Consider the following 72,089-nt stretch of genomic DNA (forward strand, 5'->3'; position numbering starts at 1 on the left):
TTTACACACACACCTGCATACAATTGCCCATCCAACTTTCTATTGCTACTGGGAACATACACCACTACAGGACACACACACACACACACACACACACACACACACACACACACACACACACACACACACACACACACACACAATCCTTTTAAAAGCTCTCTGTGGACGTGCTTAGTTTCTGGCCCAGGGGCCTGACAGGCACAGATACATGTATAGTATCTTCTTTCTCCATACTCAAGAAAATGCAAAGAGAGAGCGCGGGGGGTGTCATGCAATTTTCAATTACTAGCCTTTGATGTTCCTCTGAGCGGCAGATTTCTGATGTTCTGCCTCTAATGTTCCACATCTATGGAATCTACTCTCGTTATCTTCAACTCATCTCACCCATCCCACATGCTTACCTCCAGTGTGTGTTTTCTTATGTCTTCACACTGCATTAAGAATAGCAGCTTGTCTGGCCTTTGATTAAACATGCTAAAAACCCACTGATCTCATACAGCCTGACCCTCATGTGGAACGACACAGTAAAATAACGCAGAACACTGGTTATGAAGCTTTGTCTACACCAAACAACATCATCAAGCACATAATCATATGCACAGGCTTCTTCAAATGATTAATGATGAAAGCTGAGTGTAAGGGGGTGAGACTCTCCTGTCTAGAAACATTCCGGATGAACAAAACTCTGTCTTGATTTGATTTGAGAGGCAATCATTTTAGAGAAGAGCAATCGTCTGATGCGAATATGGGTTTAAGGGTATTAAAGCTATGTCGTGATGAGCTTTAACGCCAACTTTAAACAGGTCAAATCAATGCTAATAATGTTCAGGCAATATTCTAGTGCACTAACGGATGACAGAGACGCAGGGCTCTTCTTAACTTTGTGATTTATTATCCAGTCAGATTTATTCAATCAGTTAAAGGCCCATTAGACAGCTCACAGAGAGGAAAAAAAGAGTACCGTCAGGTGTATGTGTGTGTACCTGGCATGAGAGCATCTGCACATGTAAATGTTAATGTATCAGGATTTATCAGGCATCTCTAAGAGCCTATTAGTGGTATTGCGATCGATTTTCAGTGAAGTCGATGCGGTTAGCGAAGATCAAGGAGGCTCATATTAAAGTTTGCAACATTTTGATTTCCTCACCTCACTGCTTCCTGCTTACTGAGCACCACAATATCCCCTGGTAATGATGCCCTACTGCAGCCTAAAATATTTCAGCAGATGTTATTGATTGATAAAGCACAAATACATTACTTTAATCTAATTACTTAGCTTGGAGTTATGTGCTGAAGTCTAGATGAGTTCTGTGATATGGTTTCATTTGTATTTACATTTTATGCATTTGGCAGACGCTTTTATCCAAAGCAACTTAGAGCCCGCCTAGTTGCTGAGTCAGCAGATACACAGATCGCAGAAGATCGGAGAAGAGATTGGAGAAGAGGAGGAAAGAGATTGTGATGAATGATGGGTTAATCACATCACTGTATTGCTGAAAAGTGAATATCTGGATGTGTAGAATTTATTTCATTTATTATGTTCATTTGTATGATTTAAGTTATATTTTGGAAAGTTAATGTACAAATGAATCGTGGCGAGTACTGTTGTTCTCACGTGGTGTGATTTGTTTTACGTGGACGCTGCTGTGAAGTACACATGCCTGAAAAGATATATATGTATATTAGCAACATAATATTGTTGAACATTGTAAAAATAATTACTTTGTATATTTATTTACAGGATTGTGAAGATACTTACTGAATGTGATGTTATACAGAAGTTAACTAAATGCAGTATTTGTATGCATTTCTGGCCTTTTGAACAGGCCAGGTTTTGATCTTTGTGGAGTTGATATTTGTTGATGGCAAGCCAACTCAATCGGACATTGGAAAAGAAAGAAGAAAAGTCATCCTCTTTTCCTTGCACAAGGTAAAATAATTCCTGGATTGAGATTGTGTTTCTTCGTTTACTGAATTTGTAACTGAGATAAGTAAAAGAAGAAGAAACTGATATCAGTGATCAATTTGAACTTTGAAAATTGAACTTACCGTTATCATACATGACATTTGTAATTGAACAACACTTGCAGACAGTGATTTTGAGTTAGTTGTATCTGAAAAGAATATGTGTTATATTTCACTGTATGAGTATGTGGTAAATGTATCTCCAGTGTGAACTTAACAGTGATTTGCTCGAGTTTTCCTTTCTTTTGTTGAATTGATGTTGTTTACTTTTAATTGTTTATTCTTTTGATTTCATTTTATTACAAGTATTTTATTTATTTTAAAAAGGAGGAAGGCCTACAGTTTAAGGGAACAAGTTATTTAAAAAAAATATATAAATATTTACCTTAATTTTGGTCTCCTGCCTTCCCTCAGCAATTACCCTCTACCTCCATAGCCGAGATTAGTGGTCTTCTGAAATGCTAATTGGTACAAAAAGTAGAAACTAAATTATAAGTAACATGACCGGTTACAAAAGGAAAGGAAAGAAATGAGAAGGAAATGAAATAAATAAAAAGAAAAGGAAAGGTCTGGAATGGAAAGGGAAATTAAAAGGAAAGGAAAGGAAATTGAAAATGATATGGGAAATTAAAGGAAAGGGAAGGGAACGGGAAAGGGAAGCAGAAATGGGAAAGAAAAAAATGGAGTGGAAAAGAAAAGGACTGTAAAAATAAATAATTAACTTGAAATTATAAATAGATAAACCAACTAAACAATACAAGTTGGATTGTAAAACTTTCATATTAATCTATGTTTAATACATTTATATTCTGAAGTTTAGCTGACCAGCACATTTAAATGTTCTTCATGTGTGCATTAACATTTTTTATTTTCTAGGGAGATCTTAACTTCCAACAAATAGTGTGTATCAGCCTTTATAAATTACCAGATGTTGGGCTAATTTATTAGGGAGTATAGATGTTTCAGTTAAATTATCTTAGGTGTCTTATTCATGTATATACCTGTAGAAACCTCACAAAAGCAAACACTAATCACCTTGATAGTGACTTAAAACAGAACAACCTTTTACAACAAAACATTAAAAAGATCCAAAAACATCTATTAATTCTACACAACAATGATTGACTGCCATTCTTTGAACAAACACACATGAAAAAAAAAATATTATGAGTATTCCTCTCAGCCACAATCATAGTGCTTAAAAAGAAAAGGAACAGAAATACAACTCTTAAATTATTTTCCATGTCTGTAAGAGGTCTGGGCTCTGTAGACTTACAACAGTAAATAAACATAAGTACATTACTGAAAAATGATTGTATTACTTATCAATATTTACATCATATATGCAGTCCATTTTAAATAAGAAATGTTTTATCATCCAATTGTCAATCCAAAGCTATGATAGCACACTAGTGGCAATTGTAAGCTGGGAGAATTAGTCTGCCAAAATTGACTTCCTCAGAAATGGTCCTCATTAAACTGAGCATGCTCAGAAGCCTGCAAGTTCTACCTTCAAGACCAATCAATTTTAAAATTGTTTGTCTAACAAAATGAAAGGTGGATTCTTTACTGTGAAAGATAGGAAAGACAAAATGAAGAATCTTTTCCCTCAGACCTATCCACCTTCTGTTCTGTTATGAACTGCCTCTTTCATGAGAGCAGCTCTGATTCTATGCACCGATTAATGAGAGGTTCTGAGGCATAAGGCTCCCTGCCACTCTTTATTTCCTCTGTTTTGCTTTTCAATAGGCAGATGGGGAGATGCACTTTCAGCTACTCCAGAACGGTTTGAGGTGGCTTCACAGTTCTCCTGCAACTGTCATTTTATATTCCAATAAAAATGCATACTCACATGCACACCTACCCTCGCCTCCTTGAATGGGCAATTAACCTCTAATGTAAGGCCTTCTTAGACTTGCATACTTCAATGATTTTGCTGAAAGATATAATCACACATTTGAAGAACAGCCATTAGTTGGTTAGATGCTAACCACAAAGTGCTGCCAGTGGAATATTTGTCTGCTGTCACATTGCTGCTATTTTTGATATTTCCTTGGTTAGCTGATATATCTGAGGTTTTTAGATATTTTCTTGTTTAGCTGATATATTTTAGGCGATAGATAGACAGACAGACAGATAGCATGGCTGTTCTGGTTCCTGGTGAAAACAGCATTAACCAGCATAAATAAACAGGGAACAGCATGGACATTCATATTGATTTGAGCTGGTATTTAAGAAATTTACTGTCTTAGATCTTAGTCAAAGTGCAGGCTTTTACACTAAAGAGGTGTCTATAGGGAAACTGAGTTTCCAGGTTACAATTTTGAGAAGTCAAGTGTGTTATGTAGGAAGGATGAAAAGAGAGTGTTTAGAAAGCCTGAAGGACATTGTAAAGGTCAGAGAAAGTGTGAGTTAAGCAAGAAGTGCAGTTGCACCCACTAGGGTACGAAGTGTTCAGGGGAAAAAATATTCCATGCATTTTCACTGTTATAAGAATTATGGCTTTGAGTCAATAACTGTGTAGTGTGCATGTGTGTGTTTATGGATATGCTTGGGCATTCATATGGTCTTTAATTATTATGAACTTGCTCTAATCTCTGGCACAAGTCGAATATTCCAAAATAGAAAAAAGCCATTGAATGACGATGAAAAGCATTTCCACTCGCTCTGATCACAGGAATCCAAGGGCACAACAAGAAAGACAGAAAGACCACAAGACAGCACAGTGAACAATTAACCAATCACTGCTCAGAAGTATTGCCAAATCCTCACAACCTCAGGGGTTTTAAAAGAGGAGGGGGGTTTCATTCACTCCTATTAAAACCGGAATTGAGGGGTTCTGCAAAGCCAGACAGCAATCCGATCTGCCCCCATGCCACCCTCCATCAACTGAGCCAGGCTAGCGCTCTACCAGATGTGAACACTTCTCTTCCAGACAAAGACAGCCTTTCAGCCCGTCCCCTTTGAGAGCCAGCCCCAGTTCTGCTTGTGTGAAAGTCAATGAAAACAGTGGATCTGACCCTGAACTTCTGAAACTGAGAGAAAGAGGAAGACAGAGTGAGTGAGTGAGAGAGAAAGGATTTCAAGTTTAACCAACCAGTCACAGGGACTGAAATGCAAAAGGGGAAAAAAAATTATACAAAAACAGAAATAACAGACAGATTAATTCATAACTGAGGGAAAGATCTACAAACAAAGACAGTGAAAGGAAGTAGGTAATGTATAGAGCAGAGATTAAGTTCTCTAGGATTTTCTTGGGAGTAGATTTCTCTAGAGTAAAGAGTTTCTGTGATATTGTGTCACTCTGGCAGATAGTGAGACTGTTATTGCAATGTGGAGGAAAGTTTTAATTTATTATTCATTCTGTCACACTCAACCATGACTGCCATGGCACTGTAAAATGGTCGACTGCTGGTTGCTCAACCCAGTGAGTCTAAGGACAACCATCTCTCTGCATGGGACTAGACCCGAAAGAATGAGATGAATGTAAATAAGTGGCCTCCAAATGTTTAAAATAGAACCAAAATAGAGGGGCCTTGGCTAAACGTGACTTTTAAAAAAAGCTAATAATCTGCAACAGCTGAGCTTTTAGTTTAGTCAGTGATTTAGTTGTTGGCACCCTTAGGGAAAACAATTTGTAAAGAAATGGGACAATACATAAATAAATTATGGTTAGAAATGGAGTTAGAGAGCATGAGACTGAACATGGTAAAGTAGAGAAATTGTGAATGGATAAGTGTAGCGATAGCGAAAATTATATCTGGGTCACAGCTATTGTCCTCCCCCAACCAGAGATTTCATCCTCCCATCTCAAGTGTTGTTATCCAGACTGGAAAAAAAATTACCTATCCTGTGTGCCATAGAGGACCCCTACCCCACAAACACACACAGTCTCACACGCAGCATGCTTTATCTCCCGCCCAGTAACCTTTTCACCTAAGAGAGCATGGTATAACAGATGAAGAGCTAACAGTAATGTTTTCACTTTCTTTCATGCTCACACCCCCTACTATTGTATAAGTATGGATGCCTGCAGAGTACGAATCTAATAAGGATCAGTAAGATCAATAGGAGAGGAGAGGATGAGAGACAAGATGAAAGAAGCAGAACAGAGAAGGGTTTGCAGGAGGAAGGCCAGCAGAGGAGGAACCATTTTAGGGCTTGTGCTCTCTCAGGAATAAAGCTCCAGATGACCACAGTGATGGACCAGTTTTCTCCTCCACCTCTGGGGCTCTCTGGTCAGGCTGAGCACACTACCATATGCCCTATCACCACCCACTCTGACCACAAACATGCTCTCTCTGTCTCTTTTTCTCTCTCTTTACACACACACACACACACACACACACACACACACACTTTTGTCCACTCTAACACATATTCTTGACCTGGCCTAGTTTCTTGTACTACATAGCAGTTGATTTAGATTTATTTTTCCATTTTCATCCCATTTATGTTGAGCACACTTTATGAAAAAATTTAATTATGTATACCATTCACTCATCAAACCAATATGCTATTACTTTTCTATGGACCATTTCAAAGAATCTCCATGCATGTCTTGTAGGGAAGTCATAATATATATATATATATATATATATCTCTTTACCCCTGTATACATGCGGCACAGTCAGTAAGCAGCTTTCTCCACAGCAATGTAATTTCCCCACGACGCTTGTGTAAATAATAAACATGGTATCCAAGGAAGATTTCACAATTTTATTCTCTGTTGCTTCTCTTTATTTCCAGATATTCCAGAGTGGTTGCTGTGTTTGTTTCCCTTTTCGTAAAACTACAAGCGAATATATGTGAACGTGAGGGACCGTCAATATTTTACAGTTATAAATTGGTATAGTTTATAGTGTATGTATTTTTTCCACTGTACTCGAGATTGTTTTGTTGACTTTTTGTTGGGCTCTATCCTATGTTGGTTGCTATTCTGTCTGTCCCACGCACATGCACACTCCCCCAAAACCTGTTAGAATGCCACTTATGTGTTTACATGACCATATGCAGCTTTCTCAGGGAGAAAACGTCTAGGTTACATATGTAACCTCCGTTCCCTGATGGAGGGAACGAGACATTGTGTCGAAGAAGCGACACTAGGGGTCTCTCTTGAGCGCCGAATATGCCTCTTATCTATGAAAAAAGGCCAATGGGAATTAGGCAGACAGTATTTGCATACCCCGCCCCAGACATACAGGTATAAAAGCGGGCAAATACATCGAGTTGATTCAGGATTTTTCTGAGGAGCCTGAAATGGTCCGGCCACTACAGCGGCTCGGCTCAGCGAAGTGGCCGGGAGGACACAACGTCTCGTTCCCTCCATCAGGGAAAGGAGGCTTTCTTGACGTTGCGTCGAAGAAGCGACACTAGGGGTCCAATTCAAATCACGCCATGCGCTGAGCCGTGTACGTGTACTGCTGACACAAGCAGGCAAGTTTTTCACATGCAAAAGGCAACCAGTTGTGTCAGACTGCACGTACCCTTCCCCAATGCCCCATAAAAAGTTGTCGGAATCCTTTTGGTTGCCCTAAGCAGGGGAACAAGGTGACGCTTGCCAATCTGGGAATGGGCCGAGCCTAGCCGGGCCTCTTTTCTCTATATGTTTCTCGCATAGAGCCAAAGCGGCTGGGGCACTTACATGCATCGAGGGAAGGGGGTCTTACCCAATTTCCTATTCTTTCAGGGGGAAAAGACCCTGCGGAGAACACACCTGCACAGAGTGGGGGGGTAAGTGGCAAATACATCACATGGCCATTCAGGTCACATGTGGAAACATGGTGCGGTGATAGATCCAGCCTCAGGGAGGGGGGGAGTTGCTACAACACGGCAACCAGGGGGCAGCAGGAACTGCCCAAAGGAGATGCGAGTCCACTCGCAAGGGGACCGTACCGAAGAAAATACACACATGAGGAGTCCAAGCAGGAGTCCCGACCTGCGGAGCACCTATTCTAGTACAGGTTAGATTGAGTACCCGCAGTGGATTGGGTCAGCGAATTCCTCCGCTGAATTGCGGACACACAGGGCTAGAGAGGAATCGTCCAGGGATCCGAATGTACAGAATCTCCTGGGAAAGAAAGTGCAAAATTTTACCTAAACCGAGGGAAAGGGCACTAGGTGCAAGCGATCCACCCGGCCAGTCCATCAGCGTGTTACCGAGTTCTACTGGCTCGGACCTGAGAAAACACGGGATAATACTGACTCAACCCTGAGACTGTAAAATCTTGCAAAGGTATTGGGTGTTATCCAACACGCTGCTCTACATATGTCTGCCAGGGAGGTCCCCCTGGCCAGAGCCCACGAGGACGCAACACTCCCCGACCCTCTTGATGGAGGTGAGCACAATCAGCAGGGTAGTCTTTAGAGAGAGGGCCCTGAGTCCAATTGATTCTAGTGGCTCGAAGGGGGGTCTCTGAAGGCCCGTGAGGACCACCGAGAGATCCAGGAGGGGAACAGGCTTGGCCGGAGGCATCGGTCGTGACCAGGACGCGTCGGGACACCTGCTGCAGGGGCACTCCTGCCCGTAAAAAGCAGAGGTCTGTCCAGGCGGGGGTGATTGTTACACAGTGCGTGTCGTGGTGCCACGCTCGTCTCGGGACTCGAGTCTGAAGCCAGTGCTGAAGCGGTCTCATATGCATCAACCCCAGCAGCGCGACCTCCGCGGAGGATGCATATGCCCCAGGAACCTCTGGAAAAGTTTTAAAGAGACCGTGGTGCCTGGCCTGAAGGTGGCGAGGCAGTCCAGCACTGACTGCGCATGCTCGTTGGAGAGACATGCTATCATTGAGACTAACTCCATGCCGAGAAAGGAGATATTCTGAACCGGGGTGAGTTTGCTCTTTTCTCGGTTGACCTGAAGCCCCAAACGGCTGAGGTGCCTGAGCACCTGGTCTCTGTGAGTGCATAGTAACTCTCGGGAGTGGGCTAATATGAGCCAGGGGTGTCGAGGAAGCGCACTTTGTCGGTCTTTCACATCTCGATCAAGTTCAGCCACAGGTGACGTTCCTGGACCACGAGTGTGGCCATCGCCTGCCTGAGTGTCTGCGCTGTGACCTTCGTGGCTCTGAGGGCAAGGTCGGTCGCTGAGTGAAGTTCCTGCAGGACGTCAGGATCAGGGCTACCCACGTGCAGATCTTTGAGTGCCTTGGCCTAGTGGACTTGCAGGAGGGCCATGGCATGCAGGCCGGAAGCGGCAGGTCCGGTAGCGCTGTAGGATTTGGCCGTCAGTGACGACGTTGTCCTACAGGCCTTGGAATGGAGTACAGGGCGACCCCGCCAGGTGGTAGGGTTTTCGGGACACAGGTGGTGTGCAACAGCCCTATCCACCTGAGAAATTTCCGTGTACCCATGGGCCGCTCCGCAGTAGAGGGTAGCGAGAGCTGATGAGCGAATGGCTTTGTGAAATGTGGAGAGGGGTGCCCTCCATGCAGACGTCAGCTCATCATGCACTTCCAGGAAAAACGGGACCGGGGAGGGGGCGTGGCTGTGAGCGGCGCAGAGTCCCCAGGAACCAGTCGTCCAACCGCGATGGCTGTGGGGAGGAGGAGGGTTCCAGTCCAACCCCACGCTGACGGTGGCCCGGGCAAGCATATCGGACATCTGCGCATCAGCCTCAGCCTGGGCGTGCAGGCCCGAAGGCGGCAGACCAGGGGAGTCATCCGTGTCAGACGCCGCGCTCTCCGATGCAGCGGCAAGCTCATCCACCTCAAGCTCTAGAGCAGGGGTGTCAAACTCAGTTCCTGGAGGGCCACAGTCCAGCAGAGTTTAGCTCCAACCCTAATTTAACACACCTGAAGCAGCTAATCAAGGTCTTCAGGAGTGCTTAAAGATTACAAGAAGGCATTATGGAGCAGGGCTGGAACTAAACTCTTCAGGGCTGTGGCCCTCCAGGAACTGAGTTTGACACCCCTGCTCTAGAGGATAGGCAGGCTGGCTGTAAGGTGAGTCGCTGTTGCCTCGAGCACAGCCGGGAGTCAACGAGCGTGCCGGGGGGCAGGTGGTCCGAGCTGCACCCACTGCCGTCCCCAGATCGCCTCCATTGCCAACTGCACCGTCCTCAATCCCGTGGGAAGAAGGAGCAATGCGGGGGCGGCTGGAGTGGTGTGCTTTCTGTTGAAAGCGAGCCGTGACCATAACATTGCCATGGTCATGTTCTCGCAAACGCTGCCTCGGTGTGATCGCAACCCAGACACACGAGACAATGCCTGTGGGAGTCTGAAGCGGAGAGCACTCTACCGCATCCAGGAACTACGCAGGGGCGGAAGGGTATTTTACAAAGACGCGTCCTGAAAAGGACATTCAATGCCAGCTGCGTATTGCTCTTTTCTCAGAGAAACTTGCTCTTTTAAAAACTCTTAAGTTTGCGCTGTTGAAGCGCCCAGGGGCAAACTGCACTGCTGTGCAGAGAATGGAGAAAGCCGCTGAAGTGCGCCGTAAATTCAACAGCAGACAAGCGTCAGAGGAAACAGGAACAGGTGTGTGACTCGCAGCTGACTGCAACACGACCATCGGCTCCAAAGAAAATTTCAGAATGAACTCGACGTATTTGCCCGCTTTTATACCCGTATGTCCGGGGCGGGGTATGCAAATACTGTCTGCCTAATTCCCATTGGCCTTTTATCATAGATCAGAGGCATATTCGGCACTCAAGAGAGACCCCTAGTGTCGCTTCTTCGACACAACGTCGAGAGAGTGACAGACATGGAACTAGTTGTGTAAAACCACTTTCTCTTAATTCCTTAAATGGCATAAGGAAATCTGCGTTCTCGTTTACTTTATTTTTCAGAACGCCGCTTTCTGCAAAAACACTGGAATAAACCATTTTCTTAAGTGCATGTAAACGTGGTGAATGTCTACTTTTGTGTGTCACATAAAAAGTAACCATACAGGTTAGGAATGACGTGAGGGTGAGTAAATGATAACAAAATTTCATTTTTGGTGAACTATTCTTTAAACTAATGGTATTTGCACAGGCCTGTGTAAAATATAGTTTCTTTCTTTGTACAGCTCCTTAAAAAAAAAAAACACTTTTGAGTTTTACAGTTCTTTCTTTCCTGAAGTTCTTTCCTCCCCCTCACATTCCTTACATCCCCTGGGTGGGAGTAGGGTTAATTCATCCCTTATTTTAAAGCAAGAAGAAGGAGAGAGAAGAGAGAATGAGGGAGAGATAAAGTAGAAAGTAGTAGAAAGAGATCAGGTTTCTTATGGAGCTGTACATAGCAGCTGGCAAGCTTGAGTCCTGTGCGGTGAACAAAAGCTTACGCCTCCCCTCTGTCTTTTCTCATGCCTTGTCCTCTGTCCTTCACCTCACTTTTAATACTGCCTTTATGATCACCACTCCCTCTCTCACCTCTTTTCACTCTTCTATTTTTCCACAAAGTTAAACTGCTCCCAACCCTCCTCTCCAATTTCAAGTCCTCCACAAACCTCCTTAAAGGTCTGCTGTCATGCTTCTCAAAGAAAAGGTGGAAAAAATAGCCCACCTTAAAGGCCATAGTCACACAGACACACACACCACATATTGATAGACCGCACCACATTTTTATGAGAGGAAAAACTAAATAGAATTATTTGCAGGATATTTCAGCTTGGTAATACTTTCATCCAATTAACTGCTGAGCACACCTGCCTTATTAGAGAAAATTAGAGAAAGCTGTGGGCAATATGCCAAAAATCCAAATATCCAACACTAAAAATAAATTAAGGAACTTTTAAACCACACAATGACTTCTGCTTAAGGGAAATGCTTCTGTAACATCTTAAATGCATTTTAGATCTTAAAAAATCTTCTATTAAATTCAACATCCTTATCCTCCTCCTCCACCTCCTCTGTTCTTGTTCTCTCCCTCTCTCTCATGAACACACACACACACACACACAAGTTGGTGTGGCTATCCTTATGAGGACTCTCCATAGACATATGTACGAACTATAAATTCTATCCCCTAAACCTACCACTAAACCTCACAAAAAAAATACAAAATAAAAAAATATTTTTTAGAGAGATTTGAATTATGAGGACACTAGAAATGTCCTCATAAACCACATTTATAGCATAATACCCTTGTAATTACCAATTTGTAACCTACGAAAATGTCCTCGTAAACCACCCAAACCCATACACACACACACGCGCACACATGTTGGCTTACACATGCCCCTCACAGACAGAACACAGCTTTGAGCTTTAGTGACGGGATTGGGTGCCTGGCAGAAACAATGCTCATAGCTTTTGATCCACTTTCTAGAAAAATATCCTTGAACAGTTATAACCATTACTCTACATGTGTATGTCCCAGAATATGCCTTTTTTTCCCCTAATCTGCTTGTACAAGTAGCTTTCTAATATTAAGTATATATTTAGCATAACAGCAGAATGCTTCACTTTTTATATTTCTCTGCTTGTCAGTGTTTCCTGCATTATAGATAGGCTTCAGTATGTATGTTACTCTGTAACACTCAAAGGTTTATGCTGCTTTGGCTTAGTTTGAAACTATTTTCATTTGCAGAGAAACTGGCCATATTATGTCTAAAATATAGACACTTGATTTTACATCCTTGTTTATAGAACAGCTGTATAAAAGCAAAATCACACAAGTAAGATTATATTTATTTTGTTTTATGTCTGCTTTAGTTTTTAGGAGCACCTTGTTTTCTTTGACCTTTTTCTCTCTTATTCACTCTCTCTTCATTCTCTTGACAGGCACTCATTTAAAGACTAAGCAAATCAGATCTGGCAATTCTTAAATAGTTATTTTCACTTAAAACTTTATACTTTAAAAATTCTTGAAAGGGCCTAGTCAGATAAATATTTCATAGCCATCACATAGGGTCACAACCATCCAAAAACCTCACTTACTCTCCCTCTCGCCCTCAGTGATACGGCAACAGTGAGCTTCTGTTTAATTAGACTGTAACATCTGTGCTGGGTCTTGAAAGCAGGGCAGAGTCTAATACTGAGAGAGCTCCAAAGGCACATAGGGGAAGAAAAATAAACCATTAGACCGTGGGGTGCATAATCACGTTTGTGACACAAACAACTTGCTCCGTTTGTTCACACCACTCTTTATGATATAAATGGCACTTTTTTCTTTTTCTTTTTTTTCTTCACCTCATTACTCAAAATGGTGATTGTTTTCCTATTCCTAAATCACTTTAACTGCTGGGTATGTGTTACTTTAAGTTTATAAACATAAAATCTATCTGTATAAATGGACATACCTATAAATGGACATAAAGTGCAGACATGCTCATAAATGCTATTTTCTTTTCATTTCAAATTGTGTTGAAACATTTGTCTATATCTTAAGTTGGCTCCGTCATTGATCATTGCCTCTTTAAGCACATTGATAAATCTTTTCAATTGTCTGTAACTCTCCCATTCTGGCTTCTTTAAGGAGCAAAACTCCCTGATATTGTTAGGGTAAAACCAGCACTTGCATTCTTATTAGACTATTTTTGTGATACATCTGAAACTTCAGAACTTTGAGATCTGATTTGCTTCGAAACATCTAATGCACTTTCCACAAACAGGGTACAAAATAGGACCTGAAACACTTTTAAACCTGAAACATCCATCCATCCATCTATCCAGCTATCTATTTATATAGTAATTAAACTTAGTTTATAATATATATATATATATATATATATATATATAATTATTGTAAATATATATATATATATATATATATATATATATATATATATATATATATATATATATATATATATATATATATTTACAATGAATTATTAATAATTGAATATTTATTCATGAATACTGTCGAGTAGGTCAAGAAAAGAATAGTTATTTAATATCGAATCTTCTAATATCTAACTTCTTTTTTTATTTTGTCCTTCAGAAAGACAAACTCTTCATGGATCAACCCCCATCAGGTGATGTGCTAAGTGTGAAATCCTCCCTATCACTTCTCTCTCATACATACACACACACACAATCCCCTCCTAGCAGCTCCAGTGACGGCAGCGTTTGCAGTTGGTCAGCAGTGTTTAGGATGATCTGAGACAGGGTGAGTGTGTCCTTACCCCGAGCTGTGCTTATTGATTTACAGAGAACCGGACTTCAAAAAGCAGATGAAGATGTGCACTGATGCCAGTCTCATATAATCAACATCAAACCTGCGGCATATTTAAGGTGGTATGTGGTCACTGCGCACAGATAGCTCCTCAACACAGACATGCATGTAACCAGATTTGCCTGCAACAACTCTTTAGACATATGTTGGTTCTAGATAATATTAATCTGTTTCATTGACTGCTGACAATTTTGATATATACAGTAGCTACCAGTCAGGTAGTGGAACCACTAAGCAATTAAAACACCATAGATATGAAGGACCATTCTGAAAAAAGAATGCTTAAACCAGTCTTAGCTGGTTTCCTGGTCTTATCTGGACTCCCAGACTTGTCAGGTTGGCCAATTTGCTGGTTTTAATAGGTTTGTGAGACCAGCTAGACAAACCATCCTAGGCCGGTCTGCAGGGCAGTCAGTGATAATCCTGCTCTACTTCCATGTTCATACTTCCAAGTGTTCTGATGTGTGCATATTTTTATCCGATATTCTACAAACAGCCACAGTGTCCTGGGATCAGAGGCTGCCACTGAAATAACCAACAGTTGGAAATTATTTTCTAATTATAAACTCTGCATTGAGGGGCAGATTGGTATAGAAAGGGGGAACATTACAGACTGGGTACTTTAATTAACATTTTTAATGACCTACAGACCTACAGTCTTAACTCAATATAAAGTTTTTCTAAGCATTACATTTATTATAGTTCAGGGCTATTAATATTTTATTTGTATGAGGCCCATCAAATTTTTTATTAAAATGGAAGGTCAGCATATTTTAGTAAACTCACAGAAAATAACCACAACACTCCAAGGTGTTTATTCAGTACTGTGGCTAAATTGGTTAGGAATAAAGCCTCAACAGAACCATATATCACATCGCAGCACAAGAGTAATAACTTCATGACTTTCTTTACAGATAAAATTGAAATAATCAGAATTTTTTTTTTAATTATGCAATCATCTGTCAGCGCCTCAGAAAACAGTGTCAAATAATTTTCCTCATATGCAACTTCAATCCTTCGCTGTCATAGGTCATGAAGAGCTAACAAAACTTATCAAAACATCAAAAGCCACAACATGTATGATAGATCCAATACCAACAAAGCTCTTAAAAGAGATATTTCCTGTAATTTCAGATCCTTTTCTTAATATTATTAACTCCTCGCTATCCTTAGGACATGTCCCAAGAAACTTTAAAATGGCAGTTATCAAACCATTTATTAAGAAGCCACAACTTGATCTTGGAGAACTCGCTAATTATAGAACGATTTCAAATCTCCCGTTTTTGTCAAAAATACTAGAAAATGTAGTATCCTCCCAAATATGTTTATTTCTACAGAGAAACAGTATATATATGAAGAATTTCAGTCAGGATTTAGGCCTCATCACAGTACAGAGACTGCACTTATCAAAGTTACAAATGACTTGCTCTTCTCATCTGATCGCGGCTGCATTTCACTTCTAGTGCTTTTAGATCTTAGTGCTGCATTTGACACGATAGATCATGACATTCTATTATGTTAGCATTTGTGGAGTTGCATTAGCATGGTTTAGGTCCTATTTAGCAGACAGCTACCACTTTGCGAATGTAAAAGAGGAATTGTCAAAAAACGAAACAAAAGTAAAGTATGGAGTGCCACAGGGATCAGTTGTAGGGCCTCTGCTTTTCTCCATGTATATGCTTCCCCTGGGAGATATTATCAGGAATCGTGGAATAAGTTTCCACTGCTATGCCGACGATACCCAACTTTATATTTCTTCAAAACCTGATGAAATTTAAAAATTTTCCAAATTAGCAGAGTGTATCAATGAAATAAAAGATTGGATAGCCAGAAATTTCCTTCTACTCAATTCTGACAAAACAGAGGTACTAATTATTGGACCAAAAATCTCTAAAAATAAGCCACTAAATTATAATTTGACTCTCGATGGATGTACTGTTACATCATCTTCATCAGCGAAGAACTTAGGTGTTATATTTTATATTAATCTGTCCTTTGAAAATCAAACTACCAATGTTTGTAGTACAGCATTCTTCCACCTAAGAAATATTTCTAAATTACGGCACATACTCTCTATTGCTGAACTCGTGCGTTCATGACCTCAAGACTAGATTATTGTAATGCATTACTGGGAGGATGTCCTGCAAGTGCAATAAATAAACTGCAATTGGTTCAAAATACAGCAGCCAGAGTGCTAATGAGAACCAAAAAATATGAACATATTAGCCCCATTTTATCATCATTACATTAGATAACTGTTCAATTTCGCATTAATTAAAAAATTCTGTTAACTACATACAAAGCTTTGAATGGTCTAGCTCCGCAGTACTTAAATTACCTTCTACCACACTATATTCCATTATGTTCATTACGATCACAAAATTCTGGCCTGTTAATAGTTCCTACAATATTTAAATCCACAAAAGGAGGTAGATCCTTTTCATATTTCATAAACTATGGAATATTCTCCCTAACACTGTTCGAGTTGCAGACACACTCCCTCAGTTTAAGTCTTGACTAAAGACTCATATATTTAGCCAGGCATACACCTAATTTATCCTTCAACACACAACAAGGCTGCTTTATTTAGGTCTGCCGGAACCAGAAACCAGAAACATTGATCATGATCTATAACTCTATATAAACTGAATGGCATCTATGCTTATATTATTTAATTTTTTTCCTGCTGTGTGTTGGACTCCATTGCTACATGTCGCTGTGTGATGATGACTAAATGCAGCCGGTGCCCGCCAAACATCACTTCAGTCTATTATGATGAACTTCAGAGGATGAACTGATGCCAACTCCAACCATAAGCCATGGGATACTTCATATGCCATTGTCTGAACCTTGGATTTAGGATGGACCCCACCGAACCTCACCAAAATTACTGGCAAGGTTGAACTGCGATGCACCTCACTGATCTCTGCCTGCATCACTTCTGTCTATTGATGGACTACGATCTTGAAATGGAATACATTGACTATCAATTGCCAACAAAAGCCTTCATCAGCCAATTAACAAGGACAATTGCATCTATGTGAACTTCTGCAGTTAATCCAGGTTGGGTTTCAAAGACCATTGGTCATTAATCTCACAGTCCATACAAAATCTTTGTTTAAACAATGTTCCTTAACACTTACTTAGTTTAATAATTTTTATAATTTTAAACCATGACTTTAACTATACATAAGTAATATTTACATTATATTCATGATATTAGTCAGAGGGGAATTGGTCCCCACACTGAGTCTGGTTTCTCCTAAAGTTATTTTTCTCCCATTAACCAACATCTTATGGAGTTTTGTGTTCCTTGCCACTTGCCTTCGGCTTGATCACTGGGGTTATAAATACAATTATTATTTCATGACTTTGTGGCAGGGCTTAGGGCGGGGCCGGGTCATGATTCTACACACCCGGTCCCTTATCAGGCTAATCAAGCCTCCGAGAGGAATAAAGGCCGACTGCAGAGCATTCTGCGGGAGAGAGAGAAACCTGAAGGCAGACATTATTAACGTTGATACCTGTTGTGTATGTGTACCTGTTTTTGACGGTTACCGTTGAGTGTATTAGGAAGATAAATAAAAACTGACCTGAAGCTGCTTCGCTGTCTCCTGACTCCTCCATTAACCGACCAAATAGTGTTACGGTGGTGCCGAGAACCTGGGTTTGAAGGAGAGCGCTGCTATGAAGCCTTCACCACTGGCCAAAGTCATCAATGCCCTCAACAACATCCAGCAGTCGGCCTTTATCCCTCTTGGATGCTTGATTAGCCTGATAAGGGACCGGGTGTGTAGAATCACGACCTGGCCCCGACCTCCGCCCTGCCATAGACTTATTTTTAAACACGATTCACATCGTATTTGATCTAATTACACAATGATGACTCATAGACATTATAGATATTACAGTTTTATCTTCTGTTAATGCCTGACCTTCTGTAAAGCTGCTTTGAAACGATGTGTGTAGTGAAAGGTGCTATACAAATAAAAATGACTTGACTTGAATGGAAAATCTATTTATTTATTAGTTATTTACTCATTTTTGTTGTTTTCTTAATATATGATTTTGAAAAGATATTATATTGGATTATAAATATTATATCTATGGTAGATATCCCAACAATATAGGTGCTTATGCTATGTTATGCTATGTTTTGTTGTGTTATATGTTGTTACGTTATGTTACATAAGGTAATATCTTCACCCTGCCATTTATAAACACCATGTTTTAAATGTAATACGCCTACATTATATTAGATGGTAACACCTTACATTAAGATTCCATTTGAAAACACGAACAAACAACGATCAATAATTTTATGGCATTTCTTAATCTCGGTTAATGTAAATTTCAACATATAGTAATACATTTTGAAAATCAAAATTTGTATTTGTTAAAATTAGTTACTGCACTATGAACTAACATGAATTTACAATGAACAATTTATTTTTATTAACTAGCATTAACAAAGATTAATAAATTCAGCAAAATATATTGTTCACTGTTAGTTCATGATACCTAAAGGATTAACTAATGTTAAGAAATGGAACCTTATTATAAAGTGTAACCTATTATATTATATTATATTATATTATATTATATTATATTATATTATATTATATTATATTATATTATAAGATTGTGACAAGTTATGTACTCTCTTTGAAGGATGAAGTGGGAGCCGGAAAACAATCCAACATATATCTTTATTTATAATAATTTTCAGTATAAGCACACTCTGTTGGCTTTTAGGCATAATACACGGAATGCACACACAAGCTCAGCGTGCGTCTCTCTCTCTCCCCTCTGGCAGTATGGACTGCCCTTTTAACCCTCCCCAGCTCTCACGGCAACACAAAACAGCTGTTAAAGGTGACTTCCCACAGGTGTCAATCCTTACCGATTTTCCTCTCCCGGCCTTAATCTCCACACATGTCGCTCGGCCATGCCCACATCACCACAATTATATTATATTATTATAATATAGGCCTATTACATTTAAAACATGGTGTTTCTAAACAGCAGTAATAAATATATTACCTTCAGTACAGAATGTTAGTGATAAATTGGAAATTGGTTCAAAATTCTCAATAAATGTATTAGTGCTAGCAATTCTCACAGTTTAAATGTTTGTTATACTTTATGTATTCAAGACAGAAGCTTCGGGTAACATAATATAATATAATATCTAAAGTGTCTCTCTTGAATAGAAATATTACAAACATATAAACTGTAATAACTGCTTGTACAGTAGCCTTATTTGAGAGTTTTAAACAAATATTCGATATATAATTGACATTATGTATTTAAGTTAATATCTCTATCCCTGTCATTTAATAAGCACCGTGTTTTTAAATGTAATACATCACTGCTAATTTGTTCAATTGAAGTGTTTAGCAGATCGGTGTAGGCAAGAAATTCTAGAGAGGTTGAAAGTTCCTCTCATTTCATGATTATTCGCCGACTGTCTCTTATCACAGGTCCATCATTTGAAAGTCATCTAGAGGGTAATTACAGTGGTCACTGCAACACAGTTAAATCTGTGCTGTAAAAATTAAAAGGTAAAAATCTCCTAATTACACAGCACAAAGAGGTGCAGAGACATACGTTAATTTTCTGTAATCTCCCTGATCGCATAATCAACCCAATTGCAACAATTAAAATGAATCCAGCAGTTATAATTATGATGTCTTTCAGAGGAATATTGTTCATGATTTCAGTGCTAATAACACCACACCTCAGAAAGTATTAGAGAAAAAAGGGTGGACAAAAGAAGAAAGGGAAAGACTGCATGAACGAGTGTGTTTGAGCATCATGGGTGGGTAGGAGAGAACGATCTGTGTTGCTCTACAGGTAACCAGTCACCTTTGCTCTGTGTAAAATCTCTTAGTCCAATGACACTTTCACTAAACTCCACAAAACACAACGTTCTGCCTCTAAGTCCATAAATCAGCAGAGAAGAGATAAGACAGAATGAGAAGTCTGTAAAATCAGTCTGATTATGTTGTCGGTAATTTGTGCCTTTACTAATGCTGGCTGAATTTTTCATGACAAATTAGACTGCAGTCACCATGGACACAAATAAGCTAATAATTTCTCCCCTCTTATGTTGGGATGAGTATTTTAATTTGATTGAAAAAAAGTAACATAATTTAGTTGTTTTTTCAGTGCACTGGCTTGAGAAATTACAATATAAAATAAATAAATAGAGAAAGAGGTCCCCAGCTGAATTTTAATAACAGTTGCATTTTAATTCTTTTTCTAACAAATTTTAGATTCACAATAACTAAGTTCTAGGGAGAGAATATTACATTATTTTCATTTTGGCCATAGATTATAAATGTGTTTGTGTGCATGTTTTGTAAGTGCCCCCAGCCCCCAAACAAAATGTTCCTTTTTGTTTGTTTGAATACAACATGAGATGACAAGTTCTTAGAAACTCTAATCCCCCACCCTTATTCCTGCTTCCTCAGTGTGGAGTAAAATAAATCAATAACTTATTTTCTGTACTTCACTCCCTCAGGAAACAAGGTCACGATTAAGTAAGTTTAAGGCTACACAAGGGGGTACACAGATAGAGGGAGTGCCGAAACATAGCATCTGTCTTCCCGAGACAAAAGGGGGGATGCAGACTGAGGGAAAGAGAAAAGCAAAGAATACTCCTGATCAATATTCGATTGATTGAGAAATTATTTTCCCATAATTCTACTCAAGACACATTTTGTAGGTAAGGTCTCCGATCAGGACAGAGTGACTACACATATCAGCACCTGATGTTTTCCTCAAGTTGTAATATACTGTGCAAAGGCTTGGTTTGGAGTGTTCTGGTTTTAGAGAAAACCTGCTGCAGCTAAGTTTCACGTTAACTTGTTTACCATGTCTAAATGTTGTTGCAGAGGAGCTGAAGTGAATAAAATGACTCAAAGGCTCTGAATAAAATGGCCAGCCCATTAGGCTGAATGATACATAAGTGGAAGAGAGTGATTATAGCAATTAACTACTAGCTTTCTAGTTACAGGTTCAGTTTTAGTGTGCTTTTTTGGCATGACAAATAAAGCCATATTTGTAGTCACACTTGCTACAGTTGCTAAAGTATCTGCATTTTACCTGCAGACAATAAAGATAAGTGCAATTTGTATAAATTAAGAAAGCAACCAATAATTACATTTCTAAGCCTGATTTCATGGAAAAAGAAAGAAAAAGAAAAGGTGACTGTGGTGGCATTTTTGCTAAATGATTTTGCATGGCTCCTTACACGTGTTACTGCAGATCTGATATGAGGTTTTGAAGGTTAATGCCCTATTCAGTTTTAAATCAACAAAACTTACCTTTCTACCCTAAACCCTAAATGGAAAATTCACCCAAAAATGAAAATTCTCACATCATTTACTCACCCTCATGTCATCCCAGATATGAATGACTTTCTCTCTTCTGATGAACGAAAACGAAGATTTTTAGAAGAATGTCCTTTCAATGCAAGTGAATGGTGGCTAGAAGTCTGAAGGTCCAAAAAGCACATAAATGCAGCATTAAAGCAACCCATAAGACTCCAGTGGGTATTCACTTATAATATTCAATTTCTCATCTGAAATCACATGTCACATGTTTATTTTCACTTTCACATCTAAAAGTGAAAGAGAAACTTTATAGTAAAAAAATATTGATCGGTTTCGCTTTTGAAGATATGGATTTTACCACTGGAGTCATATGGATTACTTTTATGCTGCTTTTATATGCTTTTTGGACCTTAAATCTTTAGTTCACCCAAATATGAAAATTCACTTCACATTTTTGAAATGCTTAATTCACAACAACATTCTTTGTTATAGAGTGTGTTGTCTCTGCAGAACACAGTCATTTTCCTACTCCTAACTGGGTCAGGAGACCTCTCCAGCACTCTTAAAAATTTAGGAGCTGTGACCACATCTTAACACATATGAACCTTTATGAATCACACGTATTCTTAAGTCTAGGAATAAGAGTAAAATTACATCATTCTAAGAATTCTGACACTCTTAAGACTAAAATTTTACTCTAAGTGGCTTTATACATACGGCCCCATGTCAATGGCGATATAGACAATATGTTGATTTAGTCACTTTGTTATTGATGTTCAAAAACTCCAAAACTCACTGCAAAAGGGCCATTTGGAAACCCTTCATATCCACCTCTCTCACGGTTCAGTATTTCACTGTGGTAGACGAATGACATGTCATCAAAAAGTAAACGCTAATTGCCACAAAATATGAAGAATAACTGGTTGATTCCAAAGCATTTAAGTGTTTTCTTTGTATCATAGCATGAAAAAGTACAGTAAGAGAACAGATGATCGCTCAACAAGGAGCCGAACCCATCATTGCTAAAAGCTCCTCAAATGGCATTTTGCAGTGAACACACACACACACACACACACACACAATACACACACCCATACATTAATTTCTCTCTTGCTGTGTTTACAAGCCTTAATAGCAGCAAGCATGTGAACACACCACAACGAGGACTTTACAGCCTAATAAATGTGTTACTTTGGCAGCAAGGCTGCTTTTAGGACAGAGTCCTTTTACAAACAACAAATCCCAAATTTGCCATGATCCAGAACAGACTTAGTCGATGTAATTAGTGCACCATGTAAACACTCTTTCGCAATTACCCTGTCTAGCAAACAGGGCAGACTGGGAGGTAAAATCGGCCTTGGCTCATGGCCAGTCCACTGGGAAAAGTCAGATTTCTCCCTATGGCCAGTCCGCTCCTACTAGCGACTCTCGGAACAGAATGATGTGGCTTTGGAATGAACTCCTGCGAACCAGCTTCCAATACAACAAAGATTTATCCATACTTGTAGAGAATCGGTTACATTGCCTTGAAGCATTTGATGAGAATTTTCAGAGAATTCACAATTAAGACAAGATTGGTTGTGAAATATAGCCTATCGGCTTTCATTGAAGATTAACTCTCTGGAATATGAGGTTATGGAAAGTGTAAGTCAAAATAAACCACAAGAGGTTGTGGAGAGGTGAAGTATGGTTATAAAGATGTTTATAGAAAGAAAATATGCGTTATCCGTCTATAAAGTAATCATCAAGTTTCAGTGCCGGCGAACCATGGTAGGCCTCATTAGTTCTTAGTATAAGCACTTCTCTCTACCTATTTCTCTCTCTCCCGTTACACCCTTCTATGACAATACCATTAAAGCAGCGCTAGTGATAGCAGGAGACACCTCAAACGTCTGCCTTCCACCCCCTCTCTGCCATCGTACCGCAGGCTGTCATTCAGGAGTAAGACAAAAGGAAGGAAGGCTTTAGAAAACAAAGGCATGAGCTGCAGTTCTGTCGTTTTCCCCCAGGCAGTGAGGGGTAATTCAGTGTGATGCGATGACACAGCCTCCCAGTGAGACCTGGCTCTGTCAGCATTAAGGGGTTCTCTTCAATATTCAGAGCAGCACGCAACAGAGATTCAGCGCAACTCTGCAAAGCGCAACGCAATTTAATATGCAATGCAAAGCAGCTCTGTATCCTGTGCAATATAGCTCAACATGTGGTAGCACTGTAGAACTGAGTATCACTCTACCGAATTGTCGAGACATGCAGTAGTATTAGCCCTAGATCTTAGGTCAGAGTATACACTGAATTAAATCTGATGCGAATAAGTAATAATCAATGTGTTAATCTCTTTTGAACATATGTGTTACAATACTACAATAAAAAATAGTTTTTTAAAGTTATAGTAATAGTTTTTTATCAAATTTTAAATAAACAAAACCTACCTCCCTACCCTAAACCTAACTGATAGTGTCATAAAAGCAATTGTGAGATGAAAAAAACAATTGCTGAGGCAACCACATAATTTTATGGAGCTTCTATAACGCTATTGGCTCTCATGTTGAATATAGTTGGTTATAAAATGTATCGCCTAATAAGTCATACACATAAGATAGCATAGTGTGAGGAACAGGGCGAAAAGAGTTTATTAACTCTTTTACTCGTGATTTGTGTTTCCACAAATTTCTGCAAAAACAAACCAATACGATGGTTGTGAAATTAACAAATGTAACCTAGTGAGCCCTGTTTTAAGAGCGCTGGTGCTAAGTGCATCACTATGCTATAAGTCAATGGGCATGACCATGAAGTTTTGGTATTTTCCCACAAGCATGCGCTAGGTCTAGACGCAAGTTGGTTTGGCGAAATAGCACACGCAAGGAGCTAATCGGATTCTCCAATTATTGCAGTGTCTGCATCCTATTATATATTCCATTCCCTCAAGCAGCAGCGATATAAACAAAGACAGTACATTCATAAGAAGTTGTTAGTGTAAATGCCATGAATTAGAAGAATAGAAATATGAACTTAAAAGCGTCTTTGATAAATGGGACTTGCTCCTTTTATACACACTGAAAATGTGATTCAGGATATTAATGTAGCCTCTGTTAAATTCTAGAGAATGTAAGTATTACTAATCCTTTTCATTTACTGACACACAAATCATGGCTAGTATTAACAGTGATTGAATCAGCACACACTTCACTTCTACCAGTCGATTTAGATTACATTTTTTTTTCTAAATTCAAATGACACGTTAAACGAAATGAAAATAATGAAGTGGTTAAAAACAAAATCCAAAATTTTTACCCTCTCAAACTTCCTCAACTGTAAATATACACATAATAATATTCAGTAGTTGGCAGTTAATGTAATCCTGTATTAAGGATAGTGTAAATGTGTGGCTCTCTGTCCGGGGCAAAGGGCTCGAGGCTTGAGACTTGACCCAACCTTGAATACCCCCCTGGACTGGATTTGTATTAATGGAATAGATAGAAGGAGATGGGGAGGCTGTGGGATACCGGAAACTCTCAGGTAGAGGTAAGCAACTGTTTATATACTCTTACTCTGGCTGTGTGATTGGTCGGATGAAGTGAACTTGCTCCTCCCGGACTGTGTTAATAAAACTACATATAATAAAAAATAAACCATGACCTAAAGATAGTTTAACATATATTAACAATTTAAAAAAATATAGCTATTTATTTATTTATTTATTTTTTGGCCCGCCTTCCACCCTTCTCTTCATGAGGTACATGAAGTGGAAAGATGGGTATATGTTAGAACATACAGGACAATAACATACATACATACATATGTACTATTTTGTTTATTTGTTTGTTTGTTATTTTATTTTTTTACTTTTCCCTAAAGATTATCTGTTTTGAAATATGTTATTGTCCTTTTATTTTATTTTTTTGACAAGGCTATTGTCATAAATATAATTTGATGTTTCACCATATTTTCAGAATTTGGACATAAACTTTATTACAAGCTGCTGATGGAATCTCCAAACTGCAAATGTAGGAACTGAATTTGAACTTTGCACTGAAAATAGACTTGGTTTTGTAATGTCTTAGCGCAATGACCTATTTCTCAGAAAATAGCAAATTGCGCTTTGCTGTACTTGACTTACATACAATACACACCCCCACAGTTTGAGCAAACACGGCCGGTGACGATGGTTCGAGAGAGAGAGAATTACAGGCATGTCCGTCGTGTGTGTGTGTTTGTTTAAGATTTGTGTATTTTGAGTTCAGTTTGCATTAAATTATGATTTATGTTGACAAGCCGGTTCTCGCCTCCTCCTTGCCCATCCTTAACCGTGTTACAATATATATATATATATATATATATATATATATATATATATATATATATATATATATACATCTTGGGACAGATGGCTACATTCACTCCAATCATGAAATGGGATACAGTACCGCACAGAATGCACTCATGCGTACACTCTCGTGACCTGCTTCCATGGACACACATCTCACACACAAAGAAAGAAACAGTGGAGAACTGCTGTGGTACCAAGGATCAGATTAGTTGAAATATTAAGAGGTAAAAAAAGAAATACACAAGCTCTCCGCAACACTTTGGCAAGAGAGAGAGTCAGAGATATAAACAAGCCTTCAAGACACTGATTTGCGACTATCACTATCACACTTCCAATTTTATCAGTATCTGATACTGACATATTTTTAATCAGTTTCGAGGCAAGAGAGCTGAAATTGTGCTACACCACATTATATGTGATTTCAATGGTGTGAACATGTCACACATGTACACATCCTCACACTCTTACATTTTAAGTGTGGTGTTACTTTAAATATTCACACGGCTCTTATTAATAATTCCAGTTGAATCCAAATAACAGGGAGGACATTTCACTCTCACCTTTTGCACTGATTTCATCTGCATGAATAAGTCATGTAGACTTGATTGGTTAATGCATTGGCCAAATTAAATTCTGATGTTTTATCAATGTACATGTCTTTTTCATGGTTTCAGTAAATATGGTTCATGTTACAAGTATTTCCCATTAAAGCTGAATGACACAAGGGTATGAACCCCACAGAGACTTGAATCAATTACATCACGGATCATCCCTGCCAGTTAGCCAGCCTGGCCCTTGGCACAGATCAGGCCCAAAGGTCATACCCAAGTGCCTCAAAATATTATTTTTATTGTCTGGATATTTGCACTGACCCACATGGAGGATGTCACATAATGTCTAGTCAATCCTGAGTTATTCATTCACTGACCATTACTCATAGATGCATTCTATAATTATAGAACCATCTCAAGTCATCCCACAGTGCATGAGTATGTGTGTGAGTGTGCGCACTTTGCATTAGTGAAACCTATTAGATACTAGAGCTGTCACTTCCTGTCTTCTTGAATATTAGTCCTTTACCGAAGTCTGTTTGTGATCAGAGCAGCACTCTATTCACATTTAGCTTCATCTGAGAACCTTCAAGAGGTTCCAGTTTCCCCTAATATGCAAACATTAACACACAAACATTACACGTAGCATATGCCTAGTAGGGAGTGGGTTTAATCAAGGATTTCACATTTTTATGTTACATTTAGATATATTTATGTTTCTTTAATATATTATATATTTAATATATTGCTACATACGTTTTCATGTACTATTATACGTATCTTTCTTTGATTGAATCCAGAAAAATTGGATAATTCAAATAATTTGCAGCACATCTAACATGGGTAAGTAGTTATATTTCTATGGGTACAAGGCAACGAAATTTTACTGCATTTCGTTGCCTTGTACCCGTACTTGTGTAATGACAATAAAGTTGAATCTAATCTAATCTAATCTAATCTATGACTAATGGTTTTACTGCATATGTTTTTTTTTTTTTATAATTTCAGTTAATAGGACACATCATAAAATATAATAAGGTGTATCAGTTTTACTTAGTATCTTTTGCCCTTGCATAGATGGCAACTTAATTACAAAGTGGCACATTTTCCTGCATGTTCAAAAATTTTATTAGATGGCATAAAGAAAGGAGTCGTTTACAAATAACATATAGATATATGGTTGAATTATTCTCATTATGCAGATTTGAGGCTCTAAACGAATTAACTCATTATGTTATCAGTGAATCAGGCTAATTATATTTCAGCTGTCTCTTTCTCTCTATCTGTATCTCTTTATCAATCAGAAACTGTCACAGTTTAATGCCTCTATGTAGGGAACAATTTCAGGCTCATCAGCAGCACACCCCATCATGAAGTGCAACATTAGATTTCTAACTAATGCTTACACACACATCGCAGGGGTGCCTGCTTTACAACCGGTTGTCACATCAAGCGACACACTAGCATATTCTAGTCTGACAACCAACCAGACGGTACACTCAGCAGGATATCCGGAAAAACACTCCTCAAGGCAGACACACACACACACATTTATAAATGTACACAAATACTTATTGGTGAACTACAGAACTGTACAACTCTAGACCCTCTGAAATATCCAGCTGGTATTTCACATAGAAATAGCCACAGTATGTGTCAGTATGAAGAGAATATTAATAAACTGGCAAAGAAAGAGGGAAAACACAAGGAATAAGTAGGGAGTGCAATCAGTGAGTAACAGGTGGAACGGGCGAGTAAATCATTGCCATAATCAGCATAGAAATGCTGATCACGCATGCTGCCTCCACCTGTGAGACATGAGGGAGAGAGAAAACATCAAGTGTATGAGCCGTGAGACAAATACAGGAACCGTGAGAGCACCTCCTGGCATCCCCAGCAGAGTTACCTTGCTTACGTGGAAGTGATCGATGAAGGTGTGGTCCAGGATATCCCACGCCAGGACCAAAACCTCTCCTCAGATCCATACTGGTACCCTCTGCCCCTCCGCCTAGCGTTGATCAGTCACCTGACCAAATACGATGGAGAGCCCTCAACCAGACAAGGGAGTGGGGGGTTGGTGGCAGGCTAAACAGGCCTGCCCCGTAATCTTGGAAACATGAAAGTTGGTACGAATGTGATGGTGGTGAGGAGGTAATTTGAAGTGGACCACCACCGGACTAATGACCTAGGTGATGGGAAACCATCTGATAAATTTGGGGCCCATCTTACGTGAGGGGAGACGGAGTGAATGTCCTGGGCATGTTTGGACAACCAAACCTTCTGCCCGCACATGTACGTCAGGGGCTTAGACCGGTGTTGGTCTGCTGACCTCTTAACACAAGCACCAGTCCGTAAGAGGGCTTATCTGTCGGCTTTCCAGGTGCATCAGCACCTCTGTAAAATGCATGAAAGGATGGGACCTGATCCTCCAACAGCCGCTGAAGCACCTGCCTGACGTTCTGCATATTCTGGGAGAAGATTAGAATATCATCAAGATAAATAAAAACAAAACGATCAACCATGTCTCTAAGCACGACATTCACGAGCCCCTGGAAGACGGCAGGTGCATTGACCAATCTGAAAGGAATGACCAAATATTCAAAGTGCCCCCTATGGATGATAAATTCCATCTTCCATTCATCCCCCTTCCTGATACAGACCAGGTGATAAGCATTGTGTAGGTCCAACTTTGTAAAGATGGACACCCCCTGCAAGAGTTTGAAGGCTGTGGACATCAACAGCAAAGAATAACGGTTCTTCTCTGTGGTGTCATTCAGCCCCAATAATCTATGCAGGTTCTAAGTGAGCCTTTCTTCTCCACAAAGAAGATCGCCACCCCTGTGGGCGATGAGGAAGGGCGGATGAGACAGGCTGATGAAGAAAGTCCTCGAGGAGGAGAGGTGGCAGGAAGCAATTCTATAACACAATCGTACAGGATATGAGGAGGGAGGGTCACGGCCAACGGTTGTGGTACTCGAACGGTACTCTGGACAAATCCACCGGAAAATCCTGCAAAGAAACACAAGATTGGACAGGGGAGACAGCAGAGTTAAGACAATGTGAAAAACAAAAAAGAGCTCTAAGCAAGGAATGTGTTAGTTGCCCAATATATGTGTGGGTTGTGCTTTACCACCCAGGGATCTACCAGCACAACTGGGGTGAATGGAGATCAGATGAGATCCCTTCAGCACCAGAATCCACCAAAGCCGAAATCGTTTGTCTGTCCATTCCATTCTGCAGCTGGGCCTGGAGAATTTTGCGATGTCCAGGGGCTTTGACCAAGGGTGTCGCACTCACCAGTAACCCCCTTACTACTATAAGCATTGTCTTTTGACAGGCAAGTTGCAGAGTGGTGGCCCAATTGGCCACAAGAAAAACATAAGAAGCCGCCACTGTCATTACTTATGTGACACCGGAAGTCTAGCCACCTGCATGGGCTCAGAGTCGAGAGACAGGTGATCTGATAGAAGGAGTGGGTTGTGGGTGAAGATCAGCTGCCCGAGAGGGCCGATGATGATCACGATGCTGAGTCAGGCATTGATCGACTCAGATGGCCAGGTCCACCAAATCGTCGAATCATGGGGAAAAATCCAAAGGATAAATCTTGTCTTGGATAGTATCAGAATGTCCCTGCAAGAACAGGTCCAACATAGCATGATCATTCCAGTCAATGGAAGCGAACAAGGTGCGAAACTCTAACGTATAGTAAGCTACTGATCGATATCCCTGGGACAGCTCTGATTAAATACTCCCAGTCTCCCGACCATGAGCTGCATGGTCAAACACTCTGCGAAGTGCAGAGGAGAAAGCTTCATAGCTGGAGCAGCACGGATGTCAGTTATCCCACATTGTTTTCCCCATTCTCCAGAATGTGAAATAACTGATGAACTCTACGGAGTCTGTTGACAATACCTTAAGAACCATTTATCCTTCTTTGAGTCTACATCGGATTACCCACAATATTTAATCAATTCACCAGCGCATTGAGCACAATATTGGAGGTGTTACTTGCGTGTCCTGGCATCCTTTATGTTGCTCGGTTCTTGGTTGAAAGTTCGTTCCGCCGATGTTTTGATCCCTTTGTATGATAAAATGTATTGTCTGTATGAGATGATGATTTTAGCTGTGTAGTGAGGCCTTCTCACTCCTTCTCGGGACATCGAGTCCTGAGTTCCGTTGGATCTCACATGGCATGTGTTTGGTTCCGGCAAGATGCAGTGCAGTGGTCGGATGAGCAAACGTGGAGGAAGAGTGTTTAGAGAGCAGAGTCAAGAGGAAGAGAGCAAGAGAGAGACTTCTTCCTGTTTGGAACTATTTGAACTGAGATTGGCCGCCTCCCCCAAATGTGTCCTGCGCCAATCAGAAGTTACTTTTCAGAGTCACATGGTCAACTGGGCTGTCTTTTCCAACAGTTGAGTTATGGTCCTTTGTTTCAGACTATTAAAAATGTTCCGCTCAAAAATAATGCATATTTAATTATAAGCTTTTTGAGAATGGTTCAAGATACATGATATTCATTGTCATCATATTTTTCTTCATACACAAACAAATGTTTACATACTAAACATGACATGTTTCTATGGATGTTATACATGTAGGTAATAAAACATGAAAATCTCTGGTTACAAAATCATATTGGTTTTACACATCATTGCATTTTATCAAGTTAAACCTCATTGTTACCTTTCTTAGTAAAATTAGATAAATCATTCAAAATTAAAGATTATATTTATCAATTATAGGTGCTTGCACATCTCTACACACATTTTAAAGAGTTCCATCAGTCTATAATCCTTAATTTGTTAGGTACAAATGTTACCACAATTCAAAGTGATTTTCAGCATTATCTAGCAAGGCTAGATTAAGATGAAATGTCTTAAGAGTTCTTAGTGGTCCTTGTAACCTTACAAAAGAAAAGTCTGCTTTAACTTTGTGTGGAAGATCAGGTTGCAGAGGGGCCTTTCTGACCAGTCAGGATGCCTGGGCTGTTTGATTTATGATGGTGAAACATTCCAAATTGAAAGGCTGTTTTTTTTCTAGATCCAGATATATGTTGTTTCAATTCTTCTGCATATATAATCTTACATCCTGGTGAACAGCTTCTCTTAGGCAAATGCATAGAGATCTGGGCCTCTTTTCCCAATAACTATTGATCTTAGCTGAGAGAGCATTTTCTATGAGCCTTCGTTATTTTTTATGTGCACCCAGGGTGTGATATAACACCCGCCACCCACAAAATGTGAAGAGGCTCAATCTAGTTTGCGAGCTCCTCATCCAAATGTATTTCATGCATGAGTAATTTTGCTCATCTATCCACAACAGGTGGGTGACCTGTAAGACATCTTGGAGTGGCACATGACAACAAATGCTGTTAGTCAAAAGACATTCTTGAAGAAAAACACTGTATTATATTTTTAAGAACAGACAAAAGGAAATCCATCAGTGCTCATGTCTGATTCGCTGTTTGTTCAGAGGCGTGCAGCGGAACCCTATCTCATGGAAAATGCGCATGTAAAGAGTTATTAGTCTTTTTTCTCTGTTTAACTCAACTGAAAACTGTTTGGAAGAATAATGTAATCTATGAGAATGCTGCACATGATCTCTGATCATCTCGTGAGGTACTGTGAGTTTCGCTTTATTTCCACGGAGCAGTTCGCTCTTACACATTGTGAAAGCAACTCTGCAGGTTCAATAATATATACAGGTATCTTTTTATTAAAGAAACAAAGATGAAAGTGATTAAATCATAAAGTATTACAAGACATGTTCACCTTGAACCTAAAATGTTGTTCTATTTCCTTTTCTTTAGGCAGCATTAACTGTATTACCAAAATGCAATACAAACACAAACTCGATAAGAACACATATTTGGCAGCATTTTTTGGGAACACAAAAGAATTTATTAGGCTTATTTATTATGATGATTATAATTATTATCTTTGCATTTATAATTGTCTTTAGTTCTTAATTTGTAGGCTATGAGTAATTTTTCACCTGTTGTGATACTTGCGTGATGCAAATGGACCTGTTGGAATGGATGTTTGGATTTGGGGAGGTGTTTATATATAAGATTTTGTAATCACTTTGTTATTTTAATTGCTTTTTTAGTTTCATTTAAAGTGCAATTTGAATTTAGCAATGTCTTTTGTTTAAGATTTTCATGTTTCAATAAATGTATTTACTTTTTATAGCAAAAATCAATAAAGCAAAAATATTCACCGACCTTGGGGGTTGACCATATAATCGGATATCACGATATTTTAAATGCGATTTCAATTCCATATTGCAACATGTTACCTATTCATTTTTGCATATTTGTTTGTTTTTGAGTAGTCTATGGGCAATATAACAATTGTATTTAATAATAAAAACAAAATGTATTTGTGGTATGGCTCTTTCGAAAATAAAAAATAAAAACATCAACCAAAAATAAAAAAATTGGCTCCTTAGAGAAAAGAGGTTCCCGAACCCTGAGAAAGGAGCTGGAGGGAGGATGCGAGGCTCTGGGGGCCATGAGGTGTGAGAAGCTGCCGAAGGAGATGGGTGTGTGTCCTGTGCGGGAAGTTGAAGCTGCAGGACCACCATGGTGAGTTAGAGGCAGAGATTTGATCTTGGTGTCAAATGTGGAGTGAAGACTAATCTCCTCTGCTGGGTCCATGGTGGCCATTTTATTCTGTCAAAGGGTCCTAAACGCAGAGGGAAACAGTTCAATGAGTTTATTAACAACAGTCTTTGGGGGATAGTATGAGGATAGGCGCACCTGTCACTGGATGAAGTGAGCAGAGTCAAAAGCAATAACTGCTCAGTGGGTTAAGGAATGAGTGTGTTAGTATGATGAGTGCGTGCATTGTGAAAATCAAGAGCAATCTGAAGAGAGACCGTTGAAGCAGGTGTGGTGTAAAGCCCAGCTGAGATTCTACCTGACATGTGGGAAGAGACTAAGGAATCCTTCTTCAAGGGAGCTAGGCAACAGTACAGGTGAAGGTGAAGGCAACAGTGAACAGGAAGGTAACCACACCTCTAGAGACAGGCAACCAACAGACACACAAGCAATTTCCAACTAGATAAGAGAGCATGATTAACTTTTGACAGCAAATAATAAACTGGCAAAGAAAGAGGGAAAACACAAGGAATAAGTAGGGAGTGCAATCAGTGATAAGCAGGTGGAACGGACAAGTAAATCACTGCCATGATCAGCGCCTCGCCGGGAACGATTAGCGTTCCCTTGGAAATGCTGATCACGCGTGCCAGCTCCACCTGTGAGAGACAAGGGACAAAGAAGAACAAACAACAGTATGAGCCGGCACAAATGTCGAAACCGTGACAATTAAATTATTGTGTATGAACTTTAATGTGGCTAAATTTAAAGTTCCTTAAATTGCAACTGTAAGTAGTATTACTGTACAAAGTGGCCATTAATCACAAAATCATGCAGGAAAAAAGAGTCTGAGGTTCTGCTGGAACCCCTGTATGTCTGATAATCAGATAATTTGATAATTAGTGTGAAAGGGAATAAAAGTCATTGATGTTTTAGCGCATCTGGTTCATTACCACCAGTAAACTGCAGTGAAAAATAAAACTACGTACAGCCACATAAAAAATTATTTTGCAAAAATGTATGGTTAGTAATGTGATTCTATGAGAATATAAACAGTCTCCCACTTTCTCAAAATGCACTTTCATTCCATACTACAAGTCCCTGTCTTTTCTGAATTCAATCTGTCCATCAGTGTAGAGGGAGGACATACCTGATCTAAGGGTCATGTAAGTGTGTGTTGTTGGCCTGAGCCCTGAACAGAACTCAGCAGATGGCACAGTCAGGCCTGTCACTGCTCCTCCCCTGATGCCCAATCATTCCGAGCCACATCCCTCAAAACCCCAGCATGGCAGACAGCATTAGCATGACAACATCATTAAAACCTGGATGCATCAGAGCACTTTTTTAAGTTGTTATTTCTTAAACACAACCCTGTCCTTCTGGTTTCCATTGTACCTCTTTTATTCTTTGCCCTACTTTCTCTAAGGCCAATGTTTTAACTCTTCACACACTGCTTGCACCTGGAGGTTCTTCCTTTTTTTTCAATTATGAATATGGTTAAAAATAGATCACCAGGGACCCTAAGAAAGGTCTAGAGCCAGTGCTGAGAAAACCAAACAATCTTCACTTTTGTTTTGTCTATACAGCAATGACACTTACTTGACATTTTAAAAGTAAAGTGTGTAGTTCTGTGGCACTAGCAGCAAAAAACTGAATTGTAAAAGTAATGACTGCATTCACACACTCTCCCATCTTTCATCATTCAGCAAAAAGGTGGTCCCGCCATATTTGGTCCTGTCATTGGTGAAGTTTCATATCAACATTGCGCCAATGTCTGGTCCCGTTGTGCAACTCAAACAAACAGATTGCAATTCCATTTGCTGCTGCAAGTGTCACAGAAAGAAAATACACACTTCACCTTTGACAATATATAGTTATATTATAACAAAGTAATGTTGAAGAATGTTAAAGTTATCTAGACAGCTTAATTTGAAGAGAACCCTGTGTTAAGAAGTTTTGTTGAAGTTTAAAAGGATTTGAGGCAAAGTAGTGTCAATATTTTAGAGGCATCAGGGGCACTACATTTTGGAGTGCTTTGACATTTCCTTTGAAGTAGCAGCACAGGGAAGTTTTATTTTAGGCAGAGCACCACTCCATTATTGAAGTTCTATAATTTCCTCACACACTGAAATGCAGTGAGGAAGTCAGATTGAAGCTGATCATGCTATTGCTTTTTATGAAAATTGTGAATTTTCAGTTCTTCTAGTTTCACAAAATATAAGAGAGAGGGATCTATCACAGTTTACACACATTCTAGATCTATATAACAAGACAATACAGCATTTCTATAGTCTTAAATGCATATTATAGTGTGTTTAGTTGTCTGTTTGCAGCTTAAGTTTGATCTTAAAAGTTGATCCCAAAATGGAAACTGATTCTCTCATTATTTACTCACATTTACACATTAAACTTAAAACAGAAAGGTGAATTTCTACAAAGTCTTCACTTTTATATATTTTATTTTATTATATGTATTTATTTTCCACATTATGAAAATAAATAGGGATTTTGAGAATAGTGAATAGGACAAAAAAAAACTAAATAAATCATGGACACCATGAATACCACAGTGAAAGCAATCGATACTCACATAATATATTCCTTCTAAAGCCATATTGTTACTTTGCATGATAAACAATTAAATGTAATTAATTATTGACTCTCAGATCAAGTCAAATAATCAACAAAGAGCTGAAATCCAATATGCCAGCCTGTTCCAGACTAATCTCACAGTGAAAAATGTGAAACAGTAGGGTGTCTTTTCTTTATCTTAAATCAGTCTGTGTTTACCGAAATTTGAAACACTATCCCCAGTGGCCAAACTGTTATTGGGTGAATGCACACATGTGAGCTCCACTTTCTGGGTGAAATGTCCATGTTGTTTTCAGCTGTATGGGATGTAATACAGTGAAGAGGAATGTATATTTTATAAACTGTACACCCAAACCTAAACCCAGTGTTTACTCAGTGTAAGCTGCTCAAAAATGTAGCAAGCTAAGCTACCAACCGCTCTGCAGAAAAAATTGTTAAGCAAGCTACACACAAGAAGTAGCTTGCTACATTTAAAGTACTTTTTTTCAACCAGATGTACAGAGCATACAGTCATAGACAAAGCGTCTAAAAGACTTACTCAAATGATGTTTGTAAAAGCCATGGTACAGAAAAGTACAGTATAGTGCAATACAGTTTAAAAGTATACAGTATGGTGCAATAAAATGTGCATGTAAAAAAAACATGTACATTTAGCATGCTACCTAAGTATTCAAAATGAAAAATGACATTTTTTCCTCTACAAACCCATACCCATTTATTCAATTTGCACATTCCTGTATACAAACTCTGAACATATACTATTCATCTTATCCTGTAATCATGTGTCTTGCTGTTGTATCTCTTAAATGTACTGTATTCTTCTGATCAGAGGCCAAATTGCTTGTGTGTATGAGCACACCTGGGCAATAATAATGATGTATCTGATGGTATCAGATGGTGATACCATTATACTTTGAGATGCATTTACCATATGTATGTACTATTTTGTATTTACATGGTGCTTCAAGGTAATTCAAAGAATAAGATGTGTAGCATGGGGCCTTAAGACCGATAAGCTTTTTCTAAGCTCGACCACTAATGGCCTGAATTTGCCACCCTGGGCATCTGACCCAGGGAATTTTGTTTACTATTCACAATTAACCCAGACCAGTACAGGTTGTGCAGATGAGCAGATACACATTTCTCAGGTTCAAATACACATCCAAATTTTTACTAACAATAATACACACAGAGATCCCATCAGGTAAAGATACAGACATATTCCCCCCTCTGATTTTGATACCGTTAAAGCCAACATACGTAAATCAACTTTTAGAGGCCCAGGTGATTCATGAGAACTGCAGTCACTATGCCTCTCCCATAGTCCTTGTAAAAAAGAATGATGGCAGCATATGGATATGTGTGGATTACTGGCAGTTAAACAGCAAGACACACAGAGGGTGCCTTCCTTTTACCAAGCATTGATGAATCTCTAGTACTAAAGGTATTACTGGCCAGGGATGTAGGAGTATATAAAGCAGTGGTGTTAACGCTGTCAGTGACGTGTGTTGGCAAAACCTATGCAGCTTGTAGCCCAGCCCCAATGAGACATATTCTGGCCTCTAAACCAAATCAGATTGTGGCCATAGATTTCACTCTTCTTGATCATCCCTGAGATGAGAGGGAGCATGTGCTGATTATAACTGATGTGTTCTAAAAGTTCACCTAGGCTGTCCCCACTAGTGATCAACGTAGCTGGGCTGGAGTGTTAGTCCGAGAGTGGTTTTACAAATTTGGGGTACCTGCATGCCATCACTCTGTCAAAGGCAGGAATTTTGAGAGTGCTTTAATCCAGCAGCTATGTGAGCTTTATGGGGTCCAACTGTAGCAGTTTACCTATTAACACTGAATACACACAGTGGACCGGAGGAGGACTGATTAGCCACAGGTGCATGCCCATGTGCTAATACACAAAAGGATTCACCCGTAATATTGCCTGCAAAAGAAAAAAAATAAATACAAAAAGCACACATACACAAGCAAACACACGCATACCACAAAACATAATGTGTGTAACTTGCTGTGGGTGCACTTTTCAATCAGCATGCAGTGCAAGGGATGGGGACATCCACCACAAAGTCCAACCAAGGCCCCAAGTAAAAAATATAAGGAAAACCAGTTGGATACAAAAAAAAAAAAAGAAGAAATGCACACAACCAAATCACAACTTAAACATGTATTACCTTTGAACAGAATCAAAATATAAGACAATGCATCAACCATTGATTAATTTGTTTGTTTAGTAAATTGTTTGGCCAGTGGTAGTTATTTGATTTTGGTCTTGATTTTGCTTTTTTGAATGTGTTGTATTCTTTTTTTCTTCAGGAACTGCAATTGTGCCACTGCTGTTTTTCTTTGCCCTTCTGTGATATTTGAAGATTTCTTTGTTTTTCTTCAATTTGTTATATTGATTAATAACACCATACCAAGCGCACAACATAGATGTCAACAACAAAGATGCAGTTTTCAATCTCAGCAACTTCAATGCTTCAATCTCTAGCTTTGAAAGAGGAAAGGAAATATAGGTCGCCATGTTACCTTACTACGAATGAGACCTGAAAATCAGAGAGCAAATAGGAAATAACATTTGCAACTGCCTGCATTCAGCTACTCCTAATCTGCCTTATAAAGTGCATGTTCTAATTTTGCAATTTACAAATGTTTGTAGGTTGCAATTTACCAATTGCAACCTACATGATCAAATGTGTCAGAGTCCATTCCAGATTTTATTGGCCATGGTTAGGAGCTGACTTAGATCAAAATGTTAAAACCTGTAGTCCTTGTGTCTGCAGGAAAACTTTGTCACAGAATAGTGTACCTTTAGTGAACATCCAAGTCACAAGACCCTTATAGCTTGTCTGTATGGATTTTATTTCTTTTGAACCCAACAAGAGCAACACTCAGGATATCTTGGTGATTACTGATTTTTTTACTAAGTATGCTGTGGATATACCAACTCCAACTCAGAAAGACAGAACAGTTGCAAAATGCTTGTGGGATCAATTCATTGTGCATTATGGTTTCTCTGAATGGTTACACAGTGACCAAGGACCAGACTTTGAGTTACTTACTATCAAGGAACTTTGTGCAATTGCTGGAATCCAGAAATTCCAATCACCCTCGAGGGAATCCTGTTGATACACAATCGCCCGCATGCAGTAGTGATGTCACTCTGCTTACATTTAATATACACTCACCTAAAGGATTATTAGGAACACCTGTTCAATTTCTCATTAATGCAATTATCTAATCAACCAATCACATAGCAGTTGCTTCAATGCATTTAGGGGTGTGGTCCTGGTCAAGACAATCTCCTGAACTCCAAACTGAATGTCAGAATGGGAAAGAAAGGTGATTTAAGCAATTTTGAGCGTGGCATGGTTGTTGGTGCCAGACGGGCCAGTCTGAGTATTTCACAATCTGCTCAGTTACTGGGATTTTCACGCACAACCATTTCTAGGGTTTACAAAGAATGGTGTGAAAAGGGAAAATCATCCAATATGCGGAAGTCCTGAGGGCGAAAATGCCTTGTTGATGCTAGAGGTCAGAGGAGAATGGGCCGACTGATTCAAGCTGATAGAAGAGCAACTTTGACTGAAATAACCACTCGTTACAACCGAGGTATGCAGCAAAGCATTTGTGAAGCCACAACACGCACAACCTTGAGGCGGATGGGCTACAACAGCAGAAGAACCCACTGGGTACCAGGAAATATGAACATGGATCCATCATGCCTTGTTACCACTGTGCAGGCTGGTGGTGGTGTAATGGTGTGGGGGATGTTTTCTTGGCACACTTTAGGCCCCTTAGTGCCAATTGGGCATCGTTTAAATGCCACGGCTTACCTGAGCATTGTTTCTGACCATGTCCATCCCTTTATGGCCACCATGTACCCATCCTCTGATGGCTACTTCCAGCAGGATAATGCACCATGTCACAAAGCTCAAATCATTTCAAATTGGTTTCTTGAACATGACAATGAGTTCACTGTACTAAAATGGCCCCCACAGTCACCAGATCTCAACCCAATAGAGCATCTTTGGGATGTGGTGGAACGGGAGCTTCATGCCCTGGATGTGCATTCCACAATTCTCCATCAACTGCAAGATGCTATCCTATCAATATGGGCCAACATTTCTAAAGAATGCTTTCAGCACCTTGTTGAATCAATGCCACGTAGAATTAAGGCAGTTCTGAAGGCGAAAGGGGGTCAAACAAAGTATTAGTATGGTGTTCCTAATAATCCTTTAGGTGAGTGTATAATTTACCATCTTTAAATGTAATTAATGTTAACAAATTATACATCTTTTCAAAGGTCTAAGGGTTCAACATTGATATCCGATCTCTGTTTCACAATAGCAATGGTCCAGAAACAGCTATTTAGTTATTTGTGCCTGGAGTACAAATGAAAACATGCAATATCAAAACAGGACTTCATACCTTTTTTATGAAAACGTGATCACCAGATGAATCCAGTTCGCCACACTTAGGTCAATTGTCCATGACAAGCATTAATTGAAAAACATCCAATAGCACTTTTTGTCCATAAAACTGATAAATCTGTGAAATATTGATATATTCTCCATTGTTTACATGACATCTCGCCTGAAATAATTACCCTTCGTCATCGTTGTTCTTCAACAAACTGTGCAATCTGAGCAGCATTCATGTTGTAAAACTGTATCTGATCTTATATATTAGAGTCTCATAAACAAAATGAGCCTGTCTCCAAAGTCTATTTTTAAAAATAGGGCATAGTTTTATTCATAATAGCCAAGCAGTGCAGTCAGATTGTGTGCCGTCTTGAAAGGCGGAGCCTTAATTTTGCTCTGTACGCCGCCTGCAATTTTACAGAGAAAAAAGCTTGCAGGAACCACATTTTTTGTTAGATCATCTTCAAATTTGAAACATAACTTCTTTAGACTTGTGGCTTTGAGGACATTGTATTTCTGAGTTGTCTTGGTACTTTTATTATTGTTTTTAGATTATAAAAACTCTAACTTTAAAAAATAACAACATATATTAATTAGGAAACTTGCAAAATAAAGAATGAAGTGTCTTCTTTCAAAAAATACTACAACTGTGTCCATATTCCAAAGGGTCCAGTAAATACAACCAGTTAAGTTCAGGTATGTAATTTTCATGAATTGTGCTCAAAAAGGGGGTGCGTATTAACAGGATAACCAGACTTTGTTAAACATGCCCGGAACATTGGAAGAAAAAGACAAAGTCATTGTAAGGATTTTGTTAAACCATTGGTCCATGCATATAACTGCACCAAGCATAAAGCCACAGGATTTTCTCCAAATGAACTAATGTTTGGGCATCAACCTCGGTTGCCACTTGATCTTGCTTTTGGATTACCTGGTAAAGACAGTTCGCAAAAATCTATTTCACAATATGTTCAACATTTTAAGTCTTATCTGAAAGAAAGTTATGAAGTCGCTTCGCAAATTGCACAGAAAATTGCAGAAAATAACAAAATCTGTTCTGACAAATGTGTGACGAATTCTTCCTTAGAAGTAGGAGATCATGTGTTAGTAAGAAATGTCTGTCAGAAAACACAAGTTGGCTGACAGATGGGAATCTGAAATCTATGTAGTTCTGAACCAAGCAGTCGATCTACTGGTTTACACAGTCAGTCCAGAGACAAAGGATGGTCCGCTTCGCACTGTCCATAGAGATCTTTTGCTTCCTTGTGGGTTCCTACCAGTTTCTGAAATCTCAAACCTAGCTGTGAGTACATCTACTGCAAGGCGCAGAACTCGGCTGAATCCTGATTCACAAAACCTTGACGGTCTGGATTCTGTTCCTGAGAAAGATGATGAAATTCCTGATCCAATATGTAGTAATTATCTAGTCAAGGAGACAATGTTTACAACTGTTCACTAAATCCTTAAGCAAAATGATCCAAATAAATGTTCTCTTATCATTGAGTTTGTTAATTCATCTTCATCAGATGATGTATCTCCGATGGATCAGAGTAATGTAGATGTTCCAGAGCAATCCTTACCTACCAGAGCTGTAGAAGAACACTTACCTGTTGAAGTTCCAATTTAATTCTTATCTAATGTTCCAGAAAACTTTGAGGCAAGATATCTCCCTGATACAACATCAGTTAATGATGAAGGAAATGCTGAAAATGAATGTAGTGGAAACAACCAAAATTCAGAAGTGGAGGAAAAATTAACCCAGACTAACTGAGGGTTAAAAAGATATATATATATATATATATATATATATATATATATATATATATATATATAAATTAATGAGGCTGACAAATAAAAATAAATAACTTTATGATTGGTGATGCTATTGAATATATCTATCATATAAATGTGTGATGAAAATAATTTCTAATTATTAAGTGAGTTAGTGCCTTAACCAACCAGAATGTTGTGCGATAGAGCCTGCCTACTTGTTGAGTCAGCAGATATGCAGATTGCAAGAGACCAGAGAAGATAGAATCAATTAATCAATCAAAGTTTATTTCTATAGCACACTTAAAAACAACAAATGTTGACCAAAGTGCTGTACAAAACTGACCAATATGTAATAAATTGTATAAATAAAATAAAATAACACCATAAGATGATAATCCACAATATGTTACAATGACTCATAAGCAAGGGAAAAAAGATTGGTCTTTAGATTAGACTTCAGAAATATAAAGTGGTGCCAGTCCATGGAGGGAGGCCCTTACATACCAACATTAAAACCTTAAACTGAATCCTGTAAGAGACAGGTAACCAGTGCAGAGAAGCCAGGACTGGAGAAACACTATCATATTTCCTAGTTCCTGTCAGGAGCCTTGCAGCTGCATTTTGCAAAGTCTGAAGACAAGATAGTGATGCTTGAGATATACCTGTCACGTTCCTCTGTTGTCTGCCCTGTGTCTCACTAGTCTTTTGTTAAAGAACTACACTTCCCAGCATCCACCTGTCTTCATCACTGCCATTTTGTTTATTGTTCTCACCTGTGTCCAATTTAGTCATCACTCCCTGTGTATTTAGCCCTGCTTCTTGTTCTCTCCTTGTCTGTCGTTGAATGTTGTTAGCCTGGTATTTTTCCCCTGCCCGTGTTTTTCTAGTTTTATGTTTATTTCCCCATTGAGGGTTTTTCCTTTGTGTTTGTTTGTTTGCCTTATCAATAAAGTAAGTCTGCATTTAGATCCGCTCTCCTCGTCTGCCTTCGCTGCCTTCATTTATAACAACACCTAAATACAGTGCATTACAATAATCAAGTCTAGAAGAGATTAAAGCATGGATTACAATCTCCAGATCCTTTGAAGACAAAAAAGGTTTTAAATTTGATATTTGCCGGAGTTGAAAAAAAAAAAAAAAAACACTTCTAACACAGCCTTTATTTGTTTATCGAATTTTAAATGAGAGTCAGTGATGACAAGGTTGCGTGCCTCTGTATGAAGATTAAAGGCCAAATAGCGAGGTCAGCGAGCCGTTAGCCCCCGATGTCGGTGAGCCAGCGCCTGTCGCCTCAGCCGTCAGCGAGCCAGCGCCTGTCGCCTCAGCCGTCAGCAAGCCAGCGCCTGTCGCCACAGCCGTCAGCGAGCCAGCGCCTGTAGCCTCAGCCGTCAGCGAGCCAGCGCCTGTCGCCTCAGACGTCAGCGAGCCAGCGCCAGTAGCCTCCGACGTCAGCGAGCCAGTGCCAGTAGCCTCCGACGTCAGCGAGCCAGTGCCAGTAGCCTCCGATGTCAGCGAGCCAGCGCCTGTAGCCTCCGATGTCAGCGAGCCAGCGCCTGTAGCCTCCGATGTCAGCGAGCCAGCGCCTGTAGCCTCCGATGTCAGTGAGCCAGCGCCCGTAGCCTCGACCGCCCCTGAGCCAGCGCCCGTAGCCTCGACCGCCCCTGAGCCAGCGCCCGTAGCCTCGACTGCCCCTGAGCCAGCACCTGTGGTCTTGTCTGTCCCAGTGCCAGTAGCCATGACCGTCCAAGAGCCAGCACCCCTCGAGCCTCCTCCCGAGATTCCTAGAACCCTGCCTCCCGAGCTTCCTGAGCTTCCCAGAGCTCCACCCTCCGAGCTTTCCAGAGCTCCGCCCTACGAGCTTTCCAGAGCTCCGCCCTACGAGCTTTCCAGAGCTCCGCCCTACGAGCTTTCCAGAGCTCCGCCTTCCGAGCTTTCCAGAGCTCCGCCCTACGAGCTTTCCAGAGCTCCGCCCTACGAGCTTTCCAGAGCTCCGCCTTCCGAGCTTTCCAGAGCTCCGCCTTCCGAGCTTCCTAGAACCCTGCCTTCCAAGCTTCCCGAGCTTTCCAGAGCTACGCCCTCCGAGCTTCCCAGGGCTCCGCCTCTCAAGCCTATCGAGCCCTCTACGGTCCTTCTCCCAGAGCCTCCTACGGCTCCGCCTCCCGAGCCTCCCTCGGCCCTGCCTCCCGAACCTCCTATGGCTCTGCTCCCAGAGCCTCCCGAGCCTCCTACGGCTCTGCCTCCAGAGCCTCCTACGGCTCCGCTCCCAGAGACTCCAGAGCTTTCTACGGCTCCGCCTCCTGAGCCTCCTACGGCTCCGCCTCCCGAGCCTCCCTCGGCCCCGCCTCCCGAACCTCCTATGTCTCTGCTCCCAGAGCCTCCCGAGCCTCCTACGGCTCCGCCTCCAGAGCCTCCTACGGCTCTGTTCCCAGAGACTCCAGAGCCTTCTAGGGCTCCACCTCTCGAGCAATCTACGGCTCTGCTCCCAGAGACTCCAGAGCTTTCTAGGGCTCCACCTCTCGAGCCTCCTACGGCTCCGCCTCCCGAGCCTCCTACGGCTCCACCTCCCGGGCTCTCTAGGTCTCCACTCCTCAAGTCTCTCGAGCCTCCCAGGGCTCCGCCCCTCAAGTCTCTCGAGCCTCCCAGGGCTCCGCCCCTCAAGTCTCTTGAGCCTTCCTGGGCTCCGCTTCCCGAGCCTTCCAGGCCTCCGCCTCTCAAGCCTCTCAAGCCTTCCAGGGCTCCGCCTCCCGAGCCTTCCTGGGCCCCCCTCTTGAGCCACCCAGGGCTCCGCCCCCAGAGCCTCCATCAGCTCCACCTCCTGAGCTTCCAGAGCCAAAGGCCAAAAATGTTTAGCCAACTTATTAAAAGGATCAGCTTTGCCAAAAAAAAAAATACAATTCTGTCTTAGAATCATTTACCTGGAGAAAATTAGCTGCCATACATCTTTGAGACAACCCAGCAAAGATTGTATTGTAGAATTATCAGTGGATTTCAAAGGAAGATAGCACTGAATATCATCTGCATAACAATGATAATACATTTTGTAGTTCTGAAACATAGACTGTATCTATCAAATATCAAAATCAGATTCTGTGCTATGTTTGACATTAAAACCTGACTGATATTTATCCAAAATACAATTTCTCTGCAAGAATCCTGAAAGTTGATTGAAAACAGCCTTTTCCAGGACTTTATACAAAAATGACAGTTTGAAAATAGGAAGATAATTTTTTTTAAATCTGAAGAAGCAAGACTCAACTTTTTAAGCAGAGGTTGCACAATAGCTTTTTTAAAACAGGATGGCACAACGCCATTAATAAGACTGCTATGTATTATTGACAAGAGGCTAGGTCCCTGTGGCAGGGCGGAGGGCGGGGCCGGGTTGTGATTATACACAACCGGTCCCTTATCAGGCTAATTAAGCCTCCGAGATGGATAAAGGCCGATGGCAGACGGTGGCACGACGTGAGAGAGATAGTTTACACACATGTGTGTGTGGTTTGTCTCTTTTTAAGTTTATCATTAAAACTATTATTTATATTGACAAGCCAGTTCTCGCCGCCTCCTTTCCATTGAACTGCTTTACAGTCCTAAAATGTTTAAAACCTCTCTAAAAGTGTGAGTGGGAACAACATGCAGTGAACAGCCTGCAAGCTTCATGTGCCGAATCACATATACTAAATAAGAAAGAGATACAGATTCAAACACTGAAAGGTGAACCAAACACGATAGAGAAATTAAAGGAACTAAATCAGGAGTAGTGATGCCAGATTTAATGGCATCAATCTTAGAAATGAAAAACGTCTCGGGTTATGACTATAACCCTTGTTCCCTGAGAAGGGAACGAGACACTGCGTCGTTGAAAACGACTCTTTGGGGAACGCTCCTTAGCGTGCGCCTCTGAATTATGAATGAAACTATTCCAATCTTGATTGGTGTTGCGTCATGACGTAACATGTGACAGCATAACCGGATGCATAAAAGTGACGCCGGTACACACACACATTAGCCTAGCGATGAAGCAAGCCGCTCTCAGGCATTGAGGGGCGTGGCAGGGCGACGCAGTGTCTCGTTCCCTTCTCAGGGAACAAGGGTTATAGTCATAACCCGAGGCGTTCCCTTCCGAGGGAACTTCGCACTGCGTCGTTGAAGCGACTCTTTGGGGAACGAATGCCCACTAGGCCACGCGCGAAAAAGGCCTGCCCTAGAGTGAAACTGAACTCAGGCACTCAACTAGGGCGAGAGCACACGTGCGCCAGGCGTACTAGGGAGGTGCAGACTATAAAACCTGATGAAAGTGTGCGGGGTAGCCCAACCGGCTGCCTCACAGATCTCCTGGAGGGGCACTCCCGATAAGAGAGCCCTAGAGGATGCCATGCCTCTAGTTGAATGAGCCCTTATGGCCAAAGGTGAAGGCAAATTGAGCACCTGTAGGCTGAGATAATAGCCTGAACAATCCAGTTACTAATGGTTTGTTTCAAGGCAGGGAGCCCCTTCTTATGTGACCCAAAACACACTAACAGTTGGTCCGACCTCCTCCAAGAAGAGGACCTCTCGAGGTAAATGCCCAAAGCTCTGACAGGGCAGAGCAAATGGAGCCTCTCTTCTTCTGCCGACACATGAGGTGGAGGATGAAAAGCCTGCAGGACCGTAGACCGTGCCACGTTAGAAGGCACCTTAGGCACATAGCCAGGTCTCGGGTGCAGAATGGCTTTAACTCCGCCAGGGTCAAACTCCAAGCAAGCTGGTGTTACTGCCAGGGCTTGAAGATCTCCCACCCTCTTTAGAGAGGTAATAGCTAAGAGAAAAGCCATCTTGAGCGTCAGGTCCTTGGGCGAAGCCGACTGAAGGGGTCCGAAGGGGCCAGGGATAACCCTTCGAGAACCACCGCCAGGTCCCAGGCAGGAACCCTGGACCTGGTTGTCGGTCTCATCCTCCATGTACCATGGAGAAAGCGAATGACCAGCTGGTGCCTCCCCAGAGGCCCATCACTCAGTGGTGCATGGAAAGCCGAAATGGCAGCCACGCTACACCTTAAGTGTGGAAGGGGAGAGACCACAGAGAAACGATTTTGAAGAAACTCCAGAACTGAAGCCACCGGGCAGTTAACTGGATCTAATTCATGTTCTCTACACCAAGTGGAGAACACATTCCACTTGAGGCCATATAATCTCCTAGTAGACGGAGCCCTAGAGCCAAGTATGGTTTCAACCACCCCCGCTGATAGACCAGCATTTAGGTACTGAACCCCCTCAGGGGCCAGACCCACAGTTTCCACAGCTCTGGACGAGGGTGGAAAACTGTGCCCCCTGCCTGAGACAACAGATCCCTCCTCAGAGGAATCTGCCGTGGCGGAGCTATCAGGAGTGAAATTATGTCTGAGAACCATACTCGGGCCGGCCACATCGGAGCAACCAAAAGTAGACTGATGCCCTTTTGGCGGACCCTTTCCAGGACTCCGGGAGCAGAGCGATCGGGGAAATGCGTGACAGGCGAGGCCTCGGCCAGGCCTGTACCATGGCATCCAACCCCAGTTGGGCTGGATGTGAGAGGAAGAACCAAAGTGGACAGTGGGGCGTCCCTCGAGACGCGGATAGATCCACTTCCGATGGTCCAAATTTGTCCCCTATCGACTTCACCTCTGGATGAAGTCTCCATTCCCAGGCCTCAGCCCCTGCCTCGACAGGATGTCTGCTCCCTGATTCTGAACCCCGGAACATACATTGCTCTGATAGACAGTATTTTCCCTTGGGACCAAAGAATTATCTGATGCGCCAGTCTGCACAGAGGGCGATCCGAGTCCCCCTTGTTGGTTCAGATAAGCTACCACTGATGTATTGTCCGAGCGTACTAGGACATGGTAACCTTAGATGTCTGGAAGGAAGCTCCTCAGAGCCCTGAACACAGCCAACATCTCTAGACAGTTTATGTGCCAAGAATGATGATGGTCCTGCCACAGACCCCTGGCAAAGCGGCCGTCCATGACCAGCGCCCCAGCCAGTGAGGGAGGCGTCTGTCGAAACGGTTTTCGGCGACATGGCGCTCCCAACACTGGCCCTAGGGACAGGAACCAAGGTTTCTTCCATATTAGCAGAGAACGAAGGCATCTGCGGCGTTACTCTGATTATACTGAAATGGATTCCCCTTGGGGAAAACCCCTTGGCTTTCAGCCACCACTGGAGGGGCCTCATGTGTAGAAGGCCCAAAGGTATAATGTTGGATGCCGCTGCCATGAGGCCCAGCAGTCTTTGAAACTGCTTTACAGTGATGGCCTGGCCTAGTTTTAACCCGGACACCATCGCCAGAACGGACTCGATACGTGCAGGAGACATGCGTGCCTGCATCGTAACCGAGTCCCACACAACACCCAGAAACGCTGTGCACTGGGATGGTTGTAACACACTCTTTTTGTGTTGAGTCTCAACCCCAAACTTCGAATATGGCCAAGGGCGACATCTCGATGCCGAACCACCATTTCTCGAGACTGGGCCAGAATGAGCCAGTCATCGATAAAATTCAGTATCGCGGATGCCCTGAAGTCTCAGAGGAGCAGGAGCTGCATCCATACATTTGGTGAATGTGCGGGGAGAGAGTGCTAGGCGAGCGGAAGAACCCGATATTGGTAAGCTTCAGCCCCGAGCGAACCTCAGGAACCTCCTGTGACATGGAAGGATGGGTACATGAAAATAGGCCTCTTTTAGATCTATCGTGACAAACCAGTCCTCGGATCTGATCTGACTCACGATGACAGGAATGGTAAGCATTTTGAACCTGAACCTCCTCAAAGGCCGGTTCAAAACTCTGAGATCTAAAATCAGCCTCAACCCCCATCCTTTTTGGAACTATAAAGTACCGGCTGTAAAGACCGGACTCCCTGTCTGAATGAGGAACACGTTCTATGGCCTCCTTCAGCAGCAGAGATTGCACTTCTTGTTCCATCACCTGAGCCTGCTCCGGAACCACTGTAGTCTGCACCACCCCAGAGAATTTGGGGGGGGGGGCGGTGCCCGAACTGCAGTCTGTACCCTGATTTTATTATATGCAGGACCCATGCAGTTATGTTGGGAAGATGATTCCATGCCTCTACAAAATCTACTAAGGGAACCAGCCTCTCGAGTGTTTTTCGAGCACTGTTCTCGACTTCCTGAAGCGAGATACCGGCAGGATTTAGTCGATACAGTCCTTGTGACCACAATTGATGTGTGTTTTTTATTTTTTGACGCGAACGGCACGGTGTGCGTTCGCTGGAAATTGATGTGGCCCGAAGCGTCAGAGACGGCGGGAACCGACACCGATTTCCTGAGGACTCCGCTGCGAGAGCAACCTCGGTTGCTCTGCAGTGGGGGGGGACAGCCCGGGACAGCCCTCCGAGGTTCTACCACCTCGGTAGGACCTCTTTCCCAAAGCTTCTACTAAGGGAACCAGCCTCTCGAGGCTGGCCTCGGGTGTTTTTCAAGCACTGTTCTCGACTTCCTGAAGCGAAAGATCGGCAGGATTTAGTCGATACGGTTTCTGTGACCACCATTGATGCTTGTTTTTTATTTTTTGACACGAACAGCACGGTGTGCGTTCGCTGGAAATTGATGTGGCCCGAAGCGTCAGAGACGGCGGGAACCGACACCGATTTCCTGAGGACTCCGCTGCAAGAGCAACCTCGGTTGCTCTGCAGCAGGGGGGGGGGGCAGCCCTCCGAGGTTCTACCACCTCGGTAGGACCTCTTTCCCGAAGCTTCAACTAAGGGAACCAGCCTGTCGAGGCTGGTCTCGGGTGTTTTTTGAGCACTGTTCCCGACTTCCTGAAGCGGGAAACCGGCAGGATTTAGTCGATACGGTTCTTGTGACCACAATTGATGCTTGTTGTTTTTTTTTTTATTATTATTATTTATTTATTTTATTTTTTTGGACACGAACGGGACGGTGTGCGTTCGCTGGAAATTGATGTGGCCCGAAGCGTCAGAGACGGCGGGAAACCAACACCGATTGTGTGCGGCCATGTAAGCCCTACTTATTAAAGCAGATGTATCTCTGCAGGGCTTACTAGGCAGCGCCGGGGTTTTAGCCCATATCCCGTGCCCCCAAAACATCGTCTGTAATCAAACACTGGGGCTGGAGATACGGGACGAATCGCGGTTTACCCCACGATCTCGTTTTAGATATCTTTGTGGAGATCGGGAAAAGCGGCAAACCCGGCGCTGAGGTTGTGATCTGTGCCGCAGGAAGCGCGCGTCTAATTTGCTTTCAACTTGCGTTCCCTGCTTATTTTGTGGCCAGCTGATATTCAGTCTGGCCACGGCACGCGTCACAACCTCAATCAGCTCCTCATAAGCTTGGCCAAAAACTGCCGTGCTTGGCTCACGGTCGATCCGCGATCGATGCTGAGCATATCCACTTCCTCGGAAGCAGTGAGCTCAAGCAACGGGACCTGATCATGGGCAGAAGAAGCCGCGACGCGGCTTCTGCACCACTCACAGTAGGCTCGGGATCCTCAAGCGAAGAATGAGAACGTGCGCAGCAGTCTCATTCTCATCTGCAAAATCCGCTGCGAACCCCGCGATTTCAATCGCCGCGCTGCCTCAACAGACGCGGGACCAAAACCGTGGGGAACGCGAGCCTGACCGTGCTCATCAAAGCACGCCAACCGGGGCGCAGCACTCTCATGGGTAGTGCTTCACAACTTTCACAGGCAGATCCCTCGAGAGCTGCCTGTGCGTGCTGCACTCCCAAACAGTTCACACATAAAGCGTGCGTGTCCCTACACGTAATGAAACGAGGGCAGGGGTGCACGCACTTCTTGAACTGTTCGGTGGCCATAATATTTTTAAATCAGACAAACAACACCAAATAAGACAAACAATTTCAACATAGAGCGCTTGCTGAAGAGCGAAAGCTAATGTGAGTGTGTACCGGCGTCACTTTTATGCATCCGGTTATGCCGTCACATGTTACGTCATGACGCAACACCAATCAAGATTGGAATAGTTTCATTCATAATTCAGAGGCGCACGCTAAGGAGCGTTCACCAAAGAGTCGTTTTCAACGACGCAGTGCGAGTTCCCTCGGAAGGGAACTGAAGAAAACTATCACAAACTCTCAAATTAGCTTCAGGAAATTTGAAAGCTGTAAGTTTTAATACTGCATTAATTGTACAAAATAAAACTTTAGGGTCATGTGAATTTCTTGAAATTAAATCAGAGAAAAACTTATGTTTATATGCCTTAACAAAACATTGATATTCAATCATGTAAAATTTCATACAACACCTGATATTTTTTCCGCTTTAATTCTGCTTTGGTACATTTCTGTCTGAGCACCTGAGTATGTTCGTTTAACCAGGGCTGTACCCTGGGTTTAGGAGTGTGACATTTATAAGGAGCTACAACATCCAGAATCTCAGTGCATACTGAGTTGAATGAGGAGACCAATTCTTCTATGCCCAGGCCAAGAGGTGGAGACTCAATGTTGCAAAAGAAAGGAGAAGAGTGATAAGCAGCTGGAAAAATGGCTAGATGTGGTAGAATTGATAGAACGAACACAGCAACCTGATGGTTTATGATTAGAGATAATACCAGAAACTGTAATATCAAACATGATAGGCTTGTGGACTGAAAGATGTCTTCAATAACCACATTTGAAACTGGATAGCCTAATGACAAAATCAGATACAATGTGTGGAACTTAAAACAGACTAAGTAAAATTAAATGTCTCTATTAGATATAAAAATTATTTAACCAAGGGCTTACTCGGGCAACAAACATGAATATTAAAATCACCAAAGATTAAGAAACAGTCAGAATGAGGCACAATACAAGAAAGAAGTATACTTAGGAGGTCTATATATAAGAGCACAAAGAACAGGACTATACATGTCCACTTTAAACATCTGAACTTCAAAAGTAGAATATTGGTTTACCAATAACCAACAGAAACTTAAATAATTTCAAAAAATTGAGGCAACCCCTCTACCTCGACCCGTGGTCCTTGGAGAGCTCATAAATTCACAGTGACCAGGGCATGCTTCTGCTAAGAACTCAAATCGCCTACACTTAACCAAGTCATAAAGAGAAAGTCAAGCTTATGTGCTGAAATAAAGTCAATGATTAAGAAAGTCTTGTTAAGGAGAGAGCTTACATTTAATAAACCGATCTTCAGAGTGGTAGAATGAAGGAAAACCGTGAGGTTGAGATGACAACAGCGGGACGTAACCCAGGGAACTGTGATTGGCGAAATTCACCCCTCGCCTACTACGACTGTGACATCTCTCTGATTCAGACTTTAATATCTGTTCCGAATGCTCTGGAAAAACAGGAACAAGACAAACATTTCTTGCAGCAAAAGCACGGTGCAATCTCCTCAAACGAACCAAGACACCACCACTCTTCCCTCATCTCCTATTGCGTTTCCTTTTATTCAAAGAGCAGTCCGGAATGCAACAGATATCCGCCAGCAGCAAAATAAAATCCAGAGGATCAGAAGCATTTTGGCCTCCAGGATTCCAACTCCAGAGATATGCCGTATAGTGTTGAATATTGAAAAGGAACTTGCGATCGTAAACTAAGAATGAGGTAATTCCTTGTGCAAACAGACAACAGTAACAGAGTGAATATAAACAATACATGAAATGTAAACACAGGATGGCAGCCTGTTGACAAGCACACTGGCGCCATCTTGGGAGTCCACTGAATGTGAATGTGATGTTATAGTTGACTAAATGCAGTATATGTATGCATTTCTGGCCTTTTTAAATGAGTTGATGGCGAGCCAATCTAAATCGGATACTGGACAAGAAAGAAGAAAAGTCATCACACAGGACCAAAACGGTATCTTGATTTCCTCTATTCCTTGCAGGTAAAATAATTCCTGGATAGAGACTGTGGTTCTTCGTATATGGAATTTGGAAATGAGATAAGTATAAGAATTAACTGATATCAGTGATCGATTTAAACTTTGAAATTAGAACTTACCATTATCATACATGACATTTAAAATTAAACAACACTTGCAGTCAGTGATTTTGAGTTTGTTGGATCTGAACAAATCTGTGTTATATTTCACTGTATGAGTATGTGGTATGTGGTAAATGTTTAAGGGAACAGTTTATTAAAATAATTATTTAATACTTACATTAATTTTGGTCTCCTGTCATACCTCAGCAATTATCCTCTACCTTCATAGCCGAGCGTAGTGGTCTTCTGAATTGCTAATTGGTCCAAAAGGGAAAAACTAAATTATAAGTAACATGACCAGTTACATTAAGTTACAACACATGCTCCCTGTTGCTAATCCTGAAAATCGAATTAATGCGTTCATGACCTCAAGACTTGATTATCGTAATGCGTTACTGGGAGGATGTCCTGCAAGTGCAATAAATAAACTTCAATTGGTTCAAAATGCTGCAGCCAGAGTGCTGACTAGATCCAAGAAATATGATCATATTAGCCCCATTTTATCATCGTTACATTGGCCACCTGTTAAATTTCATATTCATTTTAAAATCTTGTTAACTATGTACAAAGCTTTGAATGGTCTAGCTCCACAGTACTCAAGTGACCTTCTACCACACTATATTCCATCATGTTTAGTACAATCGCAAAATTCAGGCCTGTTAATAGTTCCTAGAACATCAAAATCCACAAGATGAGGTAGATCCTTTTCCTATTTGGCTCCTAAACTGTGGAAGTCTCCCTAACACTGTTTGGGACGCAAACACACTCACCTCAGTTTAAGTCTAGACTAACGACTCATCTACTTAGCAAGGCATACACCTAATTTATCCATCAACTCATAATTAGGCTGCTTAAGTTAGGTCTGCCGGAACCAGAAACATTTATCATGCTCTGTAACTCTGCAAAAAATGTTATGGCATCTACGCTAATGTTATTATATTTGTTTGCCTGACTCAAACTCGGGATTCATATCTCAAGGTTACCAGAGCCGTCCAGATCCAGCTCAGTTCCTGCTTGGTGTCAGACTCCACTGCTATGTGTCTCTGAGTGATGACAACTAAATGCAGCCAGTGCCAGCCAGATACACTACAGTCTATCACGATGGATTTCAGGAGATGAAATGATGCCAACTCCAACCACAAGACATGGGATACTTCATATGCTTGAACCTTGCCACTGCCTGAACCTTGGAATTAGGATAGACTTCACCGAAATGACCTGCGATCCACCTCACTAATCTCTGCCTGCATCACCTTGGTCTAATGATGGACTAAACTTTTAAAATGCAATACACAGACTTTCAGTTATTTGCCAACAAAAGCCTTCATCGGCCAACTAACAAAGGACCTATGTGAACTTATGCAGTTAATCCAGGCTGAACTTCAAATGCATTAGTCATTAATTTGACAGTTCATACAAAATCTTTGTATAAACACTAGCCCTTAACACTTACATAGTTTACTAATTTTAAACCATGACCTGCACTGCACATAAATAACTAACACTGGAATTATATTCATGCTGGTTAGTCAGAGGGGAACTGGCCCTCACAGTGAGCCTGGTTTCGGCTAAGGTTATTTTTCTCCATTAACCAACATCTTATGGAGTTTTGTGTTCCTTGACAAATGCGAATGCAAGTACTTCCTGGTTTCAATGCAGGATCCGATAGATGTCGTTTGTCAATGACTCGGCATAATGTGTCTTATCCTAGGGTATGATGAAACAACATGTCGTGTTGCTACGTCAATTACGTTAAAACTAACTGGTTCTAATTGTGTAATGTGACTAAACATCATGAAGCTATGTCACAATAACCAATTAGGTTTGATGTATCAATGTAGCCACCATATTTGATTTCAGCACATATTTCTGAAAGAAAGTCATAATGTTTTGGAGCGACATTAGGGTGAGTAAGTTGAGCCAGTAAGTTTACATTTTTGGATAAAATATTCCTTTAAGCTTTTGTGTAGACAAAAAATACTATATTCCATATTTACTTTTGTGTAGCATATATACTTTTGTGTAGGTACATTCCTTTCACTTATTTTTGATGACACCTATAAAAAAAACCTCTTGCTAAACCCAACCGATGAAGTGACGTAAATGGTGGTTTATAGTGATTTTAGTGTTGTTAAAACATCCACCAAATGTTGACAGGTTTGCTCTTATCATCTCTAAAGTAATTTCAACTCTCAAAGTTTGCTGATGGTGAAGCGCTAGTCTCACTCGTTCGATTTCACAACTCCTACACATTTCACTTGTAACACAGATTGCATTTGTGAATAAATTCAGATTGAATTTAAACATGTGTTTGCAACACCACCAAACCACACCACAAAATATTTGCTTTCCCTCAAAAATCCCATACCTTCATCAGGGCTTTGGATCTCAGTTAAAAGAGTGTTATTATTTGGTTTGAAATGCAAGAACACGCTTAGATCTCCATGACAGCCCTCACTCCTGTATACCCCAGAGAGGGAGAAAGGAAAAGAGAGATAGAGAGACAGAGATACTATAAAGGCACACACACCTGTTTATTTGCTCAGCTGCATCAAAGAACAGAAAATGGGAACTGTGAGGATTGTTGACTTACTTAAAATTCACTCAAATTTATTTTGAATTTGTTGACTGACAGGAAGAAAGGCATGGTGGGTTTTAAGGACAGTAAAAAGTTGATGAGCAACTTCATCCTTAAAGTCATCCTTAATGCAAACGTTATATAAAGATGCATTTCTTTCCTACTGTATCCTGAGAATACAAAACCTATTCAGTATATGTTAACTTATGAAATGGCAAAAGGTTTCCAAACCTATTACCTAAGAGGGGAAAAAGTATACACAAAATCTAATTGATCACATAAAATGCAACAACTTTTAGACAAAACAACACACCTGGCTCCCACTGTAGTAAACCAACAAACCAAGGTGTTTTTGAATTAAGAACGACTTCCCACTATAAAACTGTAACACAAAATCTATGTTCAAGTTTATTCGCAAAAGTTATGCAGTAGTTACACAAATTGCAAACAATATGCTACAAATGGGTCTGTGGTATTTAATTTTAATTTTATTTGTTTATTTAACTGTAATAATACACTAGGCATTTTTACACACAGACAACCGATGCCGTGTACATAGGGCATATAGCATAAAGCTAATTTGCATTCCCTGTCCCCCTGATTAGGCTTTTAAATAAAATCAAAACAAAAACACAATCATCACAAGAAACAAAACAAATTATGTATATACAGATAACTATGTGTGTATATGTTGTACCTAATTCAAACAATGGCATATTGACATGTCTAAGTACATATGTAACTTTATACAAAGTCACAAAACATCAAATGTAGATTATCTTACATACAGACAGAAAAGATAAACTTAATTAACCTGAATAAATGTCATGGTTACTGTCGTAACCTCCATTCGCCGAGGGTGGGAATGAGATGTTGTGTCGAATGAAGTGACACAAGGGGTCTTCCTTGGATGCCGAATCGTACCTCTGAACCTGAGAAAAGGCCAATGTCAAGTTGGCTGACAGAATTTGCATGCCCTGCCCCGGACATACGGGTTTAAAGGGAAACGGGGCAGCGAATGCCAGTCAGGATTTTGCACTGAGGAGCCAAAAATGAAGCCATCCTTGATGGACCTACAGGAGAGCCATGGCATGCAGGGTGGAGGCGGCCTGTCCGGCGGCGCTGTAGGCTTTGGAGATCAGTGATGACGTCGTCCTACAGGCTCTAGAGGGGAGAACCGGGCGGTCCCGCCAGGTGGCGTCATTCTCTGGGCACAGATGGATCGCAACCACCCTATCCACCTGGGGGACTTCCGCTCCGCCATCGAGGGAGGCGGGGGCGTGGCTGTGAGCAGTGCTGGGCGCCGGGGTACCAGTCATCAAGCCGCAAAGGCTGTGGTGACCTGTGGCGCAAAGGCTGTGGTGACCTGTGGCGCAAAGGATGGGGGGGTTCCAGGACAAGCCCGGGAAAGCATGTTGGCCTGCAATTGAGCTGAATGGGAATGCTAAAGAATAGCTTTTTTTCAAGTATTATAAACCTCCTTGTGAAAAACACAAGTGATTTTCAGAATAAGAGACCCAAGGCCATAACAAAATAAAAGGCCATCATCCAAAAAATTTGACCTTTCATGGTTAGTAGAAGGGACCCCAATTTTTTCAAACAGCAAAAGAAAGCCAAAAAATACTCTTTACGGAGTATACATGTATGAACAGAAATGAATACTGGGTTAACTCATTTGCAAAACCACAGCAGCAATTATTCAAACAACACATCAACAAGAAATAAACTACAACGACTGTCATTATGGATTGCGATTTGTGTAATGCAGTGCTGCACAAACATACAAACTTATGCATGTCATACTATCAGCCCCTAGAGCTCTACATTTCTCTCCCTGTCTCTCTCTCTCTCTCTGTTTCTCTCTTTCTCCATCTCTCATTCCTGTCTGCTTACACACAAACATTCCTAGATTCTCAATCTTCAGTTGTCTCACATTTTTAAATCGATTACTCTATCACAGAACAGCTGTTGTGTTTTGTGAACCATGAGCTGCTTTAGACATTAGTTATAACACACAGACAGTATCTGGACGTCGCTGAGAGGAAGACGTTCCCATTTCTGCGAACTCGAATTCTCACATCACAAATTCAGCAGGGCACATCACCATGAGCCAGGGTTAGGCCAAAGTGGTATGAGCAAAATCTTAATTTCATGGTATTTCATGGAATATATCAGAGCATGTGAGTGGAGCGGAGTTAGCACGGAGCCTTGAGCGGTGATAATTCCACCTGAGCGGAGATCGCCTTTTTGAAGATACCGTTCTGCTCTCTCAGGCCGCTCAGTGCCGCTTGCTCAATCCAGAATGCGCTTTGTGATATGCTGGTTTGAGAATCTGCTAAATAAGCAATAGGCTTGATGTTATGGAGTTCTAACACTGTTTTACTGAAGTTGCAAACCTTATAACCCCAATAAATGCAAAGTATTAATCAAAGCTAAGAATGAAGAAATCGAAAGAGAGTGTGGAGAGACTTTGAGAATGAGCAAATATTCCTTTTGGAATTGTATACGGCACATTGCCGTATACATTTGGCTTGAATCCTGGCTTACACACACAGAAAACCAATAAACATGTGTGGAGCATTCTGCTTTCATCTGATCTTTCATAATTTTACTTTCCAAAGTCAAATCCACCCCTTAACAAGAAGTGAAATGTAAAAAGATGATTCTAGATTATTGGCTGCAGATAACATCTTCCGACATCGCTTGCTGTATTCATGCGCAGAGAAAAGGCTATAAATTATTGTACATAAGAAAAAAAAAATCTTAAACGAAGGCAGTGTAATTTGTGAAAAAAATCATTTGTATTTGTTTTAGGATTATTAAACATAATTTCATCTAATATATACTGTATATATATATATATATATATTGTACAAAATCGTACTTTACGCAGGACAAATAGTTTTTATTTGTTAAATCCATGGTTAAACCTTGCTGTACAAATATAGAGTGCATACACAAGACATGATAGTTTGATGCAAATAAAGTCCAGATTCACTTTATAATGCTTTATAAATATAAAAAAGGGTATAAATATGGTATTTACTAATATAATAATAATGATATAAATAACCACAGTCCTTTAGTTTGTATATGATTCGTACATATAAAATTGTAGGGAATATTAATAAAGCAACAACACTGAAAAAGAGAAAGACATTCACTGCTGCTTTCTTGATAACTTTAATACACCCTTTACAACTGAACACAAAATTAGTATGAGAAATTACTCATTTTAATTTACAGACCCAAAGTCTGATAGCATTAAATCAGAAACATGTTAATGTATCAAATCTACAGAATAATCATTCAAACAAACAATAATGAATTTCACTTTTACCTGCAATATTTTTTTGGTATCAGTCCATCTTTTCATTACTGCCATAAAGGACTCAAACAAACTTTAAAGTTGAAAAGATTCTAGTTGTCTGGATCGGTTGTGTCTCTCAGGTCCAGTTTAAACTGAAAAGCGAAAATTTGTTATGTTTTATCACTTGTAGAGGCATGTTTGATGACTTGTTTAAAGTAAATAAAAGTAATTTAGATCTGAAATTTTTTAAGACATTATTTGAAGATGTTCAATGATATATGTGCTAACAGAGAAATATTTGACTGATTACAAATGATAAGGAAGTTCTGGTTGTCCCGATTATCTAACAGCAGTTGTAAACCAGTCCAAAATAAACAGCAAGATTTTATATACAAAAACACAACAATACAATCACATAATTTCAAATGTGTTTGTTACTAATCATTTGATAATTTAATAAAAGTCGGCCTATAGTCTACAGTATATTTCACCCAGAGGGGCACCTCAGCCCATGTTGGCAAAAGGGCAGTTGCTTGGGCCACTGTAGCTACCCCCTGTGTGCGTGTTTGAAACCAAGTATACTACAGAGAAATTTAATGTCGGTGCGGGATTTAAGTGAACGCTTTTTTACCAATGAGAGTGAGCGGTACTTGAGCAGAACATCTGCTTGGGCTATGAGCGGCGGAGCGCACGTGCATGGAGTGGGATATTGAGCTCACATGCTCTGGTATATATATATATATATATATATATATATATATATATATATATATATACCAGATTCAGGTGGCGAGAACGTAGACCTCCTTGATGATTTATGTAGGAGACTGCTGCTGTGTTGTCCACCCGCACAAGGACATGGCAGCCTCTCAGATGCTGGAGGAAGTGTTTCAGGACCAGAAATACCGCCATCAGCTTGAGGGAGTTGATGTGTCAATCGAGCTGATGACCCTCCCATTCCCCTTGGGCTGGACGACCGCACCCCAATCCGTCAGAGAGGCGTCTGTCGTTAGCATCCTGCGACGACATGACGCACCCAGAGTGGGACCCAAGGTAAGAAACCGGGATCTGAACCACATAGAAAGGGAACGAAGCGCTCGGCGCGTAACACTTATTTGCCTTAGGGGATTGGCCCTTGGATGAAATCTCCTGGCTTTTAGCCACAGCTGAAACAGTCTCATATGGAGAAGACCCAAAGGAATCACTGGGAACGCAGACGCCATGAGACCTAGTATTCGTTGATACTGTAAAACAGTCCAACCTTGACCTAGCCATAGTTCTGGATGGACATGACACGAGCGGGAGACAACTGTGCCCGCATCGTGATCGAGTTCCATATAACCCCTAGATAGGTAATTTCCTGGGTCGGAGAAAGAACGCTCTTTTTGACATTGAGTCTTAGACCCAGAGAAACCAGATGAGCCAAGACAGTGATGAACTACCAGTCCTTGAGACTGTGCTAGAATCAGCCAGTCGTCTAAATAATTCAGAATGCGGATGGCCTGGAGTGGCAAAGGATCCAGTGCTGCATCCATGCATTTCGTGAATGTGCGGGGTGATAGGGCTAGGCCGAATGGAAGAACCTGATACTGGAAGGCTTCGTCCCCGAAAGCGAACCTCAGGAACTTCCTGTTCTGTGGCAGAATTCCAATATGGAAATATGCGTCCAAAATGTTGGATCTGAGACACGACCGACTTGACAGTTAGCATCTGGAACTTGAACCCCCTGACCGAGCGTTTCAAGCCCCGAAGATCTAGAATCGGACACAATCCCCCACCCTTCTTCGAACCAGTTAATATCTGCTGTAATAGCCTGACTCTTTCTCTGGAAGGGGAACATGTTCTATGGCCCCTTTGACCAAGAGATTTTGCAGTTCTTTCCACAGTAGACATGCCTGCTCCGGTTTTACGGTAGTGGGAACCACGCTGTTGAAACGTGGAGGGCGGCGAGCAAATTTAATTCTGTAGCCGCTTTCTACTGTTCTTAGAACCCACATAGAAATACCTGGCAGAAGTTTCCACGCTGCCAGGTTAGAATAGTCGAATACAACGACATCGAGGGCACGTGAACGCGCCAGGTATAAGGCTTCCTCCACGAACGAGCAAGCTCATCGTGGAGGTCATCAACGAAGGGAAGGGACTGATGAGGTGTTCCCTTCCCTTGGCCACCAGACAGAAATCTGTCCTCTAATTTGGAGCGTTTGGGGGTGTCTTGGTCACGTGGGCAGTCTAATTGAAGTCTGGCCACTGCACGAGTAACCTCATCGAGGAACTCTTCAGAAGATTTAGAATCGTGCTTTGAGTGCTCAGATGTGGAAATCTCGATAAAGTCGAAATCTGCTGACCCAAGAGAATCGAGGTCCCCCTCGTGAACTGAAGAGGCGCCGGAGCGCGCTTCAAGATCACGTGAAGGACCAGCCAGATCTGGGGAGAGAGCCAGCGAAATGGACGGATCCGTCTCTCGCACCTCAGCCAGATCCATACGAGAGCCCCATGAATGAAGTGTGGGTTCCGGCTCTCGGAAGCAAGCAAGGAGAGTGCGAAGCATCCTGACCGAAAGTAGGTCACAATGCGCGCACCAGCCCTGCCCCAATGCGAGAGTGCTCTTCTCCCAAACAAACAAAACAAAACTCATGCGTGTCCTTGTCAGTCATGTAACGTTGACAAGGAAACGCAACGTTTGCTCTGCTTCTCCGACATTTTCTCTCTTTTTATATATATATATATACAGTATATATATAGAAAGAGGGAAAGGAGAAAAGGTTCACTGCGCACTGCCTAACAAATTCTAAATCCTAGCAGAGGAAAGGATGTTTCTGACAGGCTTGTGAGACACACACACAGAGAATGCGCTGAAGAAAAGGATCTGACGACACACTGGTGGCGCGTCCATTTATAGCCCGGTCACAGGTGCATCCAATGATTACACCAACCAAGGCTATAAATTCCGGTCAATGTTTATTGACGTGTTACACACATATTTCAGCTGGTCACAAACATGAAGGATTGTTTCCAAAGTGCTTTTAGCAAGCGCAGCATCCTAGTGAAGCTTTTTGTAAAGGGAACTGTGACATGTTGCTACATTGCTCAGTTACCGTAAACAACTATACTCTGTAACAAACACCCATTAGTAACCAGTGATGTGTGTAATCAGATCACAGAGTAATTAGTTAGTACAATCTAATTACTTTTTTGTCTAAAAAGTAGGGAAATGCAATAAATTTTAAGTTCTTGTAATCTGATTACGTTTACTGACTTTCAGTTACTTTTAACTACTTTAGTGCATTAGTAGTGTTACACATACTTCTAAAATAGTAATAATTATTTAGAATACATGTAAAACATGTATTATTTTCATAAGTTTGGCCATTTGTGCCTTTGACTTTGGCTTATAGGTACAGAATTTTACTTCAACATACCTCCTATGTATGTCTTTTTATCATTCTCACATATAAGTAACATAAAGTAGTTCTACCCTCTTATAGCCACAAAAATATACTTTAAATGTTGTTAATAGTATAACTAAATGTATTCCATTCAACACATTTTGCCATTGTCCGATCATACCGCCCAGTCCTACTAAAAGCAGAGCCTGGAAAGCCAGAAAAACCTTAGTCTGTTTGGATATGTTGTCTGTATTCCTGTAATGTCAGGCTGTCCTGCTGCATCAATGCAACACTGCCTGTTTGTACAGAGCAGTCACTGCAAAGACACATATTTAATCTTTCTTAGCAAGTGATGTGAATGTAAATGTTCTTTACTGATCTTTACTGAGTAGTTTTCTCTTTCTGAGGTCAATATGTAGCCTATTTCTAAATATATGAGTGTGGGTGTGTGTATATCTTCACACAGAGATGTGTCTGTTTATGTTTTTTTTTTGCTTTACTCTTGGCTGCCTTTTGATTTGTGAGTTCTTAAGTACGGAGATTTTCAGGTGTCCGTCTAACTCTTGCTATCGGGGTATGAAGGTCTGGGATTTTCTGTGTTCTCTTGATGCCTGAAGTCCTTACTTGGGGGTTCTTTCTATGTTTCTGCTGCCCTACTTTGCAAAGCTCTGCTAAATGAGTAATGATACCCTCGTGTTCTGTAAGATTCTTCTTTAATTCGAGAAATCTCTAATTCATCCTATCCAGCATTGGGAGAAGGGAGAGATAAAAAAAGAGTAAGAGAAAGGTATGTGTGTATATGTGTGTGTAGTAAGCAGTGCTTTTACTAAGTCAAATGCTCCTCAGTGATAAGCACATGTTTAGCTGCAGGACTGTGTGGGGGCAGAGCAGCTCTGGTGCAATCCTGATAGCAAAAACACTTGAGGATGCATCTGTGTCTCAAGAGTTTATAAAATGTGTATGTTTATTTGCGAGGCAAAATAAGTGTCTCTGTAATGACGAGACTTGTCTTTTACTGACATCCCACTGTTGAAGATCATCTTCCAATCATTGACCTCACACAGACACAACATGTTGAACTTTGCAGTCAGTTGATGAGATAAACACCATAAGATTAGCAGCTATATTTAGATTATTTGTATTAACTTAAAGGGATAGTTCACCCAAAAAATCTTAATTCAGTAATTTTCTCACCCATGTGTTGTTATAACCCTATCAGCCAATCAGCTGACCGTAAATGATCTCTCTCTCCTCGTACCACCTTCCTCAGTTGGCCTTTATCCCTCTCTGAGGCTTAATTAGCCTGATAAGGGACCAGGTGTGTATAATCACGACCTGGCCCCGCCCTCCACCCTGTCACACCCTATATGACTCCTTTTTCTTAACAAAAAGGGAGAAACAGTGAAAAAATATTGTGCTCAGTGATGTCATACAATGGAATTTTATGGTGACTACCTCTTCCAGCTTAAAAAAAAAACATAAAAATATAATTCAGCAGTCTTATAAATAATAAAACTCTGATTACCATTGAAAATATACCTTTTATCTTGTTAAGATAAAAGGTTAGAACACGGTGTGAAAGTGGCTGCCTTTAGCCTCTATGTTTCGATTTGATTTATGAGTACTCCATTGAAAAAAATAAGGCTGGGCATAGAAATGCATCTTCGACTACACACTCTTCTGAAATGTTTAGTAAATTCTATTTTCTGTTTTGTATGCAGCTGTGTTGTGTTCTGTTATCACTGTGGCCGACCTGTTTTTAGATAAACAAAATAAATTTTCGCTTGAATGTCCCAATGTCGCGAGGGGGCTGTGTGAACTGTTGTTCTCATGCCCTATTATGAACGTGCATAGGAGATCAACAATCAGTGGCCATTTATATAGTACATATTTACATTAAATAATACATTCGATTTTGGTTTGTTTCTCACCAGACCTCATCACATGCTTTCATAACAATCATGAGTCTCATGAAATAATTTCTTCAAAATTATACTTATGCATTCTTTTGAAGCTTGAAGAGGTAGTCACCATAAACTGCCATTGTATGACAGATTTCCTCTGTGTTAGGAAAAAGACAGAAAGTCATATAGGGTTATAACAATGCTGGGTGAGTAAACAATGACTGAATTGTCATTTTTGGGTGAATTAATCTTTTAACATTCCTGAGTTCACCAGTGACGGAGCTAGGGATGACCGTGGCCACAATGGACCGAAGCCTGCCCACCCCACTAGCAATTGCTGTTTTAGTCATTTTTTGGCACAATTTAGTTCTTTAGAGGTGAAATCATCTCTGTACAAATGTACAAACTTAACATGTGCAAACACCAAGGTTGCCGCACCACTCCATCCCGGGTGTCACTGTATCCATTCAAAACAACCCCCCCACACACACACACATACATACAGTCCGACGATATAAAAATTGAGGTAATTGAGGATTGAGGTAAGCAGCTGTTGAAAGTTCTTCAGCTGAATTAGGTCTGTTCTTACTGGATTTCAAACCACTGCCCCCAGTGGCCAAAGCTGCATGTATTGTTGAATGCATGCCACATGTGAGCTCCAGTTTCAGGGTTAAATGTTCACAGAAGGGCAAGCAAAAAATTATTGTTTTTATTTGTAAATGATATAATGAGGTGAAGATGAATGCGTATTTATATGCCATATCTTAAACCCCAACCCTAAACCTAATCATTAGTAAAAATGTGTTTTTAGAGGGAGAATGCAACCAGCATGGATTTACTGGTGTCCCCACCAGGCTTCTTAACTAGCTTAACCAACAAGACACCCATTGTCAACCAGCTTCACCAGAAAGACCATGCTAGTTGACTAGCCTCACCAAATACATTTTTCTAGGTAAAAGCATTTCTACAGTATTCTGGTCCATCCTCACATACCAGCACAACATGTTACATTTTCTAAAATGCTTGTATAATTTCAAATGTGACCACGCCTTAAACCAGCCTAGACCAATGCATGCGGATCTAAGCTTGTCTTTTCAGCAGAGGAAATCTAAATATACAGTTTGAATGAATTTATGCATAAAGGAAGCACATTTCCACAGTAATGTATAGCTGTGTGATGTAAGACTCTGAAATATTGGTTTTCCTGTTTTATAGGGTTGAATTTTCAAATGAGGTAAAACACTTTATGTGTTACATACAAGTCGTTCAAGACACCTAAAAGTCCTCAAAGAAAGTTAACAATTCTAATGTTAAGTTCACAAAGTTGACCACACATTCCCATCCAGACTATTTTCCCTTTGGCCACATGGCCATGGCTCCGCAACTACTTATAAGAGTTCTAAAGTGCACATTTGAGCCTGTTTGTAACCCGCACACACACACACAAGACGAGACAGTCACAATGTCGGAGGAAAAACTGCTTTAATAAAAATAAAGCAGGCAAAAGTACATAACGGTAAATCCAGAGGGAGAATCGTCGAGGGAAGCGTAGGGTCAAAAGCCGGGGTAATCAGAATATAGTAGCGGGAAGGACTAAACAGGGGAGCTAGGGGAACAAGAGAGCTGGCAAGCTAAGGGGTAACGAATCACAGGGGGGTCAAAACTAGACGAGACTAGCGGGGGGCAAAGACACGGGAATCTAAATACAATAACCAACACCCGTGAAACGGATGTGCTGTGGTATTTATAGGGGAAGGTGCAGGTGTAAACAATGAAAGGTGATGAGACGAGTGCAGGTGAAACTAATGTGCAGGAGGATTGGAAGCGCGTGAGAAACTCGAGGAAGGGAGATAACCTACGAGCATGTGAGTGAGTAGGAGCAAAGTGGGCGTGAGGGCTCGAGCGAGCAAAAAGAGCGTGAAAAGCTCGAGGGGGCAGAGTGAGGGAGTGTGCGTGTGTGTGCTAGACGATGCGGGGAGAAGCAGAGGAGCGGGGTTCGTGACACTGTTAGGATAATATCCTGTCATGTTTGGTGATCTGTTTATGCACATTCTACATTCATCAAGGGAAACTGTCCTGCACTGCAGTAGGGCTGTGGAGAATGAAAAACTGATGTTCTAGTCACACACATACAACCATATATTCTTACACATTTCCTTGTCAAAGTTTCACTGGTCCCAAATTCATTCCTCTTCTGCCTTGAGTGAATTCTTATCTCAAGAGACTTGGGTGACTCTCTTGGCACATTTTTTACAAGGCTCCATGTTTCACAGTGATGGTTTGACAGCCAATTTCAAAGCCTGTAAATCCCCAGAATGCCATTTGCCTGGTGCTTTGAGTGGGCATGAAGCATCTGTACGCAGACAAACAGCCAAACAGACACTACAGCCCAAGGAGGGAGAGAATGAAGGAAAGATGAGGGATTGAGAGACTCTGTTGGCGCTAAAGGGATAAAGGGGTTATGGGGGCAACACATCACTCCCCCAACTCTTTCTGACAGCTCATGCACCAAAGGGATGTGGAGCAAGATTTGGAGGGTGCCCCATTTTAACACCCCCACAGAGCCCTAACCCTTGGTATGTGCATATATACACACACACACACTTGTGCACACACTCAGGGGAACACTCCTACTCATCCTCAGATCAGAAAAGCAGAGAGAAGAAAGAATAGAATGAAAGAGGGAAACAAAAAGGCTGGAATCATTCTAGATGTTTTCATTCTGTTCATCATTCTGTCAGAAAGTTTGGAAAGGTTTGCCTCTCTGATCCCAGAACAGTGACTGTTAATCTAAAGTTGCAAGAGTGCATTGAAAAAGTACAATGGACCATATTATCAAAATGGTAAACTTTCCCTTTTCGGCAGTTTGGTTCAGTATAACTGGCATAACTGGCCCATATCTGTGCTGAACTATGTCTCCACACAAAATAGTGGCAGTACTGGGCATTTTGTGAAGAATGACTGTATTAATAATGTCACCTCTGGGGTCTTCCTTTCTCCAGAGAGTGTTGGTCAGTTTTAAGGTCAGTGGTTCCTCAAAGGGGTTCACAATAAAAATAGAAAAATTGCCTTTTTGTGGATATATTGTTTATTTGTAAAGTCTGTGACCTGGACCGAAGGGTTTTGAGTGTGTGCATGTGTGTGTCAAAGACAGTGACCTGAGGGCTGCACCCATCTGTCAGTCAGTGGCGTGTGAGTCAGAGCCTTTTTAATGATGAGGGAAGAGGGCCTTAAGAGCCGTGGAAATGTTGCATTTTAATGGGTGAACTCTTTTTGTTGATTTGGGCTTGGGTTCTCTGGGCATGAGCATAATGATGTGAAATCCATTTAAAAGCTGGAAATAAGTGGTGCTTAAGAAGTTCAGATGGCTAAGCCCCACACACACACACCCACACATAAAGTACATGTATACACACACGTAGATGCACACACAACATTTAACAGTCTTAAAGACAGTTTTCAGCCAAATAAAGGCTTAGCACAAGCTCACAGCTTCAGAGAGCTTGTGTGAACCAAACAAGGGCAACACATGGACCTGTATGACTGAGTAACATGTTATAACTCCTCGTACCCTGTCGTTAACAAGAATCTTACTGGGTCCCATTTGGTAGCATAGCAGTTAGCATGGCAATTCTTATAAATTATTTCAGTCAGACAAACCTCATGCTACTGCACTCTCTGGTTTCTATGGCTAACATGCCAATGCATGCACAATTTAACCCATTCAGTCATGCCTGCTAAGCAGTGTCGTTGTAAGTTACACATTCTCTAAATAAAGGCTCATCCGGGAAATGTTCATGGAAGAAACACAGTGGAACACACCACATAGACACATATACACTTAATCCATAACTGAGAACATTTCAGCAACTGAAATATATATATATATAAAAAAAAAAACATCAGAAAATGCTGAAAAGATTTTTTAAAAACAGTTATGCTTGTTATTATGTATGAAATTATGAGATAACATCAACATATTTGATTGGAAAACACTTACAAATCACTTACAATGAGAAAAAAGTAACAATTAAAATGTACCTAGTGTCAGTAAGTATAACAATGTAGGTCATAACAATGCTGCACTATTACTTCAGACTTTTTAAAATGTGTTAACTCCAAAAACAATCAAGAGAACATAATGTCATAAGTATGTTAACATACTACTGTGAAATCATCTCTGGTAAACAAACTGCCAGCTGTTGACAGATTACCTTGGGGACAACAGAACTGCACAATACGTTTCAGTTTTTAGTTGTTTTATTTTCGTTTCTTATGTATTTATTCATTAAGACGCATTTGGTACAAACAATGGGATTCTTCAAAATGATTTGTTCTCTAAATGTAGAAATCAATTATGTTAATTAATAAATTAATTACTTTATATTAATGTTGGACTTTGATACATGTAATACCCAATAAATACTGTAATTGATATAACAGCTGTTTCTTTCATCAGAATGATAACTGGTATTTTAGTCTCACGGTTAGCCTTTACATCCATGGGGAATGGACTGGAATTACTTATTTTATTCTTGACAATATCAAGGCAAATAAAAGCATGCTACAAACTGTGCATGCTAATCCAGGGAAAGGAATCAAACATATGAATAATATGTCACAACGTATTAAGTTCTGTACCCTAAAGGCTAACATTGCAGCACATCTTAAGAGCATATGGCATGGTACTTAAGGTTTTATTAAACTAAGCAAACACAATTGGTGAGCAAATTATTAAGGGAATGGTTCTTATTTTAATTGATCATAGCCCCAAAGGGAGATTGTTTTTGTCCAAAACCTGTTTTGGTTCCAGACCTATTTTATTTTTTCCCATTCATTATTTTCCATAATGATTTAATAAGATCCTTCGTATATAAAAGTCATTACGAAACCAACTAGCTCCAAGGTAAACGCCATAACAAATGTTTGAAAAAAGTATTTTAAAATCAGCCAAAAAGTGTACCTATTGTCTTTCATGAGGTCATGTACTACACTACCATACATGTTGTAATTGATTTAAAACAAAAGGACAAATATAAAACTATTGACTTGAAGTTGATGATCAACAGAACGAACAGAATGGTTAAATGTTATTGCAAAATAAGCAGGTGTATGCAAATGTACAAGTAGTTAGAAAGAGAATGGAGACCAACTAAATTGCGTCTTCATGGAAGTTGGTGGTCACTGTTGGGATGGTTTGCAACACTTTGTTGGACATGATTATCTGATCTCTTCGGGATTCATGGGTAACGTAGTTCTTCACCAGGATGTCTGCAATTAAACATATATATATATATATATATATATATATATATATATATATTATATATATATATTTATATTTATATTAAATAAATAACACAGACTGATGGCTTCAATAAAATCATATACCAAAGATGAACAAACTCAGAGCTTAAGATATCATTAAAAATGAGTAAATGAATGGGATTTTTACTTCCGGAACACGTCTGTTGCACTCTATTACATGAATCTCAGGAATCCTTCATGGAATCCTTCAATGAAGTTTTTTTTAATTTTTTTATTTTTTGTATAATGACCACTGTCTGACCATTGTCCCAGGCAACCTTCTGTTTCATGTCTCTTGCGTAACTCTGCAGTCTGATTTTACATAATATAATTATTTAATAAATTTTTCGTGTAGATTTATTTATTTGGTAAATAGCCAAGCAATATAATCTACAATGGCCAACTGAATAACAGCAAGGGATTTTTGCAAACTGTTTTGGAGCAAAATAGTACAAATCAGGCCTATCTGATAACAATTGGAGTTATCAGCTGTGCTGTAATGAACTGGCCATGGAGACAGTGTTAGGAAGTTTATTAGAACAAGCAAACAATCAAAATCAGCAGGCAAATAGAGGTAGTTGTTATGCAGGCGGTATAATTCAATAAACCAAAGAGACAGTCCAACAAGGCAAATAATACAAAGGGGTCCAATATATCCTTGGCAGCTACCCATGATCTCTGCTCTGGTTCGTAACCCTCCCAGTCCACCAAGTACTGCATCTGGCTCCCTCGTCGTCTTGAGTCCATGATCTCTCTTACCATATATGCTGGGGCTCCATCTACCTCCAATGGAGGTGGAGGCTCAGAATCCATGGTTCCAGAGCCAAACGCTTTGTGGACGGGTTTCAGAAAGGACGCATAGAAGGAAGGAGAGATAATTAGCAGGAAGCTCTAAACGGTAAGTAACATCTCTGTTACTTATGCAACCTCCGTTCCCTGATGGAGGGAACGAGACGTTGTGTTGATGTAGTGACACTAGGGGTCTCTCTTGAGAGCCTCGTTTACCTCATATTTTTAAGAAAAGGCCAATGAGAATTGGCAAACAGAATTTGCATGCCCCTCCCCTGGACATACGGGTATAAAAGGAGGGCAGCATGCGTTTCTCTCTCTATGGTTTCTCTCCATAGAGTGTTAAATGCGGCTGGGGCCATCCAATGCTATAACACGCATCGGGGAAGGCGTTCTTTTCCTATCCTATTCTTTCTGGGGGAAAATACCACATCCTGCCCAGCAGGGGAGGTTAACAAGTGGCAAAAAATTGTCACATGGTTTTACCAGCCACATATGGAGGTGGTGTGGTTGTAGGCCTGTCTCGACGGGGAGGAGCTCTACAAACACAGAGACTGGGGGCAGAGGGAACTATGTCCAAGGGAGACACGGGTCCGCTGACAGGGGAACCATACCGCAGAAAATATATCACAGGAGATTATAAGAATAATCAGGACCTGTGGAACATCTGTGCCATGACAGGCAAGTCGGGAACCCAGGAATCAATCATCTAGCCGTGAGGGCTGAGGGGAGGACAGAGGGTTCCAATCCAGGGCAAGCATAGTGGACAGCTTGGTGTTGGCCTCAGACTGGGCTGGCACACTCGAAGGCGCTAGCCCAGTCGAGTCCTCAGCGCCGGCGTCCGCCAAGACCCTCTTCAATGCAGGGGCGAAACTCACATCCAGCTTGTGGGCTCCGAAAGAGACATCAGACTGACCATAAGGCAAGCCTGTCTCATCTTGGGACCGGACGGGGTAGACGAGCGTGCTGGGGAACGGGTTGTCCACGGGAATTTTCCTGGCGAAACCGCGCCGGTTAAATTCCCAAAATCTATACCCATGGGTAAAAGGCGAAACGTGGGGTGGGCGGCTAGTATGGCTTTCCCCCAGAAGAAGGAACTCTGTAACCGCAACGTTGCCATGATCATGTTCTCGCAGTGAGAACATAAACCATCCACAAAAGGTGCCTCGGTGTGATTTTACTCAGCTCGCTAAAAATAAAACCGCTCGACTCCGTATAGAAAATCTGTCTGAACAGATACACACTGCCCTCCTTTTATACCCCTATGTCCGGGGGAGGGGCATGCAAAATCTGTTCCCCAATTCTTATTGGCCTTATCTCAAAGATAAAAGGTAACTGAGGCTCTCAAGAGAGACCCCTAGTGTCACTACATTACATTACATTACATACACTACATTACATACACAAGGGAAACTGGGATTATTTGACGATAATTCTGAAAGGACCCACATACCTTGGACTGAGCTTCCTGCTGGGTTGCTGCAACTTGAGATCCCATGTAGACAGCCAAACCCTCTGTCCCAGCTGATAGTTGGGATGGGGACATCTCCGCCAGTCAGCCTGGAAGCGTTGAGCTCGGACGGCTTGCTGTAACTGGACATGTGTGCTGTCCAACACCTTCTTGCTTCGCCTAATCCAACCGTAGAAGGATCTCCTGACCAAGGGAACATCGGAGGTTGGTAGCCCAGCACATATTAGAAGGGTGAAAGACCCGTAGAGGTATGAGTGAGGAAGTTCTGTGCATATTCAGCCCAGGGCCGGAAATTGCTCCATTTCTCCCATTCATGGCTACAATAGCTTCAATGTTATCTGCCAATTTCTTGATTTAGACGTTCCACCTGTCCATTAGGTAGTGGTGGTTCATGCTGTTGTGTTTGTTGTATCTCCTCCATTATGTCCCAGCTAATCAGTTCTATGATGACAGATGGTCGCAGGACGGGCCCAGGTTGAGGTTGGAGGTGAGGTGGATCATGGCTACGTGAAAGAGCATCTGCCTTGCTGTTCTTGCTGCCATGGCGTTAAGTGACTGTGAAATTGAACCTGGTGAAGAACAGTGACCATTGGGCTTGCCGTGGATTCGATCTCTTTGCTGCCTAGATATATTCAATATTCTTGTGATCGGTGATAACTTAGAATGGGTGGACTGCTCCATCTAACAAGTGACACCATTCATTGAGTACCGCTTTCATGGAAAT

Source organism: Xyrauchen texanus, chromosome 19, assembly GCF_025860055.1.
Source record: "Xyrauchen texanus isolate HMW12.3.18 chromosome 19, RBS_HiC_50CHRs, whole genome shotgun sequence".
NCBI lineage: Eukaryota > Metazoa > Chordata > Actinopteri > Cypriniformes > Catostomidae > Xyrauchen > Xyrauchen texanus.